This window comes from Musca domestica, unplaced genomic scaffold, assembly GCF_030504385.1.
Source record: "Musca domestica strain aabys unplaced genomic scaffold, Musca_domestica.polishedcontigs.V.1.1 165, whole genome shotgun sequence".
In the NCBI taxonomy this organism is placed as follows: Eukaryota; Metazoa; Arthropoda; class Insecta; order Diptera; family Muscidae; genus Musca; species Musca domestica.
The window spans coordinates 997,467-1,069,555 of NW_026712228.1; the positions used below are offsets into that span (position 1 = coordinate 997,467).

At 35.0% G+C, this 72,089-nt stretch overlaps 7 non-coding genes across 7 annotated transcripts; all 7 read right to left on the reverse strand.

Annotated features, from left to right (window-relative positions):
* Positions 1 to 17,951: 17,951 nt before the first annotated feature.
* TRNAN-GUU (transfer RNA asparagine (anticodon GUU)) lies at positions 17,952 to 18,025 on the reverse strand. Its single transcript has one exon. It is a non-coding gene; the product is annotated as a tRNA-Asn (tRNA).
* A 278-nt stretch (positions 18,026 to 18,303) lies between these two features.
* On the reverse strand, positions 18,304 to 18,377 carry TRNAN-GUU (transfer RNA asparagine (anticodon GUU)). The gene has a single exon. It is a non-coding gene; the product is annotated as a tRNA-Asn (tRNA).
* A 493-nt stretch (positions 18,378 to 18,870) lies between these two features.
* TRNAN-GUU (transfer RNA asparagine (anticodon GUU)) lies at positions 18,871 to 18,944 on the reverse strand. The gene has a single exon. It is a non-coding gene; the product is annotated as a tRNA-Asn (tRNA).
* A 483-nt stretch (positions 18,945 to 19,427) lies between these two features.
* Positions 19,428 to 19,501, reverse strand: TRNAN-GUU (transfer RNA asparagine (anticodon GUU)). Its single transcript has one exon. It is a non-coding gene; the product is annotated as a tRNA-Asn (tRNA).
* A 269-nt stretch (positions 19,502 to 19,770) lies between these two features.
* Positions 19,771 to 19,844, reverse strand: TRNAN-GUU (transfer RNA asparagine (anticodon GUU)). Its single transcript has one exon. It is a non-coding gene; the product is annotated as a tRNA-Asn (tRNA).
* A 554-nt stretch (positions 19,845 to 20,398) lies between these two features.
* On the reverse strand, positions 20,399 to 20,472 carry TRNAN-GUU (transfer RNA asparagine (anticodon GUU)). The gene has a single exon. It is a non-coding gene; the product is annotated as a tRNA-Asn (tRNA).
* A 1,735-nt stretch (positions 20,473 to 22,207) lies between these two features.
* Positions 22,208 to 22,281, reverse strand: TRNAN-GUU (transfer RNA asparagine (anticodon GUU)). The gene has a single exon. It is a non-coding gene; the product is annotated as a tRNA-Asn (tRNA).
* Between the last annotated feature and the right edge of the window lie 49,808 nt (positions 22,282 to 72,089).

A 72,089-nucleotide genomic window follows, 5' to 3' on the forward strand; every position in this document is an offset into this window, starting at 1 on the left:
GAGGCCTTTTATTCATAGAAGACCTCACGGAGGACTTCTATCCATAGAAGACTCCGTGGAGGCCTTCTGTTCATGGAAGATCTCATGGAGACCTTCTATCGATGGAAGATCTCATGGAGGCCTTCTATCCATAGAATACCTCATTGGGGGCTTTCTATTCATAGATGACCTCATGGAGGGCTTCTATCCATACAAGACTCCATGGAGGCGTTCTATTAATGGAATATCTTATGGAGGCGTTCTATCCATAGAATACCTCATCGGGGCCTTATATCTGCAGAGGACTTCATGGAGGCCTTATATTCATAGATGACCTCACGAGAAGACTCTATGGAGACCTTCTATTCATGGAAGACCACATGGAGACCTTTTATCCATGGAAAATCTCATGGAGGCCTTCTATTTATGGAAGACCTCATTGAGGCCTTCTATCCATAGAAGTCCTTATGGAGGTCTTCTATCCATAGAAGCCCACATGGAGGGCTTCTATCCATAGAAGACCTAATGGAGGGCTTCTATCCATAGAAGACCTAATGGAGGGCTTCTATCCATAGAAGTCTCCATGGAGGCCTCTATTCATAGAAGACCTCATGGAGGGCTTCTATCCATAGAAGACTTCATGGAGGGCTTTTATCCATAGAAGACCTCATGAAATAAACTTGAAATAAATACTATTTTTGGCAAGAACTCTTTTAATTTGAAAATTTCTTCAGCACGAGGTTTAATTTTGCATAAAGGGAGATTTAAGTTTTGGATATATAAACAAGTTAAAAAGCTGTAAGTTTGGCCGGGCCGAACTTTGAATACCCACCACCATTTGGAACGAATTTGGAAATAAAATCCTGAAAAAATTTTGTTAAAATTTTAAAAATATCGAATAAACGGTGAATAATGTAGCTAAAATCATCTAAATATCGAATATAGGGAGGTACCGTTATATCGGAGCTGTGCGAAGACCTGAACCTGCGTAGACAATTTTTTTTAATAGGCTGTAGCATCCATTACGAACTTCAAATACGACATTTCAAACGATTTCGGTGGGTATTGTACCTAAACTCGTCAAAATACCGAATATAGGGAGATACTGGTACATGGGGCCTATACGAAGACCTGGACCTGCATAGACAATTTTCTATCACAGACTGTAGTTTCCATTACGAAGTCTAAATGCGTAATTTGAAACAATTCCGGTGAATAATGTCGATAAAATCATCAAAATACCAAATATCGGGAGGTACCATTATATGGGGGCTATACGAAGACGTGGACCTGCACAGACAATTTTCTGTCTTAGACTGTAGTATCCAATTCGAACTTCAAATACCAAATTTGAAACAATTCCGGTGAATAATGTCGCTAAAATCATCAAAATACCGTATATCGGGAGGTACCGTTGTATGGGGGCTATATGAAAACGTGGACCTACATGGCCCATTTAGAAACTTAACCTGCCTACTGAAAAAATAAATATGTGTGCAAAACTTTAGCCTTGTATCTCAATTCGTTGGAAAGATAGTGCGATTACAAAAGACAGACGGACATCGCTAAATCGACTTAGAATTTTACGCTGATCAAGAATATACTTTGTTGGGTCTGACATGAGTATTTCGAGGAGTTACAAATGGAATGACAAAGTTAATATACCCTCCATAGTATGGTGGAGGGTATAAAAATATAATATATTTTTAGAATTTTCGGGGCAATTCTTTATTTTTTACAGCTAACTAAAGAATTTATATAGGATTGTGGAACTAAGAAATATATATGCTATTGTCACAAAACAAATTTAGGGTATCAACTAGTCGTCTCCCCCTTTATGCCTTTTATGCCATTTCACTCTCTCTCTCTCTTTTTAACCACGTTGCCTTAGTTGTTTGGCCTAGTCCACCCAGCTGAATACGAACATGTTATAAATTTATGGTAAATGAAATGTTGGTAGTCATCGTAGATAGGTTCGGATGATATACAATATGAAATATATTTTTTGATAGTGCAGTCAGTGTTGCCGGTATTGTTGTTCGCCCGTGGTTATTTCTCTTGTTGCTATTGTTCTGCTGCTTGTTGTTGTTGCTACTGCTTTTTATTTATATATGTATGTAGTTGTGTTATTGTATTATTTGTCATTGTGGTTGGTTAGGAAAAACCACTAATTTGTGTTTTGACTTTGTAACGTTTTAACCACATTTCGGTGGTTCTTTTGGGGCTATTTTTGTTACATTTTCCGTCCGAAGCTCTCACTCACTCTCTCTCTGGGTACCTTCCTTACCGAATGTAACGAACCAAACACAACCACAAACACACAACATTGGGACAGGACAGGCTCGGACAGGACATAGTTTTCATGTCATTGTGCCCATACTACGACTTCCACTATCCGACTACTTGACTTTAGTTGTATGGTCAAATTGACTTCGTTTTTTTGTGTCGTCGTCGTTGTTGTTGCCGTTTGTTACTTTGTCCTTCTCCTCTACTCCGTTGTATCTGTACAAGTGGTCTGTTAGCAATTCTTGTCCTGTACTTCTGTGTGCTTGAGTGTTGTTGTTGTTGTTGTCAACTTTTTCGAATTTACTTTTCAAGTTTAATTTAATTATCAGATAAATTGAAATTTGCGAATTTTTTAAATGGAATTAATAAATAATTCATTTGTGGTTTTGAATACAAAAGTAACTAAGCAAAGATTGCAGAGAGCAGTAACTGATTTCAGTTTGCGGTTTCGATATTTAAAGAAGTAATACAAAGGAAGTTGAATATACGCAGTAATAATGAAATTCATAGAGAATTTTCGGAAAACGAGGCATTGTTCAAATAAGGGGGAAAGGTAAAAAATAGGGAATACAAACGGCGTAACGTTTTTTTTTGTGACTATTCGTTAATTTAAGCGAATAATTATTTAATTTGAAAAGCTTTTTATCAATTTTACAAATGGAAAAAAGGAACAGGCATTCGTACAGGATACCGAATTGTATCAACCATTAAAAGATTAACTAGATAGGGATAAACAAAGGAGTTCGGAAATGGAAAGAGTACTTGCTTGCAGAAGTATCGAACCGAATACGTCTTGGGAGTTTTAATGATAATTTGCTGTAAAATGACAGTTTTTATTCCGATATGTAGGAGACATCCTTCCAAAAACTGTCCTCCCTGGTTTAAATTAAAGATCTAGTTTGAAAACTAGACGTGTCGGAACACTTTCTCTCCTATACATGGTCAACATTTTCATTTTCATATTCATGTCTAAATCGTAACTTTACAAAATAAGCCTTATCGTAATAAATATTGAAATTTTCCATTCCAATATTTCTGATGAATGAGGCATATGGGTTTGTTCCGTCTAGTTCCACCCACAGAAATGGACAATATTTTAATAAATCGTAAGTCTCATATTTTGCGTGGAAGTTATCAGTGATGATAAAAATCATCAACTATTTATCAATTTCAGATCAGGTTTTTTATACCCTCCACCATAGTATGGAGGGTATATTAACTTTGTAATTCCGTTTGTATATTTTAGACCCCACAAAGTATATATATTTTTGATCAGCATAAAATTCTATGTCGATTTAGCGATATCTGTCCGTCTATCACTCTAGCTTCCGAACGAAATGAAGTAGGTCGATAACATTTTACTCAAATGTGTATTATGTCTGCAGGACTTTTGGAATTGAAAATGGGTCATGTAGGTCCACGTTTTGGTATAGCCCCCATATAATGGTACCTTACTTTTTTCGGTATTTGGGTGATTTAAACGAAATGGATAGTACAGTCTAAGACAGAAAATTGTATGTGCAGGTCCACAGGTCTTCGTATAGGCCCTATATAACGATATTCGGTACTTTGATGATTTTAGCGACATTATTCACCGGAATCGTTTCAAATTTGGTATTTGAAGTTCGTAATGGCTACTGTGACAGAAAATTGTCTGTGTAGGTCCACGTGTTCGTATAGCCCCATTTTTTATCAAGTTTCGTGTATGAGTATTGTAATGGCTTATGACAAAATATGCCTTTGCAGGTCCACATCGTCATTTAGACCATAATATAACGGCTATATTCGGTATTTTTATGATTTTGAAAATTTCCAAATTCGTTCCAAATGGTGGAGGGTATTCAAATATCGGCCTGGTTGAACTTACAGCTTTTCAACTTGTTGATTGAAAACATAGTTCTATTACTGTTCCGTCAACTCCTCACAAATGTGACATTTTTCATAAAAATACAGTAAGAAAATATAAAAGCCGAGTGGTCTATGAAACCCAACACCACAGTGAATATTTAGTAGGGTCACTTGTAGCAAATTAGGGTATTAATTATGGCATTTCAATCTGAATATGTTAAAACTAATCTATACCAACTATATCTTAATCGATAACCACCAAACCGGACTGAGGTAAATTTATGCTGTACGTGACCTCTCGAGCTAGAATATTTAATTATACAATCGGATGGGACGACTTTATTTGGTCAATTGTAGCGTCCTCAGAGTGTTATATTTGAGAGATCTTAACAAAACATGGCAAAAGTATTTTTTAGGAGGTACCTAATATATTGTATAGGATATCCTTGTTATGGGGTGGGTGACTTGATCAAAGAAGTGAACGGAAGAAAACAGCAACATCAGAAGAAATGGTTCGAAAAGTAAAGAAGCGACTTGGCCTTCGGTTGGCCACCAAAATCGACCGTGGCATCAGAATAAATGCCGAAAATTATCGCGAAAATATTCTGGAGGATGTATTAACGCCTTGTTCACACAAACATTTTGACCGCAGACCTTGGACATTCCAACAGGACTCAGCACGCGCCACCCAAGAATAGTTACAAAATTAGGTCCCTCGCTTCATTTCCAGCGCACAATGGCCACCAAAATCTCCGGATACCAATCTGTTGGACTTTTGTGTCTGCAATATTTTGGAAAGCACTGTTGGCACTAAAAAATACCAAAATGTCGATCACCTCAAGCAAGCGCTTAGCCGGGAATGGCCTAAAATACCGCAGAGCAATATTCGGGCAGCGTGCGACGGTTTCATTGGCCATTTGAAGGTCATAATTCGTGCGAAAGGTGACCAATTCAAACAAATCTAAACTTATTCTAAAATTTGATGCTATTTCCGACATTTTTTCCTTCCATGCAATAAAATTAAAAAAAAAAATGTAACAATTATGGCGTTTGACTTTGTTCATTATCTCACTTTGTATAAGAGCTATGGCTATATCTGAACCGATTTTCTCCAAATTTGATGTACTTGCTTACAGATTCAGGACTTTTTTGCAGATATTGGCCATTTGGTGCACAATTAACCCGAAATCGGTTGAAGATATATATGGGACCTATATCTAAATCTGATACGTTTATCACCAATTTCAATAGAGTTCTTCCTTGTGCCAAACAAATATTGTTTTGCATAATTTCATCTCGATAATAAATGAGACATTCATTTTGTTCACTGACTGACGGACTGACATGAATAAATCGACTCAGAAAGTGATTCTAAGCAGATCATCAAAAGGAACTATGGGTCCATCTTCCTTCTATATGTTGCAAACAAATGCACAAAGACATAATACCCTGACCATAGTGTGGTGTAGGGTTAAAAAAAAAAACTTAAAATATTCTATAAATAAGCCCTAATTTGGTGAAAATCGGTTCCGATAGCTCTCATATATATTATTCATCCGATTTGTTAAATTTCTCCTCCACAGCCGAAATTTGCACCCCGTAACAACGATACTTGAAGAAATTGATGTATTTCTCCATCTCAGAAATACTTTTGCCAAATTTTATCTAGATCGGTTCAGCTACCATATATAGCTTTACTCGATTTCTAGTTTATTGTACACCAAATGGTGTATAATATGCCTGAAAGTAACATAAAGTTTCGTATTAGACAAAAGATGTCAAAAGAAGAAATATTTTACACAAAATTTGACTTTAGATCCCCGAATAAACATTGTATCTTGGTCCAATGTTTTTTTTGAAAATTACATTCAATATTTATGTTGAAAAGTGAAAATTAAAAACATTTTTTTAAAATTTTCGTGACACCAGTTTTAATTACTTTTTAATACCGTTTTAGTTCGAATTTCACAAATACCATTTAAACAAACACGTATCAGCGGTGGTCTGAATGATTAAAATTTCAAAATCAATCCCTAGCTGTTGTTTCTCCACATTTTCCGTCCGTCTGTCCATCTATCCTTCTGTGGAAATCACTCTAGCTTCCGAACGAAATGAAGTAGGTTAATAAAATTTTACTCAAATGTGTATTATGTCTGCAGGACTTTTGGTATTGAAAATGGGTCATGTAGGTCCACGTCTTCGTATAGCCCCCATACAACGGTACCTCCCGATATTCGGTATTTTGATGATTTTAGCGACATTATTTACCGGTATTGTTTCAAAATTAATATTTAAAGTTCGTAATAGATACTAAGGCTTAAGACAGAAAATAGGTTATGTAGGTCCACGTCTTCGTATAGCCCCCCGATATTCGGCATTTTAATTATTTTAGCGACATTATTTACTGAAATTGTTTCAATTTTGGCATTTGAAGTTCAAAATGGATACTACAGCCTAAGACAGAAAATTGTTTGTGCAGTTTCACGTCTTTGTATAGCCCCCATATAATGGTACCTCCTGATATTCGGTATTTTTATAATTTTAGCGACATTATTCACCGGAATTGTTTCAAATTTGGTATTTGAAGTTCGAAATGGATACTACAGCCTATGACAGAAAATTGTCTGTGCAGGTCCACGTCTTCGTATAGCCCCGCTATAACGGTAACTCCCAATATACGGTATTTTGAAGATTTTAGCGTAATTATTCACCGAAGTAGTTTCAAATTACGTATTTAGAGTTCGTAATGGGAACTACAGTCTGTGCCAGAAAATTGTCTATGCAGTCCCGGTCTTCGTATAAGCCCCATATATCAGTACCTCCGTATATTCGGTATTTTGACAATTTTAGGTACAGTACTCACAAAAATTGTTTGAGATCTCGTATTTGAAGTTCGTAATGGATTCTACAGCCAATGACAGAAAATTATCTATGCTGATCCAGGTCTTCGCACAGCTCCGATATAGCGGTACCTCCCTATATACGATATTTTGATGATTTTAGCTCGTTATTCACTGTTTATTTCAAGTTTAGAATTTGAACATAGCTAACAACAATGCCTATGTAGGTCCACGTCGTATAGACCCCAATATAACGGCGTTATTCGGTATTTTTTAAATTTTAACAGAATTTTTAAGGGATTTTATTTTTTGAATATTTCCAAATTCGTTCTAAATGGTGGTGGTGTATTCAAAGTTCGACCCGGCCGAACTTACTGCTTTTTATACCCTACAACACTATGTGTTGGGTGTATTATAAGTTTGATTGGGCCAAAAATTATGTAACACCTCGAAATATTGGTTTCCCACATAGGAAAGTATATATGGATCTTCCTATCTCGCCGAGCTGAGTCGATCTAGCTATGTATGTCAGTCCGTCCGTCTGTCCGACTGTCCATGTTAATTTGTAATAACTCTACAGGTCGCAATTATAGACCAATCAAAGCGGAAGTTAGCATGGGGCTGGAGCTTAGGGCTGGGCAGAAGCCTTCCAATTTTTATAGTCATCGGTTAATATTTAGTGGGTGAAATAGGCCACAACATTTGTGTTAAATAAAAGTCAAATTTTCCATTAAATCGCGAATATTTTTAATCCCGGCGAAATCACAAATAGACGAACAGGACAATACTGACCGTTACGTAGATGCCGAAAGTAAATATATCGGCTATATATAGCGATATATATACAATGTGTAAAGGAAGAGGATATAAGTTAGAATGTTAATATCTCAAGAATGGCTGGACCGATTTTGACTAATTTTGTCAATATTCAATATTCCAAAATGGATTTGGACATAAGGGGACTGCTAAGATATTGTAGTGTTGTAGGGTATCACATGGTCGACCCCGCACGACTATAGCCTTTGTTTACATGTTAACTTGTTAATTTCCTTTTTTTTGGCACCAATTTTGATCTTGAACTAAAATTTCAAGATTCTAATATAGATTTTAGCTTAATTACTTCTAAGTACCATTTTAGTACGAATTTCCGCAAACACTATTTTATATTATGCGTCGAATCAGGTGTGACCTTATTGACTCAAATTTCAAGATCCATCCCTAGCTGCTTTTTCTTCCAAATTTTCATCTAAATGAACTTCCGCTTAACATTTTAAAGCTTTTTTATATAATAGGAATTTTAGACATTTTAATACAACTGATTTCCCAATAATATAAGTTTTCACTTTAATATCTGTATAAATATTTCGCTAACGAAGTAGCAGGCACTTGCAGGAATATGTATAGTATCACTTACCTATTAAACTTTTAATATCCATGTATATATCCAAAAGTATATATAATTATAATATAATTCTCATGTCGATTCTGTTTAGGGGATTATTGTCAACTATGGGGTAAGTACACTTGTTAAATCATGTATAACACACAAAATCACACAAATATATACACTTTGTCGAGAATTTCCTCTTTTTGTTTTCATTCGGCTATAGCCATGCGGAAAATTATGTATCTTTTTTTTTGCAATGGACAAATGACAAATTGCCAAACACGTAATGCACAATTTAAACACAATCAGAGATGTGACACTGGCATGATTAATCTATTGATGTATGGTGAGATGCGCGACGCGTACAGATGGACGGACGGACGAACAAACGGATGGGAGGTTATTTTGCAATCACACACACACACGGAGGAGACTTGGTGGCTGGCCGGCGTTGAAGATGTCGATGTTTGGGTGACGTTTTATGCGTTGCATAGAATTTAAGAAGAATATTCGTAATTTGAATTTTTCACACTTTTTTGCAACTGCAATGCAATGATTGACATGTGAAGAGCGAGGTCGTATTAAAAAGAGAGAGAGAGAATTTTTTTATGCTGCGTTAAATTTTTTTAAAACATTTGAAGGGTGATTTTGGTATTTTAAATTTTTATTTATATTTTTTTTATTATTATTATTATTTTTATTTTATTTTTTTTTTTTAATTTTTTATTTAATTTTTTTTCTTTGGGGAATGAAGAAATTCTTCTTGAAAATTTCTTCCACAAAATATTTCTTTTATGGACAATATTCCTTATCTTTATGCGACCGAATATTTTCCAACAATTTTTCACAAATTTTTATTTTCTTTTTTATTTTCCTGAATTTCAATTTATTCGTGTTGTTGTTGCTGTTGTCATTATATTAATGGAACCCACTTATATTTTCGGTGGGTTATTTTTAGATAAACATTTCCATTTAGCACATTTTCGTTAAAGACGAACAACAAGCAACACCATGGAATTCACTTTTCCAAGCATTTTCTCAAAAAAAAAAAAAAAAAAAAAAAAACAACAACAAAAAAAACCAAAACACTTTTCATTATTTCCACATTGTGTTGCCACTGCCACTGGTGTTGCTGATGATTATGGCGATGGCGACGATGCCGGATGTCGCAAGCGAACCGAAATGAATGCGTATTCCCAAGGAACAAGTGGGAGATACAACACTAGATGGAGAACTGGTAACAAGACGTGTGCCGAACCGCGAAATCAAGAAGCCAGCAACACTTTGGCGGATCTGTTGTTTTTTTCGGGCGTGTGTGCGTCTCGTTTTGGCTACAAATGGCAGCTGAAAAATGAATGAGGACTACTGAACTCTTGGCTTGGTTAGGCGAAATATAGGAGTGAAAATATATCCACCGCCCACACCTTATACGAAAACACACATATGCACACACTCGCTGCATACAAACATACACATATACACACAATTTGCACTTGTTGTGCAGTAATTTCTGTTTTATTACTTCGTACAATTGACTACAGGCCGGCAAATACACAAATCACATGGAGACACCAGAAAATGTCACAGCAAAATTTTAACGAAATTTTCCAAGCAAATTTGGGAAATCAGAAAGGAGGATGTGGTTTCGCTAACCAGCCTTATGTTTCAAAAGAAGTAAAAAATTCACTTGTTTTACTTGTCAAAAACTCCCTTGGCCAGCTGGTCGCTTGGGCCATTGGTCACTCACTCAGCTGACATTTATCTCGTTTTTCTTTTCTAACTTGTCAGCCTCGAGGATTTTCAGGCAGATTTTCAATTCGTTTTCGTTCCCCCCAAAAAACACTAAAATATTTTGCCGATTTTTTCACCGTTGGCGTCTTCGAAATATTTATAGCACCTTAATCTCGCACGTCTATCAGGCTACTGGCCTGCCGTTGTCACTGCCGCGAACAACAACATTCTCCAAAAAAACATTTAAGAAAAAATCATCAGCAACAACAACAAGAAGCGGCGACAAACAATAAACCCAAAACAAATCACAGACGCTTGTGTCCACCCCCACCCAGAGAGGCGCGGTAGGCGGGATCGTGGCCAATTATTTGCTTAGTGTCACCTACCTATCTGCCAGCAGGCAACAAATTGAGAAGACGCGCCAAAAATGTACTTTCACACAACAAGAAGAACAACAACAAGAATTTCCAATCAAAAAAATTATGACACTTTCCATAAATGTAACAAAAACAAAACAAAAAATAAATATCCAACAAGAAAATTGCGATCACCAAAGCGTCTTGCTCTTTTTCCGATGAGGGTTGCCATTTTGACTTTTTTTGTTTTTTATAAAAGGTTGGATTTTATTAACAAATTCTATAACCTCCACCCTACTATGGAGCGAATATTAAATTTGTCAATGGTTTATAGCTCCTCGAAATAAGCATTTTTCCACCATGAAGCACATACATCCAGGTTGAAATGAAAAAACTGCAACCAATTTCAGAATGCTGTCATTTCTAAGCCACTAGTCCGACAATTGTTAAAATTATTCCAGTCACAGGTCATTATATTGTTTACAAGCGTACAAAAGCATTTTGGTGAGAATTTTCCAGGAAGTTATTCGTGATGGAATTCAAGCGTGATAGTGTGATTTCTTTATATTTGGCTTGAAAACCACTAGTGGCTATGGTAAGAGCACTCCAGCATTTAAATGTGAATAAATCTTTTGTGTCTCGTACCATCGCTCGTTACCGTGATACTGGTGGCGTAGCCCGACGTCAAGGAAGTGGACGGAAGAAAACAGCAACATCAGCAGAAATGGTTCGAAAAGTAAAGAAGCGACTTGATCGAAACCCGTGTCGCAGAGGCCGAAAAATAACTCGTGAGCTGAACATATCGCAATATTCCATTCGACAATTTTTGAAAAATGAGCTCGGGGTAAAGCCATTGAAATTCCAAAAGTGCAAGAACTTGCACCGCAACAGAAAGAAAATAGACTCAAAAGAGCTAAAGCGTTGCTTCACTTGGCCGAAGGTGGTGAACTGCCGAATTTGGTCTTCTCCGATGAGAAAACATTCGTTGTCCAGCAGTTTGTAAACAAACAAAATGATCGTGTTTACTTTCCAAAGAGGTCAGCTGAAAATGTGCACCTTCAGTTGGCCACTAGACTCAAGCGCCGGCCATGGTAATGGTGTGGGCCGCCATAACAGCCGATGGTCCCTTACCGCTCTTATCGACCGTGGCATCAGAATATCGAATTATCGAACATATTCTGGAGGGTGTATTAAAGCCTTGGGCACGCAAACATTTTGCCGCAGACCTTGGACATTCCAACAGGATTCAGCACCATCGCATTTAGCACGCGCCACCCAAGAATGGTTACAAAATGAGGTTCCTTGTGTCTGGAGTATTTTGGAAAGCAAGGTTGGCACTAAAAAATACCGAAGCGTCGATCACCTCATGCAAGCGCTTCGCCGGGAATGGGCCAGCGTATGACGGTTTCATTGGCCGTTTTAAAGTCATAATTCGTGCCAAAGGTGACCAAATCGAATAAATCTGAACTTATTCTAAAATTTGATGCTATGTGTGTTTTCCATATGCTATATTCCGAAATTTAGAAAAACAAGTTAAAAAGTATCAGTCGGTTTATCGGCGACCATATTAAATTTTGACCCTTTGTGGGTTAGGTACCAGAAGGGGTTCGCAGATATATATCGTCTTCACACAGATCTAGTATTAGCAAAAAGGTTTGTAAGCCATCTTTAAGCGTCCTTTTTTCAAAATCTTGAACCCTATGTGGGGGAGATGCCAGAAAAAAATGGTCCGATCACTACCATCTTTTTAACAGATCTTTTGTTGATGGGAATATTTAGATATGGCAAGACTGAATGGAATCGGATGTTAATTTCGCGTTTATGAGCTTCATGGATATTCAAAATGTTGAACCTTTGAAGGGGTATTACCAGAAGGAGTGGACCGATATATTCCATCATCACGCCATACCTTGGGTTACCAAAAATATTGTGACGTGTGTAATTTGAAGACAATCGGACTCTTACATCACATTTTATTAGAGCTATAATTATTCAAAATTTTGACCCTTTGTAGAGGAGGTAGATGATAGAGTGGTCCGATATTATCCATTTTAGGATTGGCAAAGTTCAAGCAAAATCGAATAATCTGTTTTCTTTATATATTAAGTAAATTATTTTCTTTGAAAATTTTTGTGGGAGAGGTATCAGAATCAGTGGACCGATGTTGGCCATTTCCGAAATCGATTTAAGTTTGACAACAGTATTAGGATGTACCAAGTTTGGGAGAAATCGGGTACTCTCATCGAGAGTTATCGTGCTCACCACCGAGCCAGACAGACAGAAAGTCGCTCGGACGGACACCCCTAGATTGACTCCAAATGTACGGAAACGGATTTGGCCCAAAAAGACTTGGGGTATAAACCCGTTAATTTGTTGAGGCACGTTTTAGTTGAATCATGTTATATATGTATACACATACAGTTGAAGGAATAATATTTGTCTTAAAGGGTAGATTATTTTGATACAGACATGACCTTTATAGACAGCAATTTAAATTGAGCTTGGTTTCCCCTATCTCAAGGATAATTTTATTAATCTGATTCAAAAAAAAAAAAAAAAAAATCTATAAAAACTCTTGCAATTGAAGTGGAACAAGTAAAAAAGCACCTTAGTTCGCCAGGCTGAACTTTTTATACCCTCTACCATTCGGAAGACAATTAAAAAATTTTGAAACAAAATTGCGTGGAAAAAAAGCACTCAAATGAAAACCTTTATATGGGGGCTATACGAAGACCTGGTGCTGGATAATTAATTTTTGTCATAGGGAGTAGTAAGGATTCCGAATTTAAATTACGAATTTTGACGCAATTCCCGTGAATAAATCCCCTAAAATCATGAAAATACCGAATAAAGGTAGGTACCGTTGCATGGAGGCTATACTGAGACGTGGACCTGCATAGACAGTGTTTTGTCATAGCTTGTAATATCCATTACGAACCTCAAATCCGAAATTTGAGGCAATTCCGGTGAATAATGTCGCGAAAATTCTGCAAATACCGAATATCTCGGGGTAGCTTTATATGGGTGCTATGCTAAAACGTTGCCCTATATAGACAATTTTCTTTCAGGGCGTTAAGTAGGAAGGAACTATTTCTGTGTATTTTAAGCCAATTCCATTGAAAAATGTGGCTAAAGTCATCACAATTCCCAATATGGGGGGGCTCCATTGTATGGGGCCTATACGGTATCGTGCACCTATATAGACAATTCTTTTTCAGGGGGAAAATACTCACAAAGACCTCCTTGTGTAGAATTTCAGACAATTCCATTAAAAAATGTGGCTAAAATCATCAAAATACCGAATATCGGGAGTACGGTAATATAGGGGCAATACGCTATCGTGGACCAATATAGCCTATCTTCAAACTTTACCTGCCTGCATACAGTTCGGTGCAAAATTTTAGCTTCCTATCTTTATTCGTTATTACAACAGGCGGACAGTCGGACGGGCGGACAGGGCTAAATCGTCTTAGAAATTTACGCTGATTAAGAATATATATTACTTTGTTGGGTCTAAAATTATTATTTCCAAAAATATGGTCGAGGGTATAAAAAGGGAGATTGATGTCGAAGAAGAATTCCGACAACTGCCAGGAAGACATTTATTTTATTCATCCACAATATCCACAAATGTCCATAAAATGTATAAAGGACAAAGTCTTCGATGTCGAACTTTTTCATTCTCCTAGATTGGGTTAAGATTTGGATATTATCCGTCAGCAATAGGTTGAATTGAACATTGCTGCTTTTTTAAACTTTACCTAAGTAAAGACTTGACAGTTATATGTCAACTTCTCTATCCTAACCTATCTTCGAAACAAAATTACCATCCATTCGACACCATAGTTAATTGCAATAGTAGCAAGATAAAGGTGATAGTTGAGCTGTCACGCAGAACAATTAAATTTTAAAATTATTTTAATTAATTTAGTCGTCATTTTTTTTTTTTTTTTTTTTTTTTTTTTTGATGAAACAGTCGAACTTTTGAGTCATAGAAGATTCTCTTAATTTTCTTTATAAATACCGAGATAAAACAATATTTTTTGAATATAATTTTAAAAAAATAATTTTGGTACAAAAAAATTCCAAACGAAACGGCAACACTGTTGCCATTTCTACAACCAAATCTCTCAGCCACAATTTAGAAATAGTGCACTCCCCCAAAAAAATAATCACGTTGATGGTTTCTGTTTTTCGTCACAACAAAAATGTTCGGCCTGCCTGCCTGCTAGCTTTGCCTGTCAACCGGCCAGCAAGCCAGCCAGTCAGCCTACAACATTCATGTCAATGGATCGGCTATTGTTGTTGTCATTTTTGTGTTCTTGTATTCAAATCATTTTGATACTCGGCGAGTATCATCACATCAGCCGATCTGCTCTATAGTTTTCTTATTGGAATCTCTCTCGTTGTGTGGATTTAATTCGAATTTCGGTCGCTTATAGTGGGAGACATTTCGTTTTTTATTCATTTGCGTTTTTTCTTAATACTGTCCGCCTGTGATCTGCTCATTCTTTTTCGATTAACTGTGACGAAGTCGTTTTCATTAAAATGATGAACACTTGCCGCACAGACACATGGAATGAACCGACATACATACATACACACTCGTAATGTATGTATGTACACACTTTGCACTCGGCCGGCTGGGCGGATATCTGAATGGGTGTATGGCGAATTGTTTGGGAGGTTATTTGCATGTTCCCTAACTTGTTCAAGTGACAACAAATTTTTGCCGATTTATCAGTGTCCAATGTCCCAGCGAACAGTTTCAAAGAAACGGTAAACTAATGCAATAGGGTTCACACCTCCAATTTATGGTCGTTTCATAGAAGCGGTGACTCAAGATAAAATAGGGCTAGATTTGTTTAACACTCCTAAGGTGTTTTGGATTGAAAATGGATTGTATAAGTCGCCTATAGGGGTACCCGTTGTTTTTGGATATTTCGAAAGTTTTGGTTCCAATTTCCAACCAAGTCAGTTGTTATTTGATATTTGGGACTAAAAATTCTCCATAAATATATGTATGTATATATCCCCATATTCAATTTTCCCATAACGTGGTTTTGGGTTGTAACAACCCTTTAGAAGAATGACAAAAATGGCACAACTCAAAATTTGGAGATATTAAATTAAAAATATGCCTTAAGCTATAAATACTTTAATTCGGATTTTACCTTTTTAAGGACTATAGACCGATATACACCATTATTTGAACAGATATTTCATAAAGTGATCCAAAATACTTTTTTCAATTTTTCGGAATATATTTCAAAATCTAGGGGTCCCTTTGTAAGTGGCATGGTCCCATTTAAAATGAGCTTTTTTAACTATTTTCCAAAAAGGACCAAAATAACCCTAGTATTTTAAAGTCCTCTCCCATATGACTACAGACGGTATACAGGGTGAGACAAAAACAAGTAAAAAAGTTGTAAGTTCGTTCGTAAGTTTTAATACCCTCCACCATTTGCTACAAATTTGGCAATTTCCAAAAAATAAAATCCGTTAAAAATTCTGTTAAAATCTTAAAAGTACCGAATGCTTATACGACGACGTGGGCCTGCATAGGCAACTTTTGTCATTACAATATTTAAATGCGAAACTTGAAGAAAAATCTGTTTATAATGTAGCTAAAATCATCAAAATACCGAATATCGGGGGGTACGGTACATGGGGGCTATATGAGGACGTGGAACTATATGGCCCATTTTCTGTTTTATGCTGCAGTATCTATTACGAACTTCAAATACCAAATTTGGAACGATTCTGCTAAATAATGTCGCTAAAATCATCAAAATACCGAATATCGGGGGTACCGTTATGTGGGGCCTATATGATAACTTGGACCTACATGGCTCATTTTTTGACTTAGGATGTAGTATCCATTGCGAACTTCAAATACCAAATTTGAAACAATTCCGGCCAATAATATCCTAAAACCATCAAAATACCGAATATCGGGAGGTACCGTTATATGGGGGCACATTTTCCAATGAATATGTCTAAAAATTGGTATATGTGGGTCATAATGGGCTCTAATGTTTCCTCTACTAATGGAGGGCATTAAAAGTTTGGCCCGGCCTAACTTAATGTTTTTTTTACTTGTTACGTTTTTCCTATTTTTTTTTTTTTTTTTTTTTTTTTGAATGAAAACAAAAAATGTCGGTTGGTTGCTCTGCGGTATTTTGGCCCATTCCTGGCGAAGCGCTTGTTTGGGGTGATCGACACTTTGGTATTTTTTAGTGCCAATCTTGCTTTCCAAAATGCTCCAGACACAATAACCATTGTGGGCTGGAACTACATTTTGTAACCATTCTTGGGTGGTTTTGGTGACTGCGACTCGGTTTTCGCTTCTTTACTTTTCGAACCGTTTCTGCTGATGTTTAACAGCTGTCGGACGAGTGTCATAGAAATGACAGCAGTCTGGAGTTGGTTGCAGTTTTTTCACCTCACCCTGTATATCATTTGATACCACGAAAACGTGCCTCATTGCAGTAACAGTTTTATACCCTAGATCTCTTTGGTTCAATTGCTTTACAGGACATTTGAAGTCGCCTGGCAGTGTCCGTCCATCTGTCTGTCTGACTGGTGCGCATGATAACCCTCGAAGGGAGTATCCAATTTGATCCAAACTTGGTACATCTTAACATTATTGTCAAACTTATATTGAGTTCGGAGATGAACAATGTGGGTTCACTCCTTCTGATACCACCCCCACAAAAGGTCAAAATTTTCAAAGAAAATAATTTACCTCAAAAAACAAAAATAATTATTAAATTTTGAGCAAACTTTGCAAATCCCAATATTTTTGTCAGTACTATGACAGGTGCGAGCATTTAAAATATCGATCCCCTCCTTCAATTACCTCCCTCACAACTGGTCAAAATTGGGACTAATTATAACACTCATAAAATGTGAAATCAAAGACAGATTGATCTCAAATTTTACACATACCTATTTTTAATGGTCACTAGATCTACTCCTTCCGGTACCTCACCCACAAGAGGTCAAAATTTAAAATTAGCAAAACGTCATAAAACACGTAATGAGCATCCGAACCCATTATAAACTCGGTACATCTCAATATTTCCATCAAAACATGATCCGTTTGGAAAATCGGAGGTATCGGTCCACTCATTCTGGTTCCTTACCGACAAAGTGTTAATTTTTTTAAATAACCAAAACGTCATAAAATGCGAATTGAGCATCCAAACAAGACTTGGTGGAGAAATTGGATATATAGGATCACTTCTTCTGACACATCCCCCACAAAGGGTCAAAATTTTGAATAATTATAACTCTTATAAAATGCGAAACAAGACTCCGATTGTCTTCAAATTTCACTCATCCTAATATTTTTATTAACAAAAGATCTGGTGTGAAGATGGGATATTGGCCTATTCGCCTATCCCAAAATACCTCATGCGAATATTGGAAGATACTCAAAAGTTTTGAATGTCAAAGAAAGTTGGACAGATATCTACATTTAATCCAGAATTGTAAACAATTGTTGGTAAAAAATCAATGCGCCCCCGGGTGGGCTCGAACCACCAACCTTTCGGTTAACAGCCGAACGCGCTAGCCAATTGCGCCACGGAGGCGATACGACCAATGTGGAAAAAGTATTTTGCTGCTGTAAAGTGAAATTTATAACTTCAAATTTAAAAATTATAAGTTCTAAATTTTTAACAACACATATGAACATAAAAAGGCTCTAAAAGATGGAGGATATTAGCAAAACCAAGTAGAGGACTTGATTTATTAAATCAAAGCTGGTATAACCTTCAACCGCTCCACCTTGCACTGGTAATACTTTTTCCAGTAAAGGGTTGTTTAATTTCTGAAAATAATGTGTTTTATATTTCTCAAAAATATTTTGCGCCCCCGGGTGGGCTCGAACCACCAACCTTTCGGTTAACAGCCGAACGCGCTAGCCAATTGCGCCACGGAGGCAACGCGACCACTGTGCAAAAACATTTTAAATTGAAGTTGTTAAATATATATATATATATATATATATATATATATATATATATATTATATATATATATATATATATATATATATATATATATATATATATATATATATATATATATATATATATATATATATATATATATATATATATATATATATATATATATATATATATTATTTAGTAAAAAATACAAAAAACAGAATAGAGAAAAATGTAGTATCCGATTTCAATATATAAAGGATGGGTTAATCATAAGGGCAAATCATATAATTTGTCAGCAGCAGCCGATATTAGATGACAACATATATATAAAAAAGAGCGTAATCGAAAGGAGTAATGTTGGATCATGGGATCCATCAACCTTCTCCAGAAACTCAAAGCCTATCCTGAATTTTATCATGCTCTTATATATGCATTGTATTTATGGTATGTGTAATTTCCTTTAATGATCACAAAAACTTATTTCGCCCCCGGGTGGGCTCGAACCACCAACCTTTCGGTTAACAGCCGAACGCGCTAGCCAATTGCGCCACGGAGGCGATACAACCACTGTGGTAAAAATATTTTTGATTTGTGGCAAGAATTGCAAGACTGTAAAAGTGTTTACTACCATAACCGATTTTTCCTTTATGGTAGAGGAAAAAATTGCAGGTTCTGGAACAGAGCATTTGTTTGAATTATATTTTATATTAATATTCTTAAAAAAAATCGTAGTAAATAAATAATAATAATAAAATAATAAAAGTAGTATCAGGTTTCTACTTCCTAGGGAATGGACCGAAAAGAAACCTAAGGTCATGAGAAAAGTATCGAATTTACAAGAAGTGGCGGAGGACCTGGGCTCCGATATATACCAAATGCATGTATGTTCTGGGACATGATCTTAAGGAAAATCTTACTATACCAACATGCTCCTCTGGATTCTCAGAAGATTATGGATCTAAGATTTGAGCCAATATATTCCCCACCTGCATATATTTTGTAATTTTCTCAAATCAAACATTTATTTCAAAAACATATTGCGCCCCCGGGTGGGCTCGAACCACCAACCTTTCGGTTAACAGCCGAACGCGCTAGCCAATTGCGCCACGGAGGCGATAGGGTTACTGTGCAAAAATATTAAACTACTGTTTATTCAAATCTATAACTTCTATGTGGGCAATGGACCTAAACTCGAAATTTTTAAGACGGACTAAAAATTTTAATTCGAAACTGTAAAAAATAGAACGTAGCAAATCGAATTTAGGCTTTGATTAACAAATGTCCAGAACCAAGGCAACGTCGTTCGTTATGACCTTTTCTCTAGTAAAGGGATTTTCAGCTTTCTACTCATGTTGTGTTTATTTTTATACAAAAATCATTTTGCGCCCCCGGGTGGGCTCGAACCACCAACCTTTCGGTTAACAGCCGAACGCGCTAGCCAATTGCGCCACGGAGGCAACATGTCTGCAATTATACCATGTTAGAAACTAAACCATAATTTATTATGAGAAAAGCTTGGAATATTCATGACTCAAGTAAAAATATCGACCAAACCAGGAGAAGGATTTTGCTTATTTAAATGAAAATATAGAAAATTAAAAAAAAAAATAGATTAGATTAGTAAAAGTACATTTCAAAGACTAGAAGGCTGACTTGAGTACTTTTTGGCGCCCAATTGTTCCTAAGGAAGCACAATTTGTTTTTTTTTTATGATTTAAAAGGCTTCCAATTTTTAAAAAAAGACCAAAACCGAACAAAAGTTGGGGTAATTTCTACTAGAACAATTTAACAAATAGTAACCACCTGAAAACCACTAATATATATAATAATATAATAATTCTTATATACAAAAATATATAATATTTATTTTTCCAGATTCATTTTTTTGTGTAATATTTTTTTTACCAACTCTTCTGCTCTTTTGCTTATTACAACCGATTTATTTTATATGGGTCACATTGCACAATTATAGTCTCCTAATTTTTCAGTCAGACATTACAATAAAATATGTCGCCCCCGGGTGGGCTCGAACCACCAACCTTTCGGTTAACAGCCGAACGCGCTAGCCAATTGCGCCACGGAGGCTATATGACCACTGTGCGTAGTCTATACATGTTCTCAAGATCGACATACATGAATATCGGTAGCTGAAAATCATCCACTTAGCATTTATTTAATCGATAAATTATGATTTATTATTAAGTTAAAGTAAATCAAACAAATGCTGACGTCAACAAAATAACCGCAACAATTTCAAAGTATTTATTTTTACTTCATCGAAGCAGACTTGTGTGTAATTTTAGATGTAAAAGTTGGGTAGAACAATATTATATGACATTGAGATTAAAAAAAAGAATGAATATTATATGAATTCATAAAAATATCTGGTTTCTCGGAACAATCATGAATCCCATATCAATATTCAACCTTCGAGCTCTCAAAGTATATAATCTAATTTCAAAAGACTCCGCCTTAATTTAAATCCCACTCCAATAACAATGTATTCTCAAATTTTCACAAATTTAGCTCCCAAAACAAAGTTTTAATGAAACACTTCAACACCATGTTCCGAGGGTTTAATTGGTCCAAAAAGAAATATTGGTCCTTGACCCACCATGTAGCATCTGTCCCACATCTTACTTTTTATGAGTATATACTTTGTAAGGAATAGCATAAAAAGTAGCATTGTAAGTATGTATTGAATATGTGATGAACATGAGATTATATTGAGGATGATAAACAATTTTTATTAATTTTATTTATTTATTTATTTATTTATTTTTTTTTTTTTTTGAAGAATATGTCCAATTTTTATACCCTCAGCCATGAGGCTACGGAGGGTATATATCATTTGATGCGGCCAAAATGTGTCTCATCGAAATGACGGTTTTAGACCATAGATATCTTTGGAGCAATTCCGTTTCAGGAAATTTAGAGTCAATCTAACGGTGAATTTCCCCCTCTCTGTCCTTGCTGGTGCTCACAATTACTCTCAAAGGAATTATCCGATTTGGTTCTAACTTGGTACATTGTAATATTATTGCCAAATATAGATCGAGTTCTCAGATGGGTAACATGGACCTCCTCATACTCTTATAACTTACCTCATAGAAAGAAAATGGATGATACGATTTTATGCAAACTTTGGAAATCCCAATATTTTCACTCTATCAAGTACCTCCCCCACAAAGGATCAAAATTTGGAATAATTATAACTCTCATAAAATTTGAAATAAGGGTTCGATTTTCTGCAAATTTCACACATCCTAATATTTTAATTAACACAAGATCTGGTGTGAAGTTAGGATATATCTGTTCACACCTTCTGGTACCTCCACAATGGGTCAATTTTTCGAATAATAATATCTCTCATAAAATGCGAAATATACATAAGATTCTCTTTAAATTAAAATCATATATTCCAATATTTTGAGTAACGCAAGTTTCAATGTGAAAATGATAAATATCGGCCTACCTATTCTGGTACCTCTCCCACAAATATTTACGGTATTTACTTGCGAAACACGTCGGCGATTCTTTTCAAACTTGATATATTTACATATTTTTCTTAATCAAAGATCTGATGTTAATATTTAATTTATCGGCCCAATCCTTCCTCCCCAACAAAAGTTAAAATTTTGCGAATAACATTTATTGCCAAAAAAAAAAAATTGGTTATAGATGTCTGATTTTCTTCAATTTTTTTTTTCAAGTGGACAATTTAGTTTATTAAATGTTTATTTAGTTCCATAATTTTACTCTAATTGCTACTAAGATTTCGATTTAAATTAAATTATTAATCTATACAAAATATTCGATGCGCCCCCGGGTGGGCTCGAACCACCAACCTTTCGGTTAACAGCCGAACGCGCTAGCCAATTGCGCCACGGAGGCGATGTGTGATGTTACGGACAATAATGTGTGTTTTGAAAGAGTTATACATATATAATGTGCCTCCTGAAAGTATGCTTTGTGTTTTAGTGTTATACATTATTGTAATTGTTTTCTTATTTATTATAATGTCCATTCACAATAAACTACAAATAGTTGTGTTATAACGTTGTACGTTATAACGCAACGGGACGATTATTAAGTTAAATTAATAAGTAGTCATAAATGGTCATCTAAAATGGAATATTTATAATTATTATATTAATAGTGATATAAATTTGTTCAAATATTTGTACTATGTTTTTAACAAATTTGGAAATTTCTGTTATAAGTTTAAGGATGTTACAGAACAATGGCCCACATATTACGGTATTTAGATAATATTACCTACATTACAGAGTTTATTAAAAGTTCGGCGGGCCGAACATAGCTGATTTTTTACTTATTTGAATATTTATTCAATTTATATTCATATATTTAATTCTAACCGGAATTCGATCTTATGTGCCAAAATGTATTTTATTCGGTCAGATATTATGCACGAAGAGAAAGCTGAATGGCGAAGGGTTTGAATTCTCGCTTAAATATTCGCCTAAGGCCCCATAAAGAGATTATATTAGCGATCGCCGCAAAATTTGTCTCATATGTATGTTGACGATTTCAAGGATAATTTCTAATTTTCGGTCCTCACCAGAAAATAGTTATACAAAAAATTTTAATTCTTTTTTTGGTATGTCCCCGTTTTGGTACATTCCAATATAATTGTGCTGGCAGATTTGTGGACTTTCTTTGTGTTCTTAGTACGTTAGAAACATCCTTGCATAGAACTGTTTATGTGCGTCCAAGTTTTAGTATTGTTCCCTATAAAACTGTACCTGCAGATATTCGATTTTTTATGATTTGTGTCCCACTTTTTCCCTGACTTGTTTCAAATTTGGTATTTGTGGATTACGAACTTACTATTTTCTACAATAGACATATTTCTATACAGGTCCACCCTTCGAACTGCCCCCATATAACAATACCTCCCTAAATTCGGTATTTTGTTAATTTTATCTACTTTTCTCAAAGAAATCATCAAAAAATTGGTATATAGAGTTCGTTCAGGCGCCGCCTTCTCTGGCATATAATTGGCAGTATAGGTCCAAGATTATGTAGAACTCCCATACGTCGGTACCTTCTTGTTTTCGGAATTTCAATGATTTTAGCTATGTTTTTTTTTTTTTTTTTTTTTTTTTTTTCAACGGAATTACCGCAATCTTGGTGTTTGAAGTAGGCGACAGTACCTTCCTCGGCATGTAATTGGCTTTAGAGATCCACTTTTTCGTATAGGCCCATATATCGCTAACACCAGATATACGAAATTCGTAAAATTATTGTGTCACTTTCAACGATTTAATTTACATTTTTCAATTTTCTTCCAAAAGTATTTCTTCAAAATGGAGGGTATTAAAATTTCGGTCAGTTTCTTTTTATTTGTTCAGTCTAAAAAAAATTTCCCCCTCCATTATTTGCTCACTTAATTTTGTTTTATTTAAGCAGACTTAACTGTAATACAAAGGTTTGAGGCTCGGCTAGATAGATCGCTTGCTTTAAAACTGTATTTCGTTGTTATCGAAATTTTTAAAATAAGTATAGTATACTTTAAGGATGAAAAAATTAATAAAAATTAAAAATAAATAATTAATAAACAAGCCAAAATGACGACTTTTGATAAAAAAAATAATTAGAATATATTTGTATACTCACCACCATACATAGTATGGAGGGTATATTAAGTTCGTCATTCCGTTTGTAACTCATCGAAATAATAATTCAGCGTAAAATTCTAAGACGATTTCGCCATGCCCGTCCGTTCGTCTGTCTGTCTGTTGTAAACAAGCTACAGTCCAAACGAGTTAAGATAGGAAGCTAAAATTTTGCAGAGATCTGTCCTTTGTCTGCAGGCAGATGAAGTTTGAAGATGGGCTATATCGGTTCAAGATATCGCATAGCCCTCATATAAAGGTAACCCCGACATTCGATATTTTGATGATTTTAGCCTCAGTTTTCAATGAAATTATCTGAAATTCTACACAAAGAACTCTTTTTGAGTATTGTACCCTCTGAAAGAGAATTGTCTATAGCCCCATATAACGGTACCTCCAGGTATTCGGTATTTTGATGATTATAGCCACATTTTTCAACGGAATTATCTGATAATTCACAAAAGGAGTTCCTTGTGAGTACTTTATCCCCTAGAAGAGAATTGTGTACATAAGTCCACGATATCGTATACCTCCCATATATTAGTACCCGCTGATATTCGGTATTTTGCCCAGGTCGAACTTAAAATGCTTTTACTCTTTTTCTTCCGCAGAAATTCCACCAATGACCGACGGTCGGCTTTACCTCCTAAAATGATAATTTTTGTTTCCAACGTTTCGTTTAATATTCAAAATTGTATGCCTTAATCAATAAAAAATTTATTTAACCACTTTGGTGTTGATTTATTTCATTAGCACATCAAAGTGTTACCAAACCCCCACGCCCCAACCCACCACTCAAATCACAATTGCAAATTGCTTTAAAAGTTAATATCTATCATCAAAAATAAACACAAACATGAGGTAGGATAAAAGGGGGCGTTTAATACTCACACCCGCCGATAAACCCTCTCCCCAAAATGTTTCGATAAAAACCCAACATTGAACGAAGGAAATATGTTGAGGAAAAGTTTTTGGCACTTTTGTCAAAAAGTTTACGCAACGCAAACGAACGAACGAAGGAAAGAAAAGTTTATCGAAGAAACTTTGAACTTCTTAATTGTGTATTGAATTGATGGTTTAATAACTCAAATTTAATTTGTGCACTAAAAAGTTGATATGGTATTTCCCTGATATTCTTTCACCCACACTCCTCACTCCTTCTTAACTTTTTGTAGTAAAACAGCTGTTGTACGTTTGTGTAACAATTGCAATAGACAAAGAGAGGAAAACTTAAAAGATTTTTTTTCCTCTATTTTTGGTGAAATTCTAAAAGTCTTGATTTACACCAAAGGCAATCTGAGGTAGGTTGTCTACTGCTCCCTCTGAGAGCAAAAACTTACAGAAATGCAAAACCTGTGTCACAAACTAAAAGATGGCACAAAAACTAATGTATCTTTCTGAAAAAGTTTACTTAATTGAAATGATTTCATAAAAATTGATAACACAACGTTTCGTTTAACGTTTCGACATTGACTGTGCTGTGCAGTGCTGTGTCCTTCGAGACAAGGGCAAAGTTTGTTCTTAAGTAGACAATTTTTAATGGACATCCTTTGTGCAATGAAGGGATACTTTTTCGTATTGAAGTTGGGCTTAAAAATTTGAAAAAAACAAAAATGCAAAAAAAAATACCAGTAAGGAATGGACAAAATTCGGGCGGGACAGTTCTACTCGTTACAAATATATTTTATGTTGGGAATTTTTTTACCCATCATTCATTTTATGGATGGCTTTAAGGCTATAATCGTGGACTTTTTAAAGAATATTTCTTCAAGGACCTTTAAGGCTATAAACGTGGATTTTTTAAAGCATATTTCTTCAAGGACCTTTAAGGCTATAAGCGTGGATTTTTTACAGAATATTTCTTCAAGGACCTTTAAGGCTATAAACGTGAATTTTTTAAAGAACATTTCTTCAAGAACCTTTAAGGCTATAAACGTGGATTTTTTAAAATAATATTTCTTCAAGGATTTTATGTCTATGGACGTGGATCTTTTGAAGAATATTTCTTCAAGGACCTTTAAGGCTATAAACGTGGATTTTTTTAAAGAATATTTCTTCAAGGTCCTTTAAGGCTATAAACGTGGATTTTTTAAAGAATATTTCTCCAGAGACCTTTAAGGCTATTAACGTGGATTTTTTGAAGAATATTTCTTCAAAGTCCTTTAAGTCGATAAACGTGGATTTTTTAAAGAATATTTTTTCAAAGACCTTTAAGGCTATACACGTGGATTTTTTAAAGAATATTTTTTCAAAGACCTTTAAGGCTATACACGTGGATTTTTTAAAGAATATGTTTTCAAGGACCTTTAAGGCTATAAACGTGGATTTTTTAAAGAATATTTCTTCAAGGACCTTTAAGGCAATAAACGTGGATTTTTTAAAGAATATTTCTTCAAGGACCTTTAAGGCTATAATTGTGGATTTTTCAAAGAATAATTTTTCAAGGACCTTTAAGGCTATAATTGTGGATTTTTCAAAGAATAATTTTTCAAGGACCTTTAAGGCTATAATCGTGGAATTTTTAAAGAATATTTCTTCAAGGACATTTTTAAAGCTATAGACATGGATTTTTTAATGAATATTTCTTCAAGGACCTTTAAGGCTATAAACGTGGATATTTAAAGAATATTTCTTCAAGGACCTTTAAGCCTATACACGTGGATTTTTTAAGAATATTTTTTTAAGGACCTTTAAGGCTATAATTGTGGATTTTTCAAAGAATAATTTTTCAAGGACCTTTAAGTCAATAAACGTGGATTTTTTAAAGAATATTTTTTCAAGGACTTTTAAGTCTATAAACGTGGATTTTTTAAAGAATATTTTTTCAAGGACTTTTAAGTCTATAAACGTGGATTTTTTAAAGAATATTTTTTCAAGGACTTTTAAGTCTATAAACGTGGATTTTTTAAAGAATATTTTTTCAAGGACTTTTAAGGCTTTAAATGTGGATTTTTAAAGAATATTTCTTCAAGGACCTTTAAGGCTATAAACGTCGATTTTTTAAAGAATATTTCTTTAAGGATCTTTAAGTCTATAAACGTGGATTTTTTAAAGAATATTTTTTCAAGGACGTTTATGTCTATAAACGTGGATTTTTTAAAGAATAATTTTTCAAGGACTTTTAAGTCTATAAACGTGGATTTTTTAAAGAATAATTTTTCAAGGACTTTTAAGTCTATAAACGTGGATTTTTTAAAGAATATTTCTTCAAGGACCTTTAAAGCTATGAACGTGGATTTTTTAAATAATATATATTCAAGGACTTTTATGTCTATAAACGTGGATTTTTTAAAGAATATTTCTTCAAAGAACTTTAAGGCTATAAACGTGGATTCTCGAAGAATAATTTTCCAAGGGGTTTTAAGGCTATAAAAGTGGATTTTTCAAAGAATATTTTTAACGACTATTTCAAGTCTATAAACGTGGATTTTTAATGAACAATTTTCAACAATTTTCAACGATTTTTTTAAAGAATATTTCTTCAAGGACTTTTAAGGATTTTTAAAGAATAATTTTCAAGGACTTTTAGGTCTATAAACGTGGATTTTTAAAGAATATTTCTCCAAGGACCTTTAAGGCTATGAACGTGGATATTTTAAAGAATGTTTCTTCAAGGACCTTTAAGGCTATAATAGTGGATTTTTTAAGGAATATTTCTTCAAGGACCTTTAAGGCTATAATAGTGGATTTTTTTTAAAAGAATATTTCTTCAAGGACCTTTAAGTTAAAGCCTTAAAAGTTGAAGTTGAAGAGGCCTGGATCTTTTAAAGAAAATACTTTTTCAAGGAATCTCATTGTCATAAACGTGGATTTTTTAAAGAAAATTCTTATTCAAGTACCAAAATACCAATAAACACGGATTTTAAAGAAAATTTTTTTAGGACCATCTGGCATATAAATGAATTTTTAAAAAATATATTTTCAAGCACCATCGGATCAAAAAACTTGTTTTTACTAAAGAATACACGGGCCTTTAGACCAACCTAATTTTCCCCTCTAAATTTCAGCATTTTAAAGGTTTCGGCTCCAACTTCTGTCCAATCTAGATGGATTTTTTTTGGAAGACAAACGCCTCTCAAAAATACTCAACGTTTCACGTTCCTGTCCATCCGTTTGTTGTAATCACGTTAGAGTCAACAAACTTTTGCAAAATCAGACTCAAAGATGGACCATATCGATGTCTACGATTCGTATATCTCCCATATAACGGTAACTCCCATTGTTAGATGTTTTGATTATTGTAGTTAAATTGTTTAATGGAGTTGTCTAAAAATACACAAAAGAAGTTTATTCTGAGTATTTTACCCCCTTGATGAGAATTGTCTATATGGGTCCCGCATACAACGGTACCCCCGATATTCGGTATTTTGATGATTTTAACTAAATTTTTACCGGAATCGTTTCAAATTTCGTATTTAAAGTTCGTAATAGGTACTACATCGAATGACAAAAAAAAATGTGTATGCAGGACCACGTCTTCGTAAAGCCCCTATATAACGGGTTTCCTTTAAACGGCATTTTTGAATATATTTCAATAAGAGCACATAGGCTGAGGGTATACATCTGCCGGTAAAACAGACTTACATTTTTTCTCGTTCTTTTATTTTTTTTTTCATAATTATAATTGACATATATTTCCAGAGCCCGAAATTCAATGCTTTTTTTCAACGTTGCCACCCCAAGGCACAATTACATCTGTGAAACCAAAAGGTTTTATTATGTCTCAATAATTAAATCAAATTTAATCGCTGTGATCTTTTGCTGTTGCCTTAAAGGGGTCTTTATGACAGTGACGACAACGCCATGGAAGGGATATCTTTTGCCAGTCATCTACAATAACAACAGCAAACAAATCCCCATACCCACACAATAGGTAAGAGAAAATTAAATGGATTTTTCTTTCATTTTATTTTCCATTGTAAAATTGAATTCACACACTGCAGGAGTCGGTTGAAAACAGGAAATATAAAAATAGACATCAAACATTTCGTACATTCACACACACACACACACATTTAGGGATGTGATGACAAAGGGAAAGAGATAAAAGTTCAATTTCATAATAAATTTTTATAAAAATACATTCAAGGTGTTGGCAGTGGTGAGGTATGGATGTATATGTGTGTGTGTGTCCGTATGTTGTGTGTGAAAGGATAACTGTAATGCCTATGAATACCATGAACATCCAAGGCATTATGGAAGCTCTGACGCTCTCTCTCTCTCTTTCTTACACCAACAAATATCCCAAAAATATGATGGAGTGAATCCGTTTTTGACTTTGTGCCAATATGACAGCTGGAAAACTAAATTCATTTTTATAACCATTTTATGTTGGGTAGTATGGTTTGGGGGAAAGTATGCATGATTTAGCAAGTGGTTTGTTAAGAAATTTCAGAAAACAGAAAGAGGAATTAAGTGAAGAATAAGTATTAAAATTACAAAGAAGAAATAAGTGTGAAATGTGGAAAATATATGTTTGATAGCAAGGGCCCGCTACTTCGTCAGCGAAAAGTCCACCTTAAAATTTTGGATTCCCCCAGTTAACTTAGTACTCAAAATGCACAATTTATTCATCGATTTTTGGACAAAATTTTCCAAATCCAGTTTCTTCTCTCAACCACGGACACCAACAGTGACATCTATATCAAATTTTAGGATCCAAGCTCTATTACTTCTCCCAATACCAAATTTAGTACAAATTAGTACTTTTCGTACAATTATGGTACACATTTCCAAAACCACCTCCATATCTCAAAAAATAATACCATCAGTGATATAAGTATCCAATTTCAGGATTCCAGCTTTATTCCTTCACCCAATAGCAAATATGGTACCAATCAGTAATTTTCGTACAAATATTGGGCGCATTTCCAAATCGTAACCACAGACAGCAAGAGTGACATCCATATAACATTTCAGGATTGCCGGTATATTCCTTCACTCAAAAACCAAATTGTACCAAATTTAGTACCATTCAGTACACTCAAGTACAAATTTTCATAACTTCCAAATTTTAATTTCTTCAGTCCAATAGAAATCTTATTTCCAAATTTCAACATTACAACTCTATTGGTTCTCTCAAAATTTCAGTTATACTAAATTTAGTACCATTTAGTACACATAAGTACGAATTTCCAAAACTATCTACATTCCTCAGTTCTAGAGTGCAATAGTAATCTTATTTGCAAATTTCAGTATTCCGGATCTACCTGTTCACCCAAATCGAAAATGTACCAAATTTAGTACCATTTAGTACTTTTCGTGCACATAAGTAGAAATTTCCAAAACTTCCTACATATTCCAATCCTACACTCCGCAAGTAATATTATTGTCCAATTTCAGTATTCCAGCTCCATTCGTTCCTCCAAATTCAAATTGTACTAAATTTAGTACCGTTTAGTACTTTTCGTATACATGAGGATAGACTAAACTACCTCCTTACATCGACTCTACTCCTCAACCATGATTCCTATTCGAAATTTTAAGTTTTTAGCTCTAACCGTTCACATGATACGAAATGGTATCAAATGCAGTACATTTTATTAGTTTTCATACATTTATAGTGCGAATTTTCGAAAATCCTTTGGTACATCTATCATACAATCCATCAGTCATCTTCATTCCAAATTTAAGAGTTTTAGCTCAAATACAAAGGGTGTCATTTAGTACCTTTTAAAACCTTTCGTAGCGTTCTTGTACGAATTTCCAAAAACCCAATCTTATCTGACGCCTTCGGGCCAAGAGTGACCCTCACCCAAAATTTGAAAATTCTACCTTCAGCTGCTTCGTCTGGGAGTTGATTAATCGTCAGGCAATAAATTAATTGATTCTCTTTTATTAATATAGATACGATTTTCGGATTCCACACCCCATGCTCTAAAAAGTTCGCTATATTTGCATCACATTCCAAGCTACATCAAGTGTCCTGCGTTAAGCATTATCCAAACCTTAGCCGACTTCCTTTGCTTAGCATACTTATAGAAAAACTCCCCGAACTTAGCACTCTCCATGTTATCAGCATGCTTAGCACACTTTAAGCACTTAGGAGATCCATTAGATTTTCACGCTGCACACATAACTCCAAAATGCTGGCTGGAATTTGATGAGTGGACAAAGCCGCGTAAGCTTTATTTTACAGTGTTCCTCCGAGTGAGCATGCTTTGCTTGTTTTCTAGAGAGGGGGATTACGAGCAGATTATACTATTTCTGAGTACTTTTTTAGTTTTAGTACTCTTTTAGATTTTGTCGACTTCACTATCCTACCTATCAAACAGAGGTGACTCGCGACCGCATCACCCTAAAACCAAAGAGTGTAGATTAAACTTCGTATAAAACTCGCACAGTTTCACTCGTCAGTAAAAAGTAGCTTGGCCTGGCATATTCTTAAAAAGCTCTCTTCGTTTAGCACTCTCCATACGCTCTTTTAGCTGTATCTGTACTCAATCAAGCTTCTTGCAATTTTTGGGATTTGACTAACCTAACTCTATCTTGATCCAATTCTGAATCCAATTCTTTAGAGCCGAGAAGAAACCCCCCGAATGCCTTCGAACCTTCAGCAGCAGGGCGCTAAGTAAAGCATTTCGAGAGAAAACCTCCGTTTACTAACTAAGTCGAGAACAATCCATTCGATTACCAACGAGTCGACAGCAACTTCTTCGGAGACGAATATAAACCACCCGAATCGACTAAATCACTAATACATTCAAACTGGAAAAGAACCATCCTATTGTCTTACCACTGGTTTCTCAGTCCAAAGGAACCGGAATATTTTCGAGGCGAGGGAATGCCAACTCCGAGCAGACCTGATATCACTTTTCGCAATTTTCTATTGGCCGACAGCAATACTAATTAGGATTTGGTCCTCCAAACCAACAGCAAAACAGTAACAGCAACTCAAATATTAAGGACTATTCACTCGAAAAACCTGAATTCTTAAAACCCAAGAGCAAGTCACTCAATTACTTGGGAACTAGACGAATATTTCCGAGCCGATATCAATTATCCCGATTACACTGTGCGGCATTATTCATTTTTTAATAATTAAAGTAAATCGGGATATGGCTAGAGAGGTTATATATCATTTTATACCAAAACGTGCCCCATCGAAATAATGGTTTTAGACCCTTTGTTTCTTTGGACCAAATCTGTTTCAGAACATTTGGAGTCGATTTAGCGATCGGTCCACTCCATCAAGTACCTCCGATTGTCTTCAAGTTACACACATTACAATATTTTTATAAACCCTGGGTCTGGTCTGAAGATGGAATATATCTGTCCACTCCTTCTGATACCTCCCCCACAAAATGGTCAAAGTTTTGAATTTCCATGAAGCTCATAAAACAAGAAATTATCATCCAAATTGCATTCAGAATTGCACATCTCAATATTTCCATCAGCACTAAATCTGTTATAAAAATGGCAGAGATCGGACCATTCCTTCTGGTACCGCCCCCACAAAGGGTCAAAGTTTTGAATAACCAAAACGATTATAAAATCAGATATATGCATCCGTTTCTCCTCATATTTCACATATCCCAATATTTCTACTAACACAAGATATGCTGTGAAAATGGGATATATCGGTGTACTTCTTCTGGTATCTCCCCCACAAAGGTCCATGAAGCTAATAAAACACGAAATTAACATCCGATTCTATTCAGACATGAGAAATTTAAATATTTCCATCATCATAAGATCTGTTATAAACATGGTAGAGATTGGAGAATTACCCCCTACAAAAGGTTAATGTTTTGAATAACCAAAACTATTATAAAATCTGAAATAAGCATCCAACTTTCTTCAAATTTCACACATACAAATATTTTTGCTAATACAAGATCTGTTGTCGAGATAATATAAATCTGCGAACCCTCAGCAACAAAGGGTCACAATTTTCAATATTTTTATCTGTCATAACTCCCAGAAACCTGAAATGAATATGGAATCTATGATCTCGCATAGAATTGGATATAAATGTTCGATTTTCTTTTAATTTTGCCCATAACAATATTGTTATCTGCATTAGATGAAGTATGATAGTGGAATACTTCGGTCAACTATATCTGGTAACATTTTCTAAAATCCAAAAATTGTAAAAAATTAGGAATGCGGTTAAACTTAAACCCTCAATTTAGGTTACCCCGATGTTAACTTTCAAAACGTCAATACAAATATTTTCTGTTTTTATACCCTCCACCATACTATGGAGGGTATATTAACTTTGTCATTCCGTTTGTAACTCCTCGAAATACTCATGTCAGACCCAACAAAGTATATATATTCTTGATCAGCGTAAAATTCTAAGTCGATTTAGAAGGCTATTCTAGTCGAGATAGAAGGCTAAAATCTTGCACACCTGTTTATTTTTCCAGTGGACATGTTAAGTTCGTAAATGGGCCATGTAGGTCCACGTCTTCGTATGGCCCATGTGTAACGGTACCTCCCGATATTCGGTATTGTGATGATTTTATCGACATTATTCACCGGAATTTTTTTAAATTTGGTATTTGAAGTTCGTAATGAATACTACAGCATTGTCGGTGCAGGTCCACGTCTTCGTATAGCCCCCATACAACGGTACCTCCCTATATTCGGTATTTTTATGATTTTAGCGACATAATTCACCGGAATTGTTTCAAATTTGGTATTTGAGATTCGTAATGGATACTACAGCCTATGATAGAAAATTATCTGTGCAGGTTCACGTCTTCGTATAACCCCCATATAACGGTACCTCCCAATATTCGGTATTTTGATGATTTTAGCGTCATTATTCACCGTTTCAAATTACGTATTTAGAGTTCGTAATGGGAACTACAGTCTGTGACAGAAAATTGGCTATGCAGGTCCAGGTCTTCGTATAGGCCCCATATATCAGTGCCTCCCTATATTCGGTATTATGACGAGTTTAGGTACAAAACCCACCGATATTGTTTTAGATATCGTATTTGACGTTAGTAATGGATGCTATAGCCTGTGACAGAAAATTGTCTTTGCTGGTCCAGGTCTTCGCACAGCTCCGATATAATGGTACCTCCCTATATACGATATTTTGATGATTTTAGCTACATTATTCTCCGTTTATTTCAAGTTTCGAATTTGAATATGGCAATGGCTAATGGCAAACAATGCCTATGTAGGTCCACGTCGTATAGACCCCAATATAACGGCTATATTCGGTATTTTTAAAATTTTAACAGAATTTTTTAAGGATTTTATTTTTTTTTGTTATTTCCAAATTCGTTCCAAATGGCGGAGGGTATTCAAAGTTCGGCCCGGTCGAACTTACTGCTTTTTAACTTGTTAAAACCTCTAAATATACATTTTAGGCCCCACAAAGTACATATATTCTTGATCAGCATAATATTCTATGTCGATTTAGCAATGATCGTCCTTCCGTCTGTCTGTCTGTCTGTGAAAAGCTAGCTTCCGAACGAATTGAAGTAGGTTCATAGAATTTTACTCAAATGTTTTTTACTCTGCAGGACTTTTGGTATTGAAAATAGGCTATATAGGTCCACGTTTAAATATAGCCCCCATATAACTGTACCTCCCTATATTCGGCATTTTGATGATTTTAGCTAAATTATTCACAGGCATTTTTTCAAGTTTCGTATTTGAATATTGAAATTGCCTATTCGGGTCCACGATTATCGTATAGACACCAGGACAACGTTAACTTCCTTTATCAGGTATTTTTAAGATTTTAACAGATTTTTTTTTCAAAATTTCCAAATTATTTTCCGAATTGTGAAGGGTATTCAAATTTCCACCCGGCCAATTTTACTGCTTTTTTACTTGCTGGTTCTAATTTCGTAGTCTACAGATTCTTTGTATTAAACAGTGTTATCAACCTTGAATGTCCTATAGGTCCAAGACGTGTCGCCTATCCCCAACCTTTATGCACTTTTTATAAAAAAAATGATATTATGCCTGGCTAAAAATTGACTTCTTGTTGAGGTATTGACAGGAGGATACCGAAACTACAATGCCGAGAGGCTATTTGGCCATGGTCCCACAAAAATAAAATTACAATAACCGAGAAGATAGTTAGTCGTCGTCGTTTTTTTTTCTATTGTCTCATTCTCCGTATTGGAACAACGGCATGCAGGTTCCAGAGCAAACCAAATTTAAGCAACGGCCATTGCAGCTTTTCGTTTCGTTTGTTTGTTCATCGTTTTGTGCACGTCGCCATCGTCGTCCTGCTTCTCCCCGTCGTGGCCGTCATCGAATTTTGGCACTGTTGAATACCAATTGTTTAAGGATTCCGTGAGCCTTCAGGGTCTGGGCAAAATGAAATTCACACTTTACCAATGATTGCTTTCTCACTGCCTTAAATGAAATTATAAACAGGACAAAGGATGTTGAGGATGTTGTTGTTGTTGCTGCTATTGGTGTTGTCGCACTGCAAGACGCCCGGTCGAGTCAAAGAATTATTGCGCGTAATTGCATGGCGTTGAAGCGTGTACGAAATGGAAGTCAGTTCGTCAGTGATTGCTGGCGAGGTGAAAATGTCCATATAAAAAGGAGGAGCAGCAACAGCAACAACATCAAAGAAGAATGAAAACAAAAAGAAAATAATGAAATACGTGTACGTAGAGCGCGCGTTGCCATTGTATCACAGCGTGTGAGTGCTCGAATTAAACTTCAATAAAAAATGGATGATATCCCGAAAAAAAAAGGCAAAACGAAGAAATGGCAGAAGAATTAAAATAAAAATGCTGTAGTGTTCTGCTTTTCTTTTTCTTTTCCTTTTTTTTGCCAATCATGACGACCGTTCGTTCGTCGGGTCATAAAACAAGTGCTCATAAAATGTATATGAAATGAAATTATTTGATGTTCTGTAGCATCATTTTGGACCCTGTTCTTGCACTTAATTCAATACAAATACTAAGGGTATGCGAGAGCACTGCTGCCTGAGAGGGGTCGCCATCCATGGAGGTGGTAGTGGTGGGGGTGCTGATGGAGCGCAGCACGAATAAAAGTATTAATGCCACAATGAGTTTTTCATCGCATTTTAATTTCATGGTTATGCTTCCTCAGCATTTCGTGCTTTTTCTAACGTTCCCGGGTTTTTCTGTTTCGGTTTCACCATCAAATCATAGTTCGTGGAATAGCAGCGGCATGTTGGAAAATGGAAATGCGAATGGAGGTGGGAGTGAAAGAAAATAGAAAATTTGATTTTTGATTCGGGGACTACTGGTGGGAGGACCAATTTTAAAAATCTTTAAAAGACCTAGATGTCCCTCAAAGATCAGGCCTCTACGGCGTCTGTAGGAAGACCTCTATGGGATCTAAAAAGAGACCAACGTTGTGGTCTTCTAGACGAAGACCAACCTTGAGGTCTTCTAGACGAAGACTAACCTTGTGGTCTTCTATACGAAGACCAACCTACGGGTCTTTTATGCGAAGACCCACCTGCTGGTCTTCTATACGAAGACCCACCTGCTGGTCTTCTATACGAAGACCCACCTGCTGGTCTTCTATACGAAGACCCACCTGCTGGTCTTCTATACGAAGACCCACCTGCTGGTCTTCTATACGAAGACCCACCTGCTGGTCTTCTATACGAAGACCCACCTGCTGGTCTTCTATACGAAGACCCACCTGCTGGTCTTCTATACGAAGACCCACCTGCTGGTCTTCTATACGAAGACCCACCTGCTGGTCTTCTATACGAAGACCCACCTGCTGGTCTTCTATACGAAGACCCACCTGCTGGTCTTCTATACGAAGACCCACCTGCTGGTCTTCTATACGAAGACCCACCTGCTGGTCTTCTATACGAAGACCAACCTTGTGGTCTTCTATACGAAGACCAACCTTGTCGTCTTCTATACGAAGACCAATCTTGTCGTCTTCTATACGAAGACCAACCTTGTCGTCTTCTATACGAAGACCAACCTTGTGGTCTTCTATACGAAGACCAACCTTGTGGTCTTCTATACGAAGACCAATCTGCTAGTCTTCTATACGAAGACCAATCTGCTGGTCTTCTATACGAAGACCAACCTGCTGGTCTTCTATACGAAGACCCACCTGCTGGTCTTCTATACGAAGACCAACCTTGTGGTCTTCTATACGAAGACCAACCTTGTGGTCTTCTATTCGAAGACAAACCTTGTGGTCTTCTATTCGAAGACCAACCTTGTGGTCTTCTATTCGAAGACCAACCTTGTGGTCTTCTATGAGGAGGCCAACCTTGTGGTCTTCTATAAGAAGACCAACCTTGTGGTCTTCTATACGAAGACCAACCTTGTGGTCTTCTATACGAAGACCAATCTGCTGGTCTTCTATACGAAGACCAACCTTGTGGTCTTCTATGAGAAGACCAACCTTGTGGTCTTTTATGAGAAGACCAACCTTCTTGTGGTCTTCGAGACGAAGACCAACCTTGTGGTCTTCTATACGAAGATCAACCTTGTGGTCTTCTATGAGAAGACCAACCTTGTGGTCTTTTATGAGAAGACCAACCTTCTTGTGGTCTTCTATGCGAAGACCAACCTTGTGGTCTTCTATACGAAGACCAACCTTGTGGTCTTCTATACGAAGACCAACCTTGTGGTCTTCTATACGAAGACGAACCTTGTGGTCTTCTATACGAAGACCAACTTTGGGGTCTTCTAGACGCAGACCAACTTTGGGGTCTTCTAGACGCAGACCAACCTTGTGGTCTTCTATACAAAGACCCTCTGGTCTTCTATACGAAGTCTTTCTGGTCTTCTATACGAAGACCTTCTGGTCTTCTATACGAAGACCTTCTGGTCTTCTATACGAAGACCTTCTGGTATTCTATACGAAGACCTTCTGGTCTTCTATACGAAGACCTTCTGGTCTTCTATACGAAGACCTTCTGGTCTTCTATACGAAGACCTTCTGGTCTTCTATACGAAGACCTTCTGGTCTTCTATACGAAGACCTTCCGGTCTTCTTTGAGCGGGCCTTTTGGTCTTCTATGATAAGACATTCTGGCCTTCTATGAGAACACCTTCTGGCCTTCTATGAGAATACGTTCTGGTCTTCAATGTGTAGACCTTCTAAAATTCTATGAGAAGAACTTCTGGTCTTCTATGAGAGGACCTTCCGGTCTTCTATGAGAAGACCTTCTCGTCTTATTTGTGAAGACCTTGTCGTCTTCTATGAGAAGACCTTCTCGTCTTCCATGAGAAGAATTTCTGGTCTTCTCTTTTAAGTGAAGACCTTTTGACCTTCTATGAGAAGACCTTCTGACCTTCTATGAGGAGACCTTTTGGTCTCCCATGAATACTTTCTAAGATGAATACTTTCTGCTCTTCTATGGGAAGACTTTCTGTTCTAAGATGAATAACTTCTGTTCTTTTATGAGAAGACCTTTTGGCCTTCTATGGGAAGACCTTCGGCCATTCTAGGAGAAGACCTTATGACCTTCTGCGAGAAGAACTTCTGGCCTTCTATGGTCATCTAGTCTTCTATGGGAAGACCTTCTTCTCTTCTAAGAGAAGCCTTCATCTCTTCTTGTGCTCTTCTACGAGAAGACCTTCTGGTCTTCTATGAGAAGACCTTCTGGTTTTCAATGAGAAGACCTTCTCGCCTTCTATGAGAAGACCTTCTGACCTTCTATGAGAAGACCTTCTGATCTTCTATGAGAATATCTTCTTCTCTTCTTTGAGAGTATTTTCTACTTATATTCTTTAACCTTTGTATCCCGCACCTCGTCAAAATTTATAAAATAAAATAAATATGTATTTTGTTGCTTAGTAATGATGTTTTACAAAGAAATCTAATATTTGTAGCAGCAGGTCTGACAACATCATGGTCCTTCTCCCACTAGGTACCTTCAAGTCTAATAACACCATGACCATTACAAGCAATAACAAACAATAACCAAGCGGGGGATCCAAAACAATAACAACAAACAATCACATTTTGAAATGGGAATTTATAATCACAAGAAATAAAATACGTGTTGTTATTTGCAAATGAATTATTTGATATCCTTACAAGAATGTCATGACGATGACAAAAGGTCATCCTTTTTGGATTTCATTTATCGTTCGGTGTTTGTGAGTTCGGGTGTGTGTGTGAGGCCATGAATAGATTTGAAATTAGTTTCGCAAGACCTTTATCAACATTGACATTTTGATATGTCAAACTATAAAATCCACTCTCTCTTTCTTAACTGGAAGGTCATCTGCAGTGTCATCAAAAATCGTACATCTTAGCACTTGGCCAGTGTTAATAATGGGATGCTTAACGCTTGCCAAATTGTTGGGTTATTTTAGGGGAGTTTGGGAGAGGTGATAAAAGGGCATTGTTTTTAACCAAATAGAAAATTGAAAAGCTGGCCTAATGTGAGCACAGTTATTAAAAAAAAACTAGAGGAAAAATTCAGAAATTATGGCCACGAACAACATTTCTATGGACAGATCTTCTGCAGATAAATATTCTTTGAAAGTTCTCCTGTAAAGAATTAGCCTTGAAAATCTCTGATATATACCGAATACCTTTACAAGCTCTTTATATACAGTGGACAATAAAAGTTCTTCGATATAGAGAATATTTTTAAAAGCTATTCTATAGTCAAAAGGGATCCTACGAACAGATGATTTGGTCTTCTATAGACAGAATATGTTAGTACGTTCTTCTCATTTCCAAAACCACTCACTTATACCAACCCTATTTTCAGGAATTGATTCTCATACCAAAATTTAAGTTTTTACCACCATCCATTCACATAATTTCAAAAGGTACCAAATTTAGTGCATTTCATGGTACACGTATTGTTCTAATTTCGAAAAAACCCTTTAAATTGTCTATCCTACACAACATCAAAGACTCTCACTCCAAATTGCAGATTTCCAGCTATATTCCTTCCCCAAATACCAAAGTTAATATTATTTAGTACTTTTCGAACATTTTAAGTGAGCATTTTCAAACCGCAAAAAGTTGGTCTTTATGCCATATTTTGGACTTCTAACTCAGTCCCTTACACATAAATATAATTTAGTAACAGTTTTAGTAGGCATTTCCAAAACCATCTCCAAATCTCAACCCTACACACTTACAGTGATACTAATGACAAATTTCAGATTTCAAGAAGTCATTATTTGATCAATTTATTCGATCAATTTGATTTATTGCCATTCGGTACTTTTCGTGCATATAAGTACGAATTTCCAAAGCGCCCTATTTAGCCTAATCCTTCATTCCTTCATCCCTAATCCTACTCCAACAGTAGTCGTATTTTAAATTTAAGGATTCCATTGGTTCACCCCAATCCAAATTCAGTACCATTTAATACACAAAAGTAAAAATTTCTAAAACTACCCCCATATCCCAGATAAACTCTCCGATAGTATTTTTTTTCATTAATTTTTGGATAACAGATCTATTGGTTCGCCTAAATCGAAATTGTGCCAAATAAGTACAACATATAAGTACAAATTTCCATGTCACAATCCTACACTCTGACAGCAATTTTATTTTCAAATTTCAAGATATCAGATCCATTGCTTCACATAAATCCACATTGTACCAAATTTAGTACCATCTAGTACACATGGGTGCAAATTTCCAAAACTACTCCCATATTCCAATCCTACACTCCGACACTAGTCGGATTCCTTAATTTAAGGATGCCATATTTAAATCATACTCCGACAGTAATCTTATTCCTTAATTTCAGGATACCAGATCTATAGGTTCACCTAAATCTAAATTGTACCAAATTTAGTACAATTTAGTACACATATGTACAAAAGTACTTAATGCAATCCAATAGAAATCTTATTTCCAAATTTTAGGATTCCATCTCTACCTGTTCTTCCAAAATGTAAATTGTACCAAATTTAGTATACATTAGTACGAATTCTACATTCCTCAGTCCCAGATAGTAACTTTATTTCTAAATTTCAGGATAGCAGATAAGTATGAATTTCTAAAACAATTTATTTTTAAGTTTTAGGATAATAGATCTATTGGTTCATGTGTACGAAAAGTACTAGATGTATCTATATTTGGTACAATTTGTGCCGATGGGGGTGGAATCCTGAAATTTGGATTACTGTGGGAGTGTATGATTGGGATTGGGTTTCCAATTGAAATCTTATTTCCAAATTTTTGGATTTCACCTTTACCGATTCATTCAAAAATTAAATTGTACCAAATTTAGTATCATTTAGTACACATAAGTACGTATTTCCAAAACTACCCAAATTTCTCAGTCATACAATGCAATAGTATTTTTTTTTGTCTCCAAATGTTAGGATTTCAACCCCATTGGTTCCAAATTCAGTACCATTTAGTACACATACGTACAAATTTCCATTACTTTCTACATCATACAATCCAATATAAACCTCTACAGGTTCTCCCAAAATGTAAGTTGTACCTTATTTTGTACCATTTGGTACACATAAGTACGAATTTCAAAACTACTCACATACCTCAGCCCAACAATTAAATAGAGATCTTATTTCCAAATTTCAATTTCAACTAAATACATTGGTCCTCATAAAATTTAAAATGCGCTAAACTTATGACCATTAGCAAATTTCCAAATTTCATGATTCAAGCTCTATTGGTTCACACAAATCGAAATTGTACCAAATTTAGTACCTCTTAGTACTAAATGCGCTTAGCACATTAGCACACATTTCAAATTTTTCTCCATATCGCGTTCTACACTCCACCACCAATGTCAATTTCAAATTTTAGAATTCCAGCTCCATCCGTTGTTCCAAATCGAAATTTTACCGAATTTAGTACAAATTAGTACTTTTCGTACACATAGGTACAAATTTCGAAAACTCCATATCGCGTTCTACACTCCACCAACAATGTTAATTTGAAATTTCAGAATTCCAGCTCCAACCGTTGCACCAAATCGAAATTTTACCAAATTTAGTACTAATTAGTACTTTTCGTGCACATAAGCACAGATTTCAAATCTTTCTTCATATCGCGTTCTTCGCTCCACCACCAATGTTAATTTCAAATTTCAGGATTCTAGCCCCATCCGTTCCTCCAAATTCAAATTTTACTTAACTTAGTACCATTTAGTACTTTTCGTGTATATAGGTACCAATTTTAAATAATTTCCTCCATATCCCAATACCACATTATGCTAGTAATGTTAATTCCAAATTTCAGGATTCCGGCTCCATCCGTTTCTCCAAATTCAAATTGTACAAAATTTAGTACCGTCTAGAGTTTTTCGTATACATACATGAATACGTATTTCCTAAACTACCTACTTACATCGACTTTAATTCTCAACCTCGATTCCCATTCCAAATTTTAGTTTTGAGCTCAAACCGTTCACATGATACGAACTTGTACCAATTGTAGTACATTTTAGTACTGGTCTTCTGTACGTAGACATTCAGGTCTTCTACACGAAGACCTTCTGGACTTCTATTCTAAGACCAAACTACATGTCTTCTATGAGAATACCTTGTTTTCTTCTATGAGAAGAGCTTCTTCTATTTTATCTCCTCGGTCTATTTTGTGAAGACACTCTGGTCTTCTATGAAAAGACCCTCTATGAGAAGATCCTAATAAGAAAATACTCTCTGGTCTTCTATGAAAAGACCTTCTGATCTTTTATTGCATTCTGTGAGAAGACCCTGGAATTCTATAAGAAGACACTCTGGCATTCTATGAGAAACCACTCTGGCATACTATGAGAAGACCCTCTGATCTGTTAATGAGAAGAACCTTTCGTCCTCTACGAGGAGACCCTCTGATCTTCTTTGAGAAAATATCAATCAATATCAATTTTAGTACTTCAGGTACACTTTTAGTACCCTTTGGTACATCTATCATTCACTCCATCAGTGAACCTCATTCCAAATTTAAGAGTTTCACTTCCTCAAATATAAAGTGTACAATAGTTAGTTCCTTCTAATATTTTCCGTACCGTTCGTATTGGAGCCCCTGTTGGTAGTATGTCTGATATAAAGAGGTGGTTTTGGAATAGTACTATATTTGGTACAATTCGGTATTGGGTGAACAGGTGGTGCTTGAAATCTAAAAAAATCCCTGTAGTCGCTGCACATATGGAGGTAGTTTTGGAAATACGTACTATAATTGTACGAAAATTATGTTTGGCATATGAAGGTGGTTTTGGTACTAAATTTGGGACAGTTTGGTTTAGGGCGAAAGGATAAAGCTGGAATTTTGAAATTTTGTATCGGAGTACCTGCTGGTGGTAGGTTTGTGATATAGAGGTGGTTTTGTAAATGTGTACTACAAGTGCACAAAACGTACTTAATAGTAAATATGAAAAGGGTACCATATTTAGTACCGTTCTAGTATGAATTTTAAAAAATCCAGCCTTAATTGACCAACGGACTAAGAGTGACCTAACCCAAATGTTCAAGATCCTAGCTTCAACCGTTTCAACTGGGCGTTGATGAATCGGAAAGTCAGTCACTCAGTCAGTCAATTATTTTACTCTTTTATTAAAATAGATAGTCCTTTGAAAGGCTTCCTATGGACAAAAGGTCCTTGAAAGTATTTCTTTTAAAGACAGAAGACCTTTAAAAGATTCTATAAATTCTGCAGACCTTTAAAATACCTTCTATGGAAATAATTTCTGTAAAAATTCTTCTCTCCAAGGACATAGAACATTTCAAAGATCTTCTGGCTATAGAAAAGCTTTTAAGGTTCTGATGAGCCTCTATATAAATCTACAAATATTCTTAACCAAAATCGCTCAACAAAAAAAAAATAAAAGGATATAATTTGGCCAAGGTAAGTTGTCATGCATTTCAGTGTGCTTGTGTGTGTGTGTGTGTGTTTTCATTATATATAGCTGTGCAGATGTGGCCAAAACATAAGGCCATATAAAAAGCCATTTCCGCCGCAAAAATGAACACACGTGGACTTAAGTCAATACCATGAACATAAACCGCTCAAATGTATGTAAGACTGGACAGACAGAATGGATAAATGTTTCGGTGTTTTTTCGTTCTTTTTCTGCCGGTGATAATGGCGATGATGATGATGATGGCGACGATGAAGTTGCAATGTATGAACGGGTTGGCTGCTAAGTATTATTGGTCATGCTGGTGGACAATTTTTATATCCGAACATGCTTTGGTGGATTTCCAAGGGGTGGTACGGTGCTGATGGTTCTATTCATTTGAACATGATTGCAGGAGAAAAAACATTCCCCCTCCTTCTCTTCTTCTTCTTCCATAAGCGGATTATGTCATTTCGTAACTTTACTTGTTTTTATATGATGTTGTTGGTGCTACTGTTGTTTTGTTGTTGTCGTGGCTATTTTTGTTTTACAATTCACTTTTATTTTAAGTATTTTATGTATATTTTTATTTCTCGTAAATAGGTTGCTGGTGTGTGTGGATGTGTTTTCTGCACTACGAAAAAAAATTACCGAAAGGCTATTTGCCATCCTTTCGGCATGTTGTATTATCATGTTGCTGTTGTTGTTGCTCTCCTTTTTTGTGCTGCTATCTGTTGTTATTGCTTAAAGCCAACATACATCATCGACATCAGCATCAGCAGCATTCGAATTAAATATCTTTCATCCTGGCCGTTAGGCATCTGAATGCCAGCATCCAAAAATTGGCAGAAAAAGAGAAAAAAAGCAAAAAAAGACACAAATATTTAAAAGTATTTATTTTTCGAACAAAATGTTATCGGTAAATCCATCAGCTTGGACTGTGGGCCGAATGTAAAGGAAAATAAAAATACAAAGACGTGTACCTGCACAGACAATTTTCTATAATATACTGAATATCTATTACGAACTTCAAATGCGAAATTTGAAACAATTCCGGTAAATAATGTCGTTATATGGGGGCTATACGAAGACGTGGACCTGCACAGACACTTTTCTGTCATAGGCTGTAGTATTCATTACGAACTTCAAATACCAAATTTGAAATAATTCCGTTAAATAGTGTCGCTAAAATCATCAAAATACCCCATATCAGGAGGTACCGTTATAGGGGGACTATACGAAGACAAAATCGTTCGATCGGAAGATAGAGTGATTTTCACAGACGGACAGACGGATAGACGGACGGACATTGTAAAATCGACAATCCTGATCAAGAATATATATACTTTGTGGGATCTAAGATGTATATTTTTAGGTGTTACAAACGGAATGACAAACTTAATATACCCTCTATACTATGGTGGAGGGTTAAATAACAACGCCCAGACGAAACGGCTGATGTTAGAATCTTGATATTTTTCACGATGGTTAGTCTTGGTACGTAGGCGTGTGATTAGGTTGGGTTTTTGGAAATTCGTACTAAAAGGATACTAAAAGTGCTAAAATTTACTAAAATATTTGAGTAGACTGTTTGGACAAACGGAATGATGTAGAATTATAAAATTCTTGGAATGAGAGTCAATGGTGGAGTGCAGGATAAATGTACCAAAAAGGTTTTGGAAATTCAGGATTTAAGGTTACGAAAAGTTCTATAAAAATTACGTTTGAGAAGTAGTGGCTTTGGAAATGCGTACTAAAATGTACTAAATTTGATATTTGGGTAAGGGATTGAGTTGGAAGCTAAAAAATTTGACTTAGGATCACCTTTTGTGAGGTTAAGTTGATACATGGCAGGGGATTCAGAAATAGATGCGAAAAAGTACGAAAATTGTATTAACTTTGATATTTAGGGATGGAATAGAGCAGAAAATCTGAAATTTGGAGTTAGAGTCTTTGATGTTGCGTAGAATAGATAAACTAAAGGCAAATGGGTACTAAAATGTATTAAGTTTGATATTTGGGTAAGGGATTGAGTTGGAAATCCATAAATTGGACTTAAGATCACCTTTTGTGAGGTTGAGTCGATACATGGCAGGGGATTCTGAAATAGATACTAAAAAGTACGAAAATTGTATTAACTTTGATATTTGGGGAAGAAATAGAGCAGGAATTCTAAAATTTGGAGTGAGAGCCTTTGATGTTACGTAGGATAGACAAACTAAAGGGGTATTCGAAATTGCAACAATACGTGTACCAAAAGTACGGAAATTCACTAAATTTGGTAACATTTGGAATTATGTGAACGGATAGTGGTAAAGCCTTAACATTTAGTGTGAGAATTAATTCTAAGAAATTATATTGATGTAAGGCGGTGGTTTTGGAATTGTGTACAAAGTATGTCAACTGTACTACATAGTACTAAATGTAGTACAATTCCGTTTTGGGTGAACGGACGAAGCTGGTCAATTCTGGAAATGTTGGCATTGCGATCCCTGTTGGTTGTAGGTTTGCCAAAAAGAGGTGGTTTTGGAAAAGTGTACTACAAGTGCACGAAATGTACTAAAAAGTACTATTTTTGGTACAGGATGAACAGATGGTCTTTGAAATCCAAAAAAATTGTCCGATGGCCGCTGTACATGTGTAACCTGGACATATGGAGGTAGTTTCGGAAATGTGTACTATAATTGTACGAAATGTACTGAATGGTACTATATTTGGCATTGGGGGAAGGGATAGAGTTAAAATTTTGAAATTTGATATTTAAACAACTGTTGGTATATGAGATTGAGATTTTGAGGTGGTTTTTGGAAATGTGTAATACAAGTGCACGAAAAGTACTAAATAGTGTTATATTTGGTACAATTTGGTATTTTTAAAAAAGATGGTGCTTGAAATCTAAAAAATGGTATTATGGCTGCTGTACATGTGTAGCTAGAACATGTGGAAGTGGTTTCGGAAATGTGTACTATAATTGTACGAAAAGTACTAAATAGTTCTAAAATTGGTATTGGGTGAAGGGATAGATTTACAATTTTGAAATTTGATATTTAGACAACTGTTGGTATCTAAGAATGAGATTTAGAGGCGGTTTTGGAAATATGTACTACAAGTGTACAAAAAGTACTAAATAGTACTACACATGATACAATTTGGTATTAGTGAACATATAGTGCTTGAAATCTGAAACTTCATATAAGGGTCGATGTTCATGTATAGCCTGGACATATGGAGGTGATTTCGAAAATGCCCCCAATATTTGTACGAAAAGTACTACATAGTACTAAATTTTGCATTGGGTGAAGGGATAGAGCTAAAATTCCAAAATTTGAAATTTGGACTACTGATGGTATCAGTGTTTGAGATTTGACGATTGTTTGGAAATTCTTACTATAATTGTTGGAAAAGTACTAAGTTCCACTAATTGGGTATTACAGAAGCACTAAATTGGCCTAAATTTGGGATTAGGTGAAGGGATAGGGCTGGAATGCTCAAATTGGATATTGAGGCCTCTGTTGTTATATGGAATTGAGATATGGAGATGGTTTTGAAAATGTGTTCTATAACTGTACGAAAAGTACTTAATAGTACTAAATTTCGTAATGCGAGTATAAATAGATCAGGAATCGTAAAATTTCCTACTGAGGTCATTGTTGGTATCTGGGATTGTGATTTGGAAATATGTACTATTATTGTACGAAATGTACTAAATGTATAATAGTACTAAATTTCGTAATGCGAGGATAAATAGGTCAGGAATCGTAAAATTTCCTACTGAGGTCATTGTTGGTATCTGGGATTGTGATTTGGAAATGTGTACTATTATTGTACGAAATGTACTAAATGTTACTAAATTTAGTTTTAGGCGACGGGATAGGACTGGAATCCTAAAATTTGATATAGATGTCAATGTTGATATCTGTGGTTAAGATAGAGCTGGTTTGTTTGCAAATGTATAATATAATTGTACGAAAAGTACTAAATAGTACTAAATATGATATTGGGAAAAATAACAGGGTTGGAATCCTTAAATTTGCATAATAATTGCACGGAAAGTACTGAATGGTATTGATATTCGTACTGGGTGAAGGGATAGATATACAATTCTGAATTTGACATTTAGATTACTCTGTATTTGTGATTTGGCGGTGGTTTGGAAATGCGTGCTATATATGTACGAAAAGTACTAAATCGTACTAGTTTTTTTTATTAAATGAAGGGAGACTGAATCCTAAAATTTTATATTGAAGTCTCTGTTGGTAGTCTGAATTGAGGTATACAGGTGGTTTTAGAAATGTGTACTATAATTGAAGGAAAAGTTCTAAATTGAGGCTGCAGGGGCTTGCCAAAGGGAAGTAAGTGATTTTCTGAATCATTTCCTGTCCTCGAATAACAAAATCGTTAGCTGGGAATAACTTATCCAAAACTGGCTCTGATTAAGTTGAGTGGCCGGTAATTTAATTTCACAGGGTCTTCGGCTCGTTGTTCCACAGGAGCTTCTGCTCGATGTTCTGAAGGAGTTTCTGCTCGCTCTTCCGTATCATATCTCAAACATTGGTAGTGAGTTAGAAATAGTTATAAACTCTAGTTATAAACCGTAGTGGCTAGAATAGTTTCCTAGAGATTGTAGACGATCCAAAATAGCTTAACCCGAACATACCCACAGTAAGCTGCGAAGAGTTTCGGTCCATCTGCAAAGGCCAAGACATCGGCTGCCGAACATACATTCAGCTCTCTGCCGAGCCCGAATTTATCTGCGAAGGTCTAAACATCGGTCCCGATCATATCCCAGTGAGTTGCCGAACCCGTACGAATCCCAACCCATCTTATAAGACCGGCACAGCTCCACCCAGCGTGTCCACAGTAAGTTGCCAAACGAGAATGAATCCCAATTCAACTTAGAAGACGTGGACAGTTGCTTCCCAGTATATCTATAGAAAACTTCCGTCCCCTAACGATTGTCCCATAGTGAGTCTTTATGGAGACCCTGAATACAGCTGAGCTTACCTCAGCCGACGAGAAAACCACGTTACAGTTTGGTCCAAATTGGATACACCCTTCGAGGATCATCGTGACGGACGGATACCCCTAGATCGGCTCCAAATGCCCTGAAACATATTAGGTCCAAGGAGATCTTGGGTCTTGGATCCACTATTCATATTTACTAGAGCTTCAGTAACAAAATAATTTATATTGAGAATTTATTTGAAGTAGATCATACCACCTATCAACCTTTGGCTTTAGAGTAGTTATAATTTGGTTCGGAGGGAACTAATATGATTCTGAATGATTTTCACCAAATTTGAAGGAGGCATTTTTAACTCTTATACCAAAGAACATTGCTATAGAGTGCATCGCTTCGGGAATGATTATATTAAATATATATATATATATATCGGAGTCCAGTTCAACAAAATGGAAACGTACGTTCCGAAATTCACTGCATTAGGGCTGATATAAACCATTACTTACACAATAAACAAGAAATCGGATTAAGAATATGTATGGGAGCTATATCTAAATCTGATCCGATCTCCATAAAAATTGGAAAATGTATTTCCGAGCTCCATAAGATATCTGATACCAAATATCATTCTTGTGGAGTGCATATTACGAATGTGAGGGACTTAAACACCAAATCGGATGAAACTGAAATCGGATAGCTATATCTGAACCGATTTTCACAAAATTTGAATTACTTGTCCCTAAAATGAATTCAGTCGGAATTGCCAAAATTTAGGTCATTTGGACTGTTATTGGAGATTTGGTGCACAATTAACTCGAAATTGGTTGAAGATATGTATGGGAGCTATATCTAAATTTGAACCGATTCTCACAAATGTCAATAGGTGGTCATTCTATGAAGATCCTCTAGAGGTCTATTTCGCTTCCTTCTCCGTGTTACAAACAAATGCACAAAGACATAATACCCTTACCACTATGTGGTGTAGGTTTTAAGAACTGAATAAATAATTGATCGTGTCTAAATTAGTAATTACTCCAAAGAATCAGTACTGGTTATTCGACTTTTTTGTCACTAAGTAATCGGTGGTAGGTAATCGGACAAAAATTCTATGTTGAATATATTTTCGATCCAACCACTGTGCTTTATATCTTAACAACTTTTTTTTTGTTTGGTCCCAAAATTCATTTGCTCTCTTGCACACAGCCGCCAAACGGAAATGTCATTAAGGCTAGCGTTTAGGCTGTTTTTTCGCTCCCCCCAGCAACCGAACAAATAAACAAAACATCGGCTTTGGTAAAATAACAAAATAAACCTGGTTGGGCAGGATGTGGGTTTTTATTTTTATTTTATTGAATATGGTTTGACAGGATGCTTGCTATGCATTCATGAATATGTCAGATGCTTAAGTCCACACTTGATATGAATGTAATGTTGGATTACTTACACATTTCGGCTATTGGCCAAGAGCACTCTGACACACACTCACACACACACACATCCATGCATGAGAGATGTCTAACGGTGTTATGGGAAATTTTTCATGCCGATCGGATATGGTTTTTTCTAGACAAGAAAAATACCCTAAAAATGTTATTTTGACCAGGGGTTATTTTTTGCTGAAGCTGCTGCCGTTGAGTTTGGTAGGCCATTACCATCAGCCGAAAGGATTTGGCAAAAATATTGGCAAGGCATGTTTTGTTTAAGGAACGACATTGCTAATACCTTGTTTGTTTATTAAAGCTGACAAAGATAATCATTCTTAATGGATGTTGTACGGAACGTTTGGTGGCCTATTTTAATTACATTTTTATACCCTACACCACATAGTGGTAAGGGTATTATGTCTTTGTGCATTTGTTTGTAACATGGAGAAGGAAACGAGATAGACCCATAGTTACTTTTGAGAACCTTCATAGAATCACTTTCTGAGTCGATTTATGCATGTCCGTCCGTCTGTCCGTCCGTCAGTCTGTCCATGTATTCTTGTGAACAAAATGCAGGTCGCATTTATTATCCGATTGAGATGAAATTTTCCAAACCATATTTTTTTGGCCCAAGGACGAACCCTATTGAAATTGGTGAGAATCGGATCAAATTTAGATATAGCTCCCATATATATCTTCATCCGATTTCGGGTTAAATGAGCACCAAATGTCCACTATCAGTCCAAATTACCTGAATTTTGGCACACCCAACCGAGTTCGGCCTAGAAGCAAGTATATCAAATTTTGAGAAAATCGGTTCAGATATAGCTATAGCTCCCATATATATCTTTCATCCGATTTGATCTTTAAGTCCCTCACATTCCTACTATGCACTCCACAACCGTGATATTTGGTACCAGGTATTAGATGGAGCACAGAAATAGCTGTTTTAAATTTTATCGAAATCGGTTCAGATTTGGATATAGCTCCCATATATATCTTCATCCGATTTCGGGTTAATTGACCACCAAATGGCAAATATCAGCCCAAATGGCCCGAATTTTGGCACATGTGACCGAGATTAGCCTTAAAGTAAATACAACAAATTTGGAGAAAATCGGTTCAGATTTGGATATAGCTCCCATATATATCTTCATCCGATTTCGGGTTAATTGTGCTCCAAATGGCCGATATAAGCCCAAATGGACTGAATTTTAGTACATCGGACCACATTCAGCCTAGAAGCAAGTATATCAAATTTAGTGAAAATCGGTTCAGATATATATAGATATAGCAAGCATATATATGTTTCATCCGATTTAGTGTTTTAGTCCCTTACATTCGTAATGTTCACTCCACAACCGTGATATTTGGTACCAGATATGAGGTACAGCCCAGAAATAGCTGTTTGTAATTTTATCGAAATCGGTTCAGATTTGGATATAGCTCCCATATATATCTTCATCCGATTTCGGGTTAATTGTGCACCAAATGGCCGATATAAGTCCAAATGGACTGAATTTTAGTACATCGGACCAAATTCAGCCTAGAAGCAAGTATATCAAATTTAGTGAAAATCGGTTCAGATATAGATATAGCAACCATATATATGTTTCATCCGATTTAGTGTTTTAGTCCCTTACATTCGTAATGTTCACTCCACAACCGTGATATTTGGTACCAGGTATTAGATGGAGCACAGGAATAGCTGTTTTAAATTTTATCGAAATCGGTTCAGATTTGGATATAGCTCCCATATATATCTTCATCCGATTTCGGGTTATTGACCACCAAATGGCCGTAATAACATCAATTTTGGCAAATCCGACCGAAACCAGCTTAGAAGCAAGTACACCAATTTTAGTAAAAATCGGTTCAGATATAGCTATAGCTCCCATATATATGTTTCATCCGATTTCGTCTTTAAATCCCTCACATTCGTAATATGCACTCCACAGAAATGATATTTGGTACCAGTTATCAGATAAAGCCCAAAAATAGTTGATTTTAATTTTATTAAAATCTGTTCCGATTTGGATATGCCTCCCATATATATCTTCATCCGATTTCGTGTTAATTGTGCATCAAATGGCCAATATCAGCCCAAATGGCATGAATTTTGGCAAATCCGACCGAAACCAGCCTATAGGCAAGTACACACATTTTAGTAAAAATCGGTTCAGATATAGCTCTAGCTCCATATATATGTTCCATCCGATTTGCTCTTTAAGTCCCTTACATTCGTAATATACTCTTCACAGGAATGATATGAATGACCGAAATGGCATAAATTTTGGCATATCTGGCCAAATTCAGCCTAGAAGCAAGGACACCAATTTTAGTAAAAGTCGTTTCAGATATAGGTATAGCTCCCAAATATATCTTCATCCGATTTCAAATTAAATGTGCAGCAAATGGCTAATATTGGTACATCAAATTTAGTGAAAATCGGTCGGATAAAGCTATAGCTCCTATATATACCTTTCATCCGATTTGTACTTTAAGTCCCTCAAATTCGAAAAATGTACGATACAAGAATAATATTTGGTATCAGATGCAGCCAAGAAATATCTTCTTTTTCAGTTTTACAAATATCGGTTCAGATTTGGATATACCTCCTATATATATCTTCATCCAATTTCGTGTTGATTGCACACCAAATGTCCAATATCAGCCCAAATGTCCTGGGTTTTGGCAAATCTGACCGAATTCAGCCTAGAATCAAATACATCAAACTTGGTGAAAATCGGTTCAGATATAGCTATAGTTCGTAAAATGCACGATAGATTTTAATTTTGTGCCAAATATCTCATAGAGCTCTGAAGTGCTCTGTGTAAACCTTTTTACGAGAGCTCTACTAAATATGCATAGTGGTGTAGGGTATCATATAGTCGGCCCCGCCCGACTTTTGAGCTTTCCTTACTGGTTTTTCCTGAAGATTTATGGAAGGTTGCCAAAGAAGGGTTTAAGTGATTGGTTGTAATGAAAAAACAATTTAAAAAGTATCCATAGGTTTTGCCGATAGATATATACCCTTTGCCAATGTTCGATTATTTAAATATATTCTGACTTCTGTTATGATTACTCAAATTGGTGACCCTCAATGGAATAGGTACTGAAGGTATGGGCCAATATTGTATTGTATCGGACCTAAATAAATATGACATAAATATTACGATGTGCCAGGTTCGGAATTTTTCGACTACTTCCTTGACTTTATATGAGATACGTCATCATTTTTAGAAAATGTTATAATGTGCGTGAGATACCAGATATAGTCGTCTGAAGTTCATTCCATTTTCATATTTCATCAGATACAGATATAAATATTGGTATGGGAAAAATTACAGTCAAATCGAACATTTATATCCCATTTTATGCAAAGTCATAACAAGTGGCAATCGTTAGAGTACTCCAGCATTTAAATGTGAATAAATCTTTCGTGTCTCGTGCCATCGCTCTTTACCTTGATACTGGTAGCGTATCCCAACGTCAAGGAAGTGGATGGAAGAAAACAGCAACATCAGCAGAAATGGTTCGAAAAGTAAAGAAGCGACTTGATCGAAACCAGCGTCGCAGTGACCGAAAAATGGCTCGTGAGCTGAACATATCGCAATATTCCATTCGGCAAATATTGAAAAATGAGCTCGGGGTAAAGCCATTGAATTCGTAAAAAGAACAAGAACTTACTCCGCAACAGAAAGAGAATAGACTCAAAAGAGCTAAAGAGTTGCTTCGCTGGGCCGAAAGTGGTAAACTGCCAAATTTGGTTTTCTTTGGTTTTCACATTCGTTGTCCTGCAGTTTGTAAACAAACAAAATTATCGTTTTTACTTGCCAAAGAAGTCAGCTGAAAATGTGCACCTTCGGTTGGCTATCAGAATTCAAGCGCCAGCCGTGGTGATGGTTTGCGCCGCCATAACAGCCAATGGTCGCTCTCCGCTCGTATTAATCGACTGTGGCATCAGAATAAATGCCGATGATGCCGAATATTATCGCAAAATATTCTGGAGGATGTATTAAAGCCTTGGGAACGCAAACATTTTGGCCGCAGATCTTGGACACGCGCCACCCAAGAATGGTCACAAAATGAGGTTCCTTGCTTCATTTCCAGGGCACAATGGCCACCAAAATCTCGGGATACCAATACGTTGGAATTATTGTGTCTAGAGTATTTTGGAAAGCACGGTTGGCACTAAAAAATACCAAAGTGTCGATCACCTCAAGCAAGCGAATCGTCGGCAATGGGCCAAAATACCGCAGAGCAACATTCGGGCAGCGTGGTTTCATTGGCCGTTTGAAGGTCATTATTCGTGCCAAAGGTGACCAATTCGAACAAATCTAAACTTATTCTAAAATTTGATGCTGTTTCTGATTTTTTTTTTTTGTTTTTATTCAATAAAATTTTGACTCTGTTGCACTTTTTTATCTCACCCTGTATATTATCTTCGAAACAGATCTTTTATTACCAAAAAGTATTGAGATGTGTAAAATATGGAGAGATTTGAATGCTTATTTCGGATTTTATAATAGTTTTGGTTATTCAAACTTTGACCCTTTGTAGGGGAAGTGCCAGAAGGAATGCCCCAATCTCTATCATCTTTGAAACAGATCTTCTGTTGATGGAAATATTGAGATGTACCAAGTCTGAATAGAATTGGATGTTAATTTCGCGTTTTATGAGCTTCGCGGTTATTCAAAATTTTTACCCTGTACCAGAAGGAGTGCGCCAATATATCCCATCTTCATAACAGATCGTGAATTAGCAGAAATATTGGGATGTATGAAATATGAAGAGAGCCGGATGCCGATTTTAGAAGGGGTTTGGTTATTAAAAACTACGACTCTTTGTGGGGGAGGCACAGGAAGGAATGGTCCGATCTCTAACAGATATTGTGTTGCTGGAAATATTGAGATGTACTAAGTCGGAATGGAATCGGAGGATAATTTCGCGTTTTATGAGCTTCATGAATATTCAAAATGTTGACCTTTTGTGGGAGAGGTACCAGAAGAGTGAACCCATATATCCCAGATTCTGAGTTAGTAGAAGTAATGGGATGTGTGAAATATTAAGAGAAACGGATGCTTTTTCGGATTTTATATTCGTTTTGGTTATTCAAAACTTTAACCCACTGTAGGGGTGGTACTAGAAGGTATGGTCCGATCTTTACCATCTTTATTACAGATGTGTTGTTGGAAATATTGAAATGTGCTAAGTCTGAATGAAATCCGATAATAATATCACGTTTTATGAGCTGCAAGGATATTCCAAATGTTGACCCTTTGTGGGGGAGTGCGCCGATATATCCCATCTTCATAGCACATCTTGTGTTAGTAGAAATAATGGGATGTGTAAAATATGAAGAGTACCGGATGCTTATTTCAGATTTTGTACTCGTTTTGCTTATTCAAAACTTTGACTCTTTGTGGGGTTGGTACCAGAAGAAATGGATATCGTAAAATCACATTTTATAAGAGTTCAAAATGTTGACTTTTTGTGGGGGAGGTACTTGACGAAGTGCACCGAGAAGAAATTTTCCAAACAATATTTGTTTGGCCCAAGGACGAACCCTTTAGATATAGCTCCCATATAATTTCAAAAGATTTCGGGTTAATTTTGCACCAAATAGCCAATATAAGTCTAACTGACCTGAAAGCAAGTACGTCGAATTCAGGGAAAATCGGTTCAAATATAGCAATAGTTCCGATATATAGGTTTCATCCGATTTGGTGTTTAAGTCCTCCACATTCGTAATATGATAGAGATCGGACCATTTTTGCATGTTTGATATCGGTTCAGATTTGCATATAGCTCCCATATATATCTTCAACCGATTTCCGGTTAATTGTGCACCAAATGGTCAATATCATTCCAAATGGCCTGAATTTTTCACATCTGATCGAATTCAGTCTGGAAACAAGTATATCAAATTTGGTGAAAATCGGTTCAGATATACCTATATCTCCCATATATATGTTTCATCTGATTTTGTTTTTAAGTTTCTCACATTCGTAACATGCATTCGATAACAATGATATTTGGTACCACATATCTTATAGAGCTCGAAAATACCTTTGCCAAATTGTATCGAGATCAGCTAATATTTGGATATAGATCCCATATATATCCTCAATCCGATTTCAGGTTAATTGTGCAAATAATGACTAATGTCAGCACAAATGGAGTGGGATACGGACGTACGTTTTCATTTAATTAAAATAGGCTCCGATATATATTTTCAACATAACCCTTCTCGAAGTGATATCTTGCACTCTATAGCAATGTTGTTTGAAAAAAAAAGATTAATATGCCCCCGTCATATTTAGTGATCGATTCAGAATTGGATATGCCTCCCCTATTTTAGTTCCCTCTGAAACCAAACTATAACTGCTCTAATGCCAAATTTTGAAAGGTGGTATGATCTACTTCTAATAAATTCTTTTGTTACCACAGCTTTACTAAATAAGCATAGTGGTGTAGGGTATCATATAGTCGGCCGCGCCTGACTTTGACGGATACTCCCTTCGAGAGTTATCGTGCGCACCAGCTAGACAGATGGACGGACGGACATAGCTCAAATGTTATGACTCCAAATGTTATGAAAAGCAGTTGGTCCAAAGATACCTGAGGACTAAAACAGTTATTTCGATGAGATATTTTTGGCCGTATCAAATGAGATATACCCTCTCGAGCGATATGGTTGAGTTTATAATAATACATATCAATAGAAGATTTATATTATATCGCTAGCTTTAAAATATAGTCTACAGGTTTTATTTAAATCAATCACATTTACACCATCAAAATTATATTGCTTCAAATTAACAAATCTGACCCTGCAATAGAAAAACTCTAATCCATCTTCATTAATGTATAACTATCCATTTAAAATGGTTGGTATTTTCAACGCCTTTATCGTCGTAAGAACACAAATTGGCAATTCGAGAATAATCCTCTATCCCACACCTGACCAATTGCATCTATTCCCCAACTTATGTTATAGTAGTTGAATTGTGTGTGAACGATGCCCTTGCCCATATATGGACTCCAATTTACAGTAGATTTGACAAATCTACTGTAAATTAAATGAAAATCTCCAAGTCTTGGGACAATTTTAATAAGATTAACACAACTGGGATTTAGTTTGTATTTCTGTTCTTTGTGATATTTATTTATTTCGAATCCGACACAAGGATACTGATTCCATATGTGTTGGGAACAAGGTGGTTGCTTGGTTTGATTGATGACATGTTGCTAATCGAACAGATGTACACGTGTTGTCCTATGTGATATGTTTTTCTAAATTGTCATCCTGATAAAAATAGTTCTAATTGAATAAGATAAAGTGATTGTATGTGTGTGGGACATAAAATATTTTTTTTATGTAAATCTATAAGCTTTTAGATAAGAAATGTATGTGAATTGGCTTCCATATTGAAAAAAAATATGTTTAAAATTTAATTAATTTTTAAGAAACAGAGGTAGAAAGCTGTTAATTTTGGAAGAACAATTTCGTAATAATATTAATTTAAGAGTTTTGCTTTTAGTTTAAAGGTACAACGACAAAAAAGGAGTTATGCCCATTTTAAAGTATGCTATTTTTATACCCTCCACCATACTATGGAGGGTATATTAATTTTGTCATTCCGTTTGTAACTCCTCGAAATACTCACGTCAGACCCAACAAAGTATATATATTCTTGATCAGCGTAAAATTCTAAGACGATTTAGCCATGTCCGTCTGTCTGTCTGTGTGTCTGTCTGTTTGTCTGTCTGTCTGTCTGTCTGTCCGTCTGTCTGTCTGTCTGTTGTAATCACGCTATCTTTCGAACAAATTGAGATAGAAGGCTAAAATTTTGCACACATGTATATTTTGCCAGTAGGCAGGTTAAATTCGTAAATGGGTCATGTAGGTCCAAGTTTTCATATAGCCCCCATATAACGGTACCTCTCGATATTCGGTATTTTGATGATTTTAGCGACATTATTCACCGGAATTGTTTCAAATTTGGCATTTGAAGTTCGTAATGGATACTACAGCCTAAGACAGAAAATTATCTGTGCAGGTCCACGTCTTCGTATAGCCCCCATATAATGGTACCCCCCGATATTCGGTATTTTGATGATTTTAGCGACATTATTTAACGGAACCGTTCCAAATTTGTGTATTTGAAGTTCGTAATAGACACTGCAGTAGTAAACAGAAAATGGACCATGTAGGTCCACGTCTTCGTATAGCCCCCATATACCGTACCCCCCGATATTCGGTATTTTGATGATTTTAGCGACATTATTTACCGGGATTGTTTTAAATTTCGCATTTGAAGTTCGTAATGGATACTTCAGCCCATGCCAGAAAATTGTCTGTGCAGGTCCACGTCTTCGTATAGCCCCCATATAACGGTACCCCCCGATATTCGGTATTTTGATGATTTTAGCGACATTATTTAACGGAACCGTTCCAAATTTGTGTATTTGAAGTTCGTAATAGACACTGCAGTAGTAAACAGAAAATGGACCATGTAGGTCCAAGTTTTCATATAGCCCCCATATAACGGTACCTCTCGATATTCGGTATTTTGATGATTTTAGCGAATTATTCACCGGAATTGTTTCAAATTTGGCATTTGAAGTTCGTAATGGATACTTCAGCCCATGCCAGAAAATTGTCTGTGCAGGTCCACGTCTTCGTATAGCCCCCATATAACGGTACCCCCTATATTCGGTATTTTGATGATTTTAGCTACATTATAAACAAATTTTTCTTCAAGTTTCGCATTTAAATGTTGTAATAACTTATGACAAAACTTGCCTATACAGGTATACGTCGTCGTATAGACATTCGGTATTTTTAAGATTTTAACAGAATTTTTAAAGGATTTTTTTTATTTTATTTATTTATTTTTTTGGAAATTGCCAAATTTATACCAAATGGTGGAGGGTATTAAAAGTTCGGCCCGGCCGAACTTACAGCTTTTTTACTTGTTCCTCCTTAAAAAAGTGATCACAAATAATAGCTAAAAACCCCGAAATGTCAATATTTAAGGTTTTTATGGCCAATTTAAAGTGTGGTATTTTTCCTGTATAAAAAAGTGATCACAAATAATAGCTCAAAACCCCGAAATGTCAATACTTAAGGAGTTATGGTCATTTTAAAGTATGCTATTTTTCCTCCTTAAAAAAGTGATTACAAATAATAGCTAAAAACCCCGAAAAATGTCAATATTTAAGGAGTTATGGCCATTTTAAAGTATGCTATTTTTCCTCCTTAAAAAAGTGATCACAAATAATAGCTAAAAACCTCGAAATGTCAATATTTAAGGAGTTATGGCCATTTTAAAGTTTGATATTTTTCCTCTTTAAAAAAGTGATCACAAATAATAGCTAAAAACCCCGAAATGTCAATATTTAAGGAGTTATGGCCATTTTAATGTTTGATATTTTTCCTTTTTAAAAAAGTGATCACAAATAATAGCTAAAAACCCCGAAATGTCAATATTTAAGGAGTTATGGCCATTTAAAGTTTTATATTTTTCCTCTTTAAAAAAGTGATCACAAATAATAGCTAAAAACCCCGAAATGTCAATATTTAAGGAGTTATGGCCATTTTAATGTTTGATATTTTCCTTTTTAAAAAAGTGATCACAAATAATAGCTAAAAACCCCGAAATGTCAATATTTAAGGAGTTATGGTCATTCTAAAGTATGCTATTTTTCGTCTATAAAAAAGTGATCACAATTAATAGCTAAAAACCCCAAAATGTCAATATTTAAGGAGTTATGGCTATTTAAAAGTATGCTATTTTTCCTCCTAAAAAGTGATCACAAATAATAGCTAAAAACCCCGAAAATTTTTAATATTTAAGGAGTTATAGCCCTTTTAAAGTATGCTATTTTTCCTCTATAAAAAAGTGATCACAAATAATAGCTAAAAACCCCAAAATGTGAATATTTAAGGAGTTATGGCCATTTTAAAGTGTGATATTTTTCCTGTATAAAAAAGTGATCACAAATAATAGCTAAAAACCCCGAAATGTCAATATTTAAGGAGTTATGGCCATTTTAAAGTTTGATATTTTTCCTCCTTAAAAAAGTGATCACAAATAATAGCTAAAACCCAGAAATGAAAATATGTATGGAGTTATGGTCATTTTAAAGTACGCTATTTTTCCTCCTTTAAAAAGTGATCACAAATAATAGCTAAAAACCCAGAAATGTCAATATTTAAGGAGTTATGGCCATTTTTAAGTATGCCATTTTGCCTCCTTAAAAAAGTAATCAAAAATAATAGCTAAAAACCCCGAAATGTCAATATTTAAGGAGTTATGACCATTTTAAAGTATGCTATTTTACCTTCTTAAAAAGAGATCACAAATAATAGCTAAAAACACCAAAATGTCAATATTTAAAGAGTGATGGTCATTTTAAAGTATGCTATTTTTCTTCTTCATTTTGCGCTGGAAATGAAGCGAGGAACCTCATTTTGTAACCATTTTTGGGTGGCGCGTACGTGTCCAGGGTCTGCGGCCAAAATATTTGCGTTCCCAAGGATTTAATACACCCTCCAGAATATTTTCGCGATAATATTCGGCATTTATTCTGTTGCCACGGAAAGATTAATATGAGCGGAGAGCGACCATCGGCTGTTATGGCGGCCCACACCATCTCCATGGCCGGCGCTTGAGTTCTGGTGGCCAACCGAAGGCGCACATTTTCAGCTGGCCTTTGTTTACAAACTGTTGGACAACCAATGTTTTCTCATCGGAGAAACCCAAATTCGGCAGTTCACCACTTTCGGCCAAGCGAAGCAACTCTTTAGCTCTTTTGAGTTTATCCTCTTTCTGTTGCGGTATAAGTTCTTGCACTTTTTGGAATTTCAATGGCTTTACCCCGAACTCATTTTTTAATATTTGCCGAATGAAATATTGCGATATGTGCAGCTCGCAAGCCATGCTGGAGTGCTCTAACGATAGCTACCTGTGGTTTTCCAGCCAAATGTAAAGAAATCACACTATCACGCTTGAATTCCATCACGAATAACTTTATCTAAATATTTCTCTCAACGAGATAGGTATACTTGAATATTGTGTTCAATGCAAGGCCGATATTTGGTATAGTTTCCATAAAAAGGAGATTTATGCTTTTCGGTATTTTATAGGATTCTGCCTAAGGCCACACCAAGGCCGATTTTAGGCATTTCAAGGACTTCCACACTTTTAACACAGAGTCCATTTTTCAAAATTAAAATGGACAATTGTGGACTTTTTAAATATTATTTTCTTTTAAATATTGCTTTTTTTGTTTTAATATTTAATTCTTTGCCTCTTGTGTATATGTCTGTGCTCTAATATCTATTTTTTGCCTATTCTATTTTTAGCTATAAAAACCCTCGTTAGTTCTTCAATATATATTGTAGTATTTTTTATTTTTTTTTTCTATTACTTCGCCAAGGCAATAAATTGATAAATGAGTCTGATTCGAGTGACCTCAAGCAAGTTTTATTATTTATATCGTCACATATGGTCACCATTTCCTACAATTCTTTGCATTAAAAATGACACTAATATATAAATGTACATATGTATAGATGCTGAAAATATATAGGAAGTTCACAAAAAACATCTTTTCTTAGGCAAACACACACACCGTCTTACTACACAAAATATATAACAAATGACCAACAATTTTCTACTTGTACGCCTTTGCAATAATAAGAATAAGGAAATTCAAACAAAAGTAAACACACACACACATACGTTACAGATATCAGCGGCTAGGCAGGAAAATCTTTTTCTTAAATTATCCGTATATGCACGCAAGCAAACACACAAGGGCAGACGTAAACACACACACACACATGTGTGTATGGCTGTAATATGAGTGATTGCTTGTGTGCAAGTTTATATGATCCTTTAGATAGAGGCTAAGTGAGAAAAATGATGTAAATTGAGTCACGTTTCAACAATCACGGCCATCCTCTGGATGAATGGATAAATGGGAATGCGAATGTTAGTGTTCCTATGCGGGACTTTCCATGGGAGGGATATTTGTTGAGATTTTAGTGTGTGGCTAATGTTGGGCGCCATAGAAAAGAATTATCAAATTAAATATCGTGATAAGACTCTTAAAGATAGAGATGTATCCTTTATCATGAACATTTTGAGATTTCAATAAATATTGAGAATTTTCAAAAAAAGAAAAAAATAAATAGATAAAATAAATAAATAAATAAATAAATATTATTTTTTTAAATCTTCTTAGAATATGTTGGCAGACCCATATATGTATGTATTATAAATATGTTAGAGGGAGATGTATGAATATGACAGATTGTATAAAATATTCCAACACAACTGGCGGGCTCATAAAGAATATTGATGCTTGCTTTTGCTATCGTGTCATCTACAATTGGCAGCAGCACATAACAAAAATCTTGGACATATTTTTTCATAGATAAAAGTAATAAACTTGGATTTTTTAAGGAATATTTTTTCAAGGACCAATAAACGTGGATTTTTATAGAATATTTTCTCAAGGACCAATAAACGTGGAGTTTTTAAAGAATATTTTCAAATAATACCTCAAGGACCAATTTTTAAAGAATATTTTCTCAAAGACCAATTTTTAAAGAGTAGTTTCTCAAGGACCAATTTTTGAAGAATATTTTCTTAAGGACTAAAGGATCAATTTTTAAGGAATATTTTCTCAATTACCAAATTTTAAGAATAGTTTCTCATGGACCAAAGTACCAATTTTTAAAGAATATTTTCTCAATCACCCTTTTTTAAGAATATTTTTTCAGAGACCAATTTTTAAGGAATATTTTCTCAAGGACTAAAGGAACAATTTTTAAAGATTATCTTATCAAGGACCAGAGGACCATTTATTAAAGAATATTTTCTAAAATATCAATTTTTGAAGAACATTTTCTCAAGGACCAATTTTTAAAGAATATTTTCTCAAGGACCATTTTTATAGAATATTTTCTCAAGAAACAATTGTTTAAGAATATTTCCTCAAAGACCAATTATTAAAGAATATTTTCTCAAGGACCAATTTTTAAGGAATATTTTCTCAAGGACTAAAGGAACAATTTTTAAAGAATATTTTCTAAAATATCAATTTTTAAACAATATTTTCTCAAGGACCAATAAACGTGGATTTTTTAAAGAATAGTTTTCTCAAGGACCAATAAACATGTATTTTTTAAAGAATATTTTTCTCAAGGACCAATAAACGTGGATTTTTTAAAGAATATTTTCTCAAGAACCAATAAACGTGGATTTTTTAAAGAATATTTTCTCAAGAACCAATAAACGTGGATTTTTTAAAGAATATTTTTCTCAAGGACCAATACACGGGGATTTCTTAAAGAATATTTTCTCAAGGACCAATTAACGTGGATTTTTTAAAGAATATTTTCTCAGGGACCAATACACGTGGATTTCTTAAAGAATATTTTCTCAAGGACCAATGAACGTAGATTTTTTAAAAAATATTTTCTCAAGGACCAATAAACGTGGATTTTTTAAAAAATATTTTCTTAAGGACCAATATACGTGAATTTTTTAAAGAATATTTTCTCAAGGACTATTAAACGTGGATTTTTAAAGAATATTTTCTCAAGGACCAATAAAAGGATTTTTTAAATAATATTTTCTCAAGGACTATTAAACGTGGATTTTTAAAGAATATTTTCTCAAGGACCAATAAAAGGATTTTTTAAATAATATTTTCTCAAGGACTATTAAACGTGGATTTTTAAAGAATATTTTCTCAAGGACCAATAAAAGGATTTTTTAAATAATATTTTCTCAAGGACTATTAAACGTGGATTTTTAAAGAATATTTTCTCAAGGACCAATAAAAGGATTTTTTAAATAATATTTTCTCAAGGACCAATTTTTTAAAAATATTTTCTCAATGACAATTTTTTAAACAATATTTTCTTAAGGACCAATTTTTTAAAAATATTTTCTCAAGGACCAATTTTTAAACAATATTTTCTCAATTACCAATTTTTAAGAAGGTTTTCACAAGGACCAAAGGACCAATTTTAAACAATATTTTTTCAAGGACTAATTTTTTAAGAATATTTCCTCCAGGGCCAATTTTTTTAAGAATATTTTCTCAAGGACCAATTTTAAGAATGTGTTCACAAGGACTAATATATATTCAAAAATTTTTCAGGGACCATTTTTTTAAGAATATTTTCTCAAGAACCAATTTTTTAAAAATATTTTCTCAAGGACCAAATTTTTAAGCATATTTTCTAAAATACCAATTTTTTAAGAATATTTTCTCAAAGACCAATTTTTTAAGAATATTTTCTCCAGGACGAATTTTTAAAGAATATTTTCTCAAGGACCAATTTTAACAGAATACTTTCTCAAGGACTAATTTTTTAAGAATGTTTTTACAAGGACCAATTTTTTAAGAATATTTCCTCCAGGGCCAATTTTTTAAAAATATTTTCTCAAGGACCAGTTTTCAAAGAATATTTTCTCAAAGAACCAAATTTTTAAGAATATTTTCTAAAAGACCAATTTTTGAAGAACATTTTCTCAAAGACCAAAGGACCAATTTTTAAGAATGTTTTTACAAGGACTAAAGGACCAAGTTTTAAACAATATTTTTTCAATGATCAATTTTTAAGAATTTTTTCTCAAGGATCAATTTTTAAGGAATATTTTCCCAAGGACCGAAGGAGTAATTTTTTATGAATATTTTCTCAAGAACCAATTTTCCACGAACCAATTTTTTGAAGATTATTTTTCATGGTCCAATTTTTAAAGATTGTGTTTCAATCTATTTTAATTGATTATCTTTTAAGGACCAACTAGCCAATAAACTTGGGTTTTTTAAGAATATCTGAAGAAAATATATTTTTTTTTTTCAAGAAGAACCAATTAAATATTATTTTTGAAGGACCAACTTGGCAATAAACGTGGTTTTAAAATAATTTTTAAGGATTATGATTCAAAAACCAAAAGAGCAATTTTAGGATTATTTTTGAATGTATGGATTTTTTAAGAATATTTTTCAAAGACCAAAAGACCAGTTTTCAAGGAATATTTTTCAAGGACCAAAAGATCAATTTTTCTAGAATATTTTGCAAGGACCAATTTATCGTTAAATCAATTTTTAACGACAAGGACCAAAGAACTAAGTTTTAAAGATTATTTTTGAAGGACTTGCCAATAAACTTGGATTTTTAATATAAATATTTTTCAAAAAAAAGACCAATTTTTAAGGTTTTTTTAAAGAATATTTTTCAAGAACCAAAAGACCAATTTTAAAAGATACTTTTCAAAGACCAATTTTAAGAATTTTACTTTAAACGACCGAAATACCAATTTTTAAAAAATATTTTTTCAAGGACCAACATGCCAATAAACGTGGATTTTTAAGGACCAACAGACCAAGTTTTGAAGATTAATTTTTAAGGATCCAAAGACCAATTTTAAAGATTAATTTTCAAGGACCAAAATACCAATTTTACCTATTTTTTAAGACTACCTTTTATATTATTTGCCAGAAAACGTGGATTTTTAAAAAAATATTTATCAAGGACCGCAATATCTTTTTTTTTATAAAATATTGTCGTTATATTACCGCTCTTCAAGGGCACACAGAATCTAAACTACCAATCTTTTCAAAAAAATTATGCAAAATTTGTTACTCATAAAAAATACTTAACTGCTCCAAATTGAATTGATTGTGAGGTCTGCCTAATTTTTATGATCATGACATCCATCATCATTCAAGAACCATAAGACTAATTTTTTAAGGATTATTTTTATATTATTAAAGAATATTTTTCTATTATTAAAGAATATTTTTCAATGACCACAATATCCTCTTTTTAATAAGATATTGTCGTCATATTCCCGCTCTTCAAGGTCACACAGAATCGAAAATTACCCCTCCAAAAAAAATCCAACTTAATTTATGCATAATTTGTTATTCATAAAAAATACTGAACTGCTCCAAATTGAATTGATTGTGAGGTCTGCACAATTTTTATGATCATGACATCCATCATCATTCGCCCCGTTTCCCCTCCTCCTCCTCCCAACCAATCGAAGCAAACAAAAAAAAACCTAATACCCATTTGGTTAGCGTTGGCCTAAAAACCAATGAAACATTGGACGTTCTGTTCAAAATTGAGAGTCCATCATAAATTTGTACACCATGTGGACAATTCTCACATAAAATATTCCCCGGCAATATTCCCCTGCAACCCTCTACACCCACAAGCACCGGAACAAAATGTATATTTTTTTGCAATGTTGTGAGTGATCCCCTTTTGTCAAATTGTGATGTGATGCGAATTCAATGTTGCCATGAGATATGATAAATGACACACCAATGGTGACACACATAAAAATAATTTATTATCCTTATTTTAACTCACTCAGTCACTGGGTGACTGAAAGGCGACAGCGGCGTGGGTGAGTGTCACCCAGAACGAGAGAGAGACATCAATATTTTTTTTTTTCTGCGGACATTTGTCACAGACAATTTCCAGTGAAATGAGTTAATAAAGATATACTCAATGGGATAGTATTCGTCATGTTGTGGCGGGGAGTGGGTAGTTGTTGGGGTGGAATGCGTTTCACTCAGGCACATGATGTCTACTTTTGGGACAGTTGATGCCAGGATTTATCATTCATCCATTCATTCAATAACACCTTTCAAAAATTTTTGACATCAGCTTATTTGAATTGATTGGTGTGGCAAGTTGATTATTATCAATAAAAATGAATGGATATTTGTTGTTGTTCTTGTTGTAATTGAAATGGATGAACATAAGCGTGAAATGATATTCTATGGAGAAATAACGGTATATAGTTACGTAACTGTTGTAGGCATTTTAAATGGGAGATAGAACATAGGTTTTGAAAATATCTATTCACTGACACAATATTTATGAAACTTGTATTTTCAGCTGATAGATTTCAAATGTCATTACAAAGAGGATGAGGTATATCGGACAACATTGTCTCCATGTAATGTTGCTTTATGTTTTTTTTTTTTTTACTTTTTACCAGAATCATCATCTAACCGAAAAGGATATAGTTTCCTATCGTCAAAAGGTAAGCCATCTTCTGATTAAAAACTTTTACACATGCCCACTATTTTGTATACCCCTTCCATAACTACCCTTCGTAATTCTAAGAAATTCACCGATTTCATGCATTTCCAAAAAAGTTAATTATAATGTACCTTCAGACAGAAAATTTCCGATCGAATATTTGCCATAGCCGCCATATAATGGAGTCTCCCAGTGTGGAAGATTTTTGCTTTTATTTCTCAGAAGAGTCAGTTAACTTGCGATTTTTGATTATCGTAAATGCGAATCAAATATTTTAGTACATTAGAGTTATAATGAGCGATTTAAGGAATATTATTGAAGTACTAGTAGAGATATAGAAATATTTTCTTTAAGGTTTACAGGACAAATGTATTAGAATTTGAAGAATAGTTTTTAAGGAGTATTAGAGCAAAATTTACATTCAGTCTGGAATATTTTTTTAGAATCTAACAGTTCTGCAATAGTAAATTTAAAGGAAACCTTTTCATAGGATATGAAGTCTATACAGGATTTTACAAATTTTAAAGGAATCTCAGTAGATTCTTTAAAAATAGAAATTTCTCAAAAAAAAAAAAAAAAAAAAAAAAAAATGGAACAATTTAGAGCTTTTACCATGGATTATTAAAATAAACTCGAATGACCTTAGAGCTAAATCTTTGATTATATAAAAAATATCTAAGGAATCTCGGAGCTATAAATGTGAATATTCTAAATAAGGACACTAATGACTCTCAAAGCTAGTATTGTTATTAAAAAAACCGTTAAAAAAAGTAAAAAGTCGAGTGGGGCCGGCTATATGAACCCTACACCAGTATGCATATTTCGATTATAGTAGATTATACCACCTATCAACATTTAGATTTAGAACAGTTATAATTTGTTTTCAGAGGGTACTACTGTATGTATGGGAGGCATATTCAATTCTGGATCGATTTTCACGAAATTTGACGGAGACATTTTTTATTTTTTATACCAAATAACATTGCTATAGAGTGCATGATATCACTTCGAGAAGCATCATATTAAACAAGTAAAAAAGAAGATAAGTTCGGCCGGGCCGAACTTTTTATACCCTCCACCATTTGGAAGAAATTTGAAAAATTTCAAAAATATTCAGTCGAAAAATTCCGCTCAGATGCAAAACGGTTATATGGGTTGCTAAACGAAGATGTGGTCCTGCATAAGTAATTTATGTCATAGGCTGTAGTGACAGTTTCGAACAATATGTACGAAATTTGGAACAATTCCAGTGAATAATGTCGCAAAAATCATGAAAATACCGAATATCTTAGGGTACCGTTATATGGGCACTATACTAAAACGTAGACCTATTCAGACATTTCTCTTTTAGGCGGTAAAGTACTCAGTAGGAACCCCTTGTGTTGATTTTAAAACAAATCCATTAAAAAATTGGCTGAAATCATCAAAATACCAAATATCGAGGGGTACCGTTATATAAGGAATATATCATATCGTGGATCCATATAGACAATTCTCTTCCAGGGGGTAATATACTTACAAGGAACTCCTTTTGTAGATTTTAACAAAATTCAATTGACAAATTTGGCTGAAATCATCAAAATACCAAATGTCGAGGGGTACGGTTATATGGGGGCTATACGATATCGTGGACCTTTATAAATAATTCTCTTTCATGGGATTAAGTGCTCACAAAGAACTCCTTTTGTAGAATTTCAGACAATTCCATTGAAAAATGGAACTCAAATCATCAAAATACCCAATATCGGAGGGTACCGCTATTTGGGGGCTATACGATGTCGTAGACCGATATCTTTGAACTTGACCTGCCTGCAGACAGGAGACAGATCTGTGCAAAATTTTAGCTTCCTACCCTTATTCGTTTTGACCGTAGCGTGGTTATACGGAAGGACAGGGCTAAACCGTCTTAAAATTTTACGCTGATAAAGAATATATACACTTTGTCGGGTTTAAAATTAGTATTTCGGTGAGTTTCAAACGGAACGACGAAATTAATATACCCTACATACTAGGTATGGTGGAGAGTATAAAAATATATATCGGACCAGAGTTCCACCAAATGGAAATTTACATACCGAAATTCACCCCATTTGGGCTGATATTAGCACAATAAACCGGAAATCGGATATAGCATATACATATATGGGAGCAACATCCAAATCTTAAATTTGGCAAAGGTATTTCCAATCTCTATAAAATATCATTGTTGTCGAATGCATATTACCAATGTGAGGGATTTAAATACCAAATCGGATGAAACGTATATATGGGAGCTATAGCTATATCTAAACCGATTTTCACCAAATTTGATATACTTGCTTGCAGACTGAATTCGGTCGGATGTGCCCAAATTTAGGACTTTTGGACTGATATTGGCCATTTGGTGCACAATTAACCCGAAATTTGTTGAAGATATATATGGGAATGCATACTACGAATGTGTGGGACTTAAAGTCAAAATCGGGTGGATGTACAAATTTGATGTTCTTGCTTCTGGACTGAATTTTGTCGGATGTGCCAAATTCAGGTCATTTAGACTGATATGGCCATTTAGTGTAAAAGTAACATGAAATCGGTCAAAGATATATATGAGAGCTATAAATTTAGCAAAGGTATTCCCGAGCTCTATAAGATGTCTTGTACCAAATATAATTCTTGTGGAATGCATATTACGAATGTGAGGGATTTAAAACCTCAAAACGGATGAAACATACACAGGGTGAGATAAACACTTAAAACAAAAATAAAAAAATTGTCCTGCCAACCTGGCTTTCCATAATACTCCAGACACAATGGTCCAACGGATCGGTATCTGCAGATTTTGGTGACCATTGTTTACTGGAAATGAAGCGAGGAACCTCAGTTTGTAACTGGAATGTCCAAGGTCTGTGGCCAAAATGCTTGCGTGCCCAAGGCTTTAATACACCTCCAGAATTTTCGCGATAATATTCGGCATTTGTTCTGATACCACGGTCGATTAATACGATCGGCGAGTGACCATTGGCTGTTATGGCGGCCCACACCATCACCATGACCGGCGTTTGTGTTCTGGTGGCCAACCGAAGGTGCACATTTTCAGCTGATCTCTTTGGCAAGTAAACACGATTATTTTGTTTGTTTACAAACTGCTGGACAACGAATGTTTTTTCAACGGAGAATACCAAATTCGGTAGTTCACCACTTTCGGCCAAGCGAAGCAACTCTTTAGCTCTTTTGAGTCTATTTTCTTTCTGTTGCGGTGTAAGTTCTTGCACTTTTTTTTTTTCAATATTTGCCGAATGGAATATTGCGATATGTTCAGCTTACAAGCCATTTTTCGGTCACTGCGACGCGGGTTTCGATCAAGTCGCTTCTTTACCTTCCGAACAATTTCTGCTGATGTTGCTGTTTTCTTCCGTCCACTTCCTTGACTTCAGGCTACGCCACCAGTATCACGGCAACGAGCGATGGTACGAGACACAGAAAATTTATTCACATTTAAATGCTGGAGTGCTCTAACGATAGACACTTGTGGTTTTCCAGCCAAATATAAGGAAATCACACTATCACGCTTGAATTCCATCACGAATAACTTTTTTTCTGGAAAATTCTCACCAAAATTCTTTCGAACGCTTGTAAACAATATAATGAGCTGTCACCGGAATAATTTTAACAGCTATCGGGCGAGTGGCTTAGAAGTGACAGTAGTCTGAAATTGGTTGCAGTTTTTTAATCTCATCCTGTGTATGGGAGCTATATCCAAATCGGATGCGATCTCTAAAAAAATTGCAAGAAGTATTTCTGAGCTGATTTTGATGTACTTCGACTGATATTGGCCATGGTGCACCATGATCCCGAAATCGGTTGAAGATATATATTGGAGCTAAATTTGAACCGATTCTCACCAATTTCAATGGGGTTCGTCCTTGGGCCAAAAAAATGTTTTTTAGAAATGTTCATCCCAATCGGATAATAAATGCGACCTGCATTTTGTTTACAAAAATACATGGGTAGACGGACTGACATGCATAAATCGACTCAGAAAGTGATTCTATGAAGATCCTCAAAAGTAACAATGGGTCTATCTCGTTTCTTTCTCCTAGTTACATACAAATGCAGAAAGACTCTTACCACTAAGTGATGTAAGGTATAAAAAATCATAAATAACTTCCGACAAAGTAATATTAAATTGTGTACCTTCTATGCTCAACTGTTCATGGGCCTAATATCGAGTTCTAATGTAACAAAACGAAGGAATCGTATTTAAATGTATTCGAATGACACACTTCATATTTCAAATGACTATTATCTAAAATTGACATTGATTGATAAATGTGCTCATCACATATGACATTTTCATTTTAATATTCACAGCCTTCAATGTCATAGCGTAATCTTTTCATTTCCTCATACAAATTCCTCAAATATATAACTACCTTGAAATGCAGATATATCCAAAGAATTCTTTGAAAAGGTCATCTGTCATTTTTCATTTCCAGTAATGCTACGAAAAGGAAATATCAATATTTTCAAAAACGCATACATTCATATGAATATATGAATATGACATTCATTGATAGAAGCATTTCATTGGAAAAGATAAAGAAAATATCGAAAATAAAATTCTCTATAAATGGACTAGAAATTAAAATCGAATGTATTGACTGTCAATTAAGTAATTTACTGTCGATAAATTTTCCTATAGAGTTTAACACATTATGAGGCTGAAGCGAGAGCTACCTTTCATTTGTGGTTAATGCCAAGGTTTATGAAAAGGCCATACAGGAGGAGAATTAATGCAAAAAAATAGTTTAACCTTTATGACCACTCACATTTTTAACCCGTTTTAGGATAGATATCTGATTAGAAGAGT